We start from the raw sequence: 72089 nt of genomic DNA, 5'->3' as shown, positions 1-72089 counted from the left end.
GACTTAAATTGAAGAAACTGGAGCTCTTTCTGGAAACAAGTCATTTTGCCATGCTTCTTTAACATCATAGCCTTTAGTCATGCTGCTTCTGACACCATGTCACTCGTCCATCTCTAACATAGATGACAAGCAGGCAGGGTATTTCGTTTAGATGCTTTAATACATAGAAACACATCACAATGGATAACAGCATCATTAAATATCAACAAACTGATTAACAGACATACCTTACATACATACATGCCTACATCTTAACAGCTTACTACAAAATGGCAGTCAGGCTCGCACGTGCTCAGTATTTATACACTTGTGCAAGGCCTTAGATAGATTCTTAAAGGTACATACACACACACATTGATCTACAAGTTCCATGATGTCTCTCTTCATATAGTCCAGGGAGGTACGTCTCAATTCATTTATACCCATATGTAATATGACTGAGTCATAGTGATACTTGTGGTCCTGAGGGCATGCATAATGTGGTGCATCCTGGCCCCTGATAAGCAACAGATTGTGACTTTTTACTTACTAAGCCTGGTGAAAGAGACACCAGTGTGTCTCACAATGGAATCTCCAATGACCAGAATATTGGATAGTGTGGTGGTTTGCCTTATGGGCTTAGAAGCAGATGCTCTATGATATTTGGTCATATGTGGGTGTTATTTTGAAGGAGTGCATTTGAGGCTGCTGAGGCTATTTGTTATGTGTACTTCATCTAGGAGGGCTTTTGGGTTTAGGAGGGTTACATTTAAGTGTTTTAGCACCCTCAGTGGTGGTGCTGCGGTAGCGTTGTCGCCTCACAGTACGATAGAATTTTTTTTTTTTTGGCTATTTGGTTTTTCTTTTATATTGGACCTGCTTTTATATCTTTCTATTCCAGTGTATACATTTAATTGCCTGGATTTTTTTGGTAAGTTTTTAGTAATCAGTTGCTTGAGGTTTGCTGACATTAATGCTAGTTGTTTTATTATTACGGCTAGTTTACTGTACCTTAATTCTAAGAATTTCAGTAGTGATCTTATATAAAAATGAAGACCAGATATTCTTCTGCTTTCATTCTTGGCTTTGGGCTTTATAGTCTCCTCCTCTGTCACCTGTCTTTAGTGCATGATTTCCAGTCTTGTTAGTCTGACATGCTGAGCTAAAATTATAACTCACTTTCATAAGTTACCTCACAAATATGGTACAACCGGTTCTCCTGTGTTTAATCTTATTTCAGTTAATCTCTTGGGAGAGACTGTTGGAGTTTATGGTCTTTTACAAGCAACCAAGCCCCAGGCACTCAAAGACCATTAAATCAAATATAGTGACTCTGATATTATGTAGTTCATATGGGCTGTTGCTTGCACTAAAATCTGACTACATGTTTGGGTGAAGTATGGCAGTCATACAGAGGAAGTGGAGCTGCATGACTAATTAGTATAGGCTGCTCCCAAAGAATACCACATTAGCATTTAACATGGCTATGGAGACAGCTCACCATGGTGATTCCATCAACTATGTATGGTCACTGGGGTGGGCCTTTCTATGAATTGGAAAAGGATACTGCCAGTGGTTTTCCACCATTGTTAGGGCTTAACAGTGCTGGTCGCCCTTCCTGAAATCCCAGCCCAACTTCATATGAACTACTGTTAATTAAATAATTAAAAACACAATGGATAAAATCCCAAATACTTTTTTTGCTACCCTGTCACATTGGCAAAAAGTTTTCCAAAATGGTAAGTAGAAAAGGAAAAAACACATGAATCACAGACTTATACAGGCATAAGCATTTAGACTTATGCATCAGTTAGTTAAAAGGATTCATGATTATTCACTGAAGGCTTATTCTTTGATGGACCGATCCAAAAACATTAATCACCAAAAATCACCTTCAGTGACAAATTTTCAAGCTTTTTTCAGGAGGCCCCTGCACTTTCATGAGGGGAAAGTCCCTCCACACCCCTCTAACATATATATATATATATATATATATATATATATATATATATATATATATATATATATATATATCAACTGTACTGTTACACAACAGTGAAAAACCCCATTCACTGAAAGTGGAACTCAGTGATGAAGCTGTATTGCTGCCTTCCATAGAAAGCATAATCCTTAGATGAATACTAACATTACCATTAAAAGTAACTATAAAAGGTATCTTGTGATATATACATTTATAGTCTGTCTGCAAGAATGTAAGCTGTACAACTTCAAAATCAATAGCAATTCCTTATATATATATATATATATATATATATATATATATATATATATATATATGGATCTACCTTACTAGATCGACATGTTAAAACAGCGAAAACGACTTCACCGACGCCAGAAGATCGACAAAACAGCGAAAACGACTTCACCGATGCCAGAAGATCGACAAGGCAGAAGACCGATGGAGGAAGACAGCGACGCTGAGAACAGTGCGATGGGGAAAGGATGTGTAAGTATGCGGTAGTGACGGACGTTAGGGTGCGAGTAAGGTAAGTGTGCGATGTTGACAGTGTGCAGGTGTAGGGGTGGGATAAGTGAGTTAGGGTTAGGGCGCGGGTTAGGTAAGGTTGCGAGTAAGGTAAGTGTGCGATGTTGGCGGTCTGTAGGGGTAGGGGTGGGATAAGTGAGTTAGGGTTAGGGCGCGGGTTAGGTGAGTGTGCGATAGTGACGGACCTTAGGGTAAGGGTTTGGGTTAGGGTTGTAGATAGTTGTGTATGTATGGGTTAGTGTTGGTTTGTAAGGATTTTGGTGTGCTTGTGTTGTGTGTGTGGGTTTTGGATAGGGGATTTGTTTTGTTTGTTGGTATGATGTGTCGGGTGTATGCGGTGTTGTGTTTGTGAACTGTCGGTCTTCTGGCATCGGTGACGTCGTTTTCGATCTTCTGGCGTCGGTGAAGTCGTTTTCGTTGTTTTCACATGTTGATCTAGTAAGGTAGATCCATAGATATATATATATATATATATATATATATATATATATATATATATATATATATATAATATATTATTAAGAATGTAAGCTGTACAACTTCAAAATCAATAGCAATTCCTTATATATATATATATATATATATATATATATATATATATATATATTATAATATTATATTATTATTATTTACAAAATGAACTTTCTGGATTTTATGAGTCAGCATCACTTTTATATGAAAAAAGAATTTGGTTAGAAGACAGTTTATTCACTTGTCTAGATTAATCAGTCATGATAAATAGTTTTTTGCTCAGTTTACCTTACTGAAAAACATGTTCTATCTTAGAAATTACCCTCCTCCCTTAGTTGACAATATTTTTGACGAAGTAGCCTCAGCCAGATACATTAAATTCCTACCTATTCTACAGTTTGGATTTCAACCTCAAGTCAGAAACATTTCTAATGATGAAAGATCTCTTAGTTTTCCCATTCCTATTTCTAGAGACATGACTAACATTAGGGAAATTATTTCTAATAACTGGGATATTATTTCTGATTCTCCTCAAATAGGTTCATCTTTAGGGACCTCTCCATCTTTTACTTTCAAAAAAATCTAGAACTGTCTGTATGCATTTAGAAAACAGAGATTCCCAGTTTTTTTGCCAAGCACCTAGTTCCAACACCCCCTAACCGGGAAAAGCCGAAAGAAGAAGAAGAACCTAGTTCCAACACCACTTTTAAAGGCATGCACTGCTGTGGTAAATGTGTGATATGCCCTTATATTTATAAAGGTGATAAATATACTTTTTGCATTGCAACTACACTATTATTTTTCCCAAACATTATAACTGTCATTCGTCCATGGTAGTTTATGCAGGTATTTGTGTTTCATGTAGCAGTTTCTACATTGGGAAAACTTCTCGTAGACTGTCTGATCGTCTTGAGGAGCATTTAGGGTCCATTATTGCTTTGAGTTTTAACAATGCACTTGCCAGACATAGTGCCACATGTTCACATTTTGTTAAATTTGAATTTATTGTTTTGGAACAGATAGATTCCTTCTTTGGAAACTACGACTTATATCTTGAGTTAAGAGAAGTGAAATGGCAGCTACAACTCACTGCAGGGGCACCCCCAGGGCTTAATGAACACATGAATATAAAGTGTGCTCTTCATTGGTATGACTAACACAGCCCCACCCACTTCTCCCACTTTGATGTAATATTTACACTATTTTCTGCATTGTCATTTAATATATGTTTTATATAGTTACATGATTCAGCTTTACTTTTAGTTCATATGCAATTACTCTATATTCTGTCAGTTCACTGCATTTTTTAAAACTTCTAGTTATTGATGATTGTTTAAAATAATTCACTCTGGAATATTTTAGTTGTTTACTGCCTTCTATAATAGAATGTGTTTCATATTTTAAGCAGTTTCCATTACATTCACTGTATTCCGAAGAAGTTCTTTTACCTAATAAGAACGATAGCTCAATAACAGCTCAGCATCCGTATATTTTTTCCTTTTAGCTTTAGAAGTGTTTTTAATAAAAGTAGCATTCCTGTATTTTTTATGGTTTTGTCATGTTTTACATATATATATATATATATATATATATATATATATATATATACAGCTGGGGTGCATTCTGTGTGGAGTCTGCATGTTCTCCCTGCATTCATGTGGGTTTGCTCCAGTTTTCTCCCACGTTACAAAGACATGCATCAGGAGCCTTTCTCCCCAGGCCTCCGATGAAAATTGGCTTTGTCCCAAGTTGGACGTTCCCCTTTAACAAATGTTAAATATATATATTTGTATACTTTTTCCCTCTGGTTGTATTTAAGCATCGTGTATAAACGCATCCAGTGCCAGAACCAAGCGGTCTGAATTGCAGTTGCTGTTCTCCCTTCCACTTTAGTTGAGATAAACTCAGGTTTCAAAGTAAGTAGCGCATGGAATTCACTTCCAGCTCCTAGATACTTGTGTTACCATTGTGTATACGAACTAATACATTTGACTCCCTTATTATTAGTCACCTTCAGATAATGTGAGGTACACTTAATCTAGTGCAACTTTTATAATATTTTTATGTCCTCTTGGCCTCACCATATCATACTAGATATCTTGTCACACTTTGTTCCCAGCAACAAATCCCAACAACAAATGTTACTTTGTTCAGATTACCATAAACACTAAAAGACACACAGCATCTCTAGTATGGTATTGCTTTTAGGTGCTGTACTAATGCATAGGTAGACAAACAGCTGCTCTTGTATGTGAAACTGCTGTTCCCATATGTTGCTCCTTTTAGTGATAGCTTTAAATGAGGAAAGCATGGGAAAGCTCCAGTATATTCTGATTTCTTTTCCTGGACAGTACCTCCCTTTCTGTCATTTCCTATTCTTGCACACCTGAAGTCATTTCTTTTATTTCTCTTTAAATCACATCATACATACCTTAAACTTCCTTAATGTCCCACTCCTTCTCCCTCTCCTCCTCAGAAATCTTCAGTATACTTACACAGCTGTGCTCTCAAATTCACTACTCTGACATCTAAGGCCCAGCCCAAACCTTTGGAACTTAACTGCCTGTTTTATTGGGTAACATTTGAAAGGTACACATCTTAGATGCTGAATACCAAAAAAGTTCCATACATACACTAGGAACTTTATGTGTTACAGTTCTTCATCCCTTACACTGGACACCATACTGTTAATAACACTTTCAAATACTATGGTTCTTCATATCCTACCTGTAATGTCATTGCTACATCATAACTGCCTTTTAAAAATCTCTCACCCCAAGGACATATCCACGTTGGCAATTTTGACAGTGAAAAAAATTCATTGTTACAATTATATTATTTTCTGTACCTTAAGTCACTCTAATGATAATTTTCACATCATGCTGTAGAGTTAAATCTGACAAAGTTCAACACAACTAATTAAATTCCTTTTCTGAATCCACCATAGCTAGAGTGATAGCTTTGACACCCATGAAAGCAGCCTGGGAATTAGTAATACTCTCTGTTCCTTTGCTTAACACGACACAATCACAGTGATACATACCACATCCAAAGTGCAAGCTTGAGTAGGCCAAGGAAGCTCTACCACTAACTAAATTCCTTTCTATAAAGCAGCTTTGCTGTTATACTTTAAATATCCATGGTGCAAACATAAAAAATGGAATTATTTACTACTACTACTTATTTAGCATTTGGTTACCAGGATAGTTCGACTGGGCAGCAAAGCTCCTTTTCAGCAGAGGCCTGGGAAAAGCTCCAAATACAAAAATATATAATAACTACATAGAAATATTTTAGCAAAATTACTGTAATAATGACAAGCCCATGGTTGGGTGGCATTCGAAAGACATGCATAAATGGGCGTGCCTTTGTTGAAGGTTGAACATCGAGCTGGCACCTCGGCGTTCGTGAAAATCAACTGCCAATCATTAGCGGACCGGAGTTCCACTGTGGCGACCCCTAACTGGGATATGGATATATATACACACACAGACAGACACACACACACACACACACACACACACACACACACACACACACACACACACACACACATATATATATATATATATATATATATATATATATATATATATATATATATATATATAAAGCAATACCTCAGTCTTCTGTTCAGATTTCTATATTCAGCTACAAATTGTGTGGTTGCTTGAAATTTTGGAATTTTACTATTCCATATTGCAAATGAAAAAAAAAATGATTTTCTTTTCTGTGTGATATAAAGGATTTTATTCTGATGCAATGACAACCTGCTTAAGAAGTTTTTTTAGACAACTATTCTACTCCATATGCTAACCAGATAATCAACACAACAGCCAAAAGGAGAATAATGAATAATTTAAAATTCAGGTTGTGACAGTGAAGGCATAGAAGGCTACTGTTGGGTACCTAATGCTTAAAGTTGGGATTTCTCCTATTTGGCATTTATTTCTCACACCTTTTGGCCAATACTTCTTACCTACAGTTATCTAAGTTTGCAGAGGACTGTATATTGGGTATAGTTATTCATTCTTCCATTAACCTGCAATTGCTCTAGCATACGTTAGACCATGTTGCAAAATGTTGTAAGCACAATAGTCTGACATTAAATGTGAAAAATGTAACATTATTCATTTTATTTCTTTATTTAACATTTAGTCCAACTGGCACAGACCCCATGTTCAGCCCAGGCCCAGGGCGAAATGCTCCAGGCACATGTCTTTGAAAATGTTGGAGGAAACCAGAGCAACAGGAGGGAACACACAGAAACACAAAAAGACACCCCAGCCAAGAATCAAACCAAAGAAACTCTTGCTGTGAGGCAACAATACTAAACTCTGAACCACTGTGCCATCCATTTTCAAAAACAAAGCATTTTACTTACCATATATGTGACACACACCTCCAATCATGTTGTAAGAGATCTAGTCATGCTAGTTGACAATTCTTTAACATTTGATCATCATGTCTCTTCAGTAGTTTGGAAAGCCTTCTATCTGGCTCATCTAAACTTCCAATGGGATTCCCTACTAAGACCTAAGAAGTCTTAATTCCCTTTTATTATTGAATATAATGTAGCTTTGGCATACATTTATATAGCATAGAACTCAGTTTGAGAGACCTCAGAGACTCATAACTAAAAAATCAGTGGCCTCAAAAATCTTAGATATCAAGAAAGAATGGCAGCTCTGTGTGTGTATGCGTGTTTGTGTGGGTGGGTAGGTGTGTCTCTCTTTCTGTACTCAATCTCCTATAGACTCATCCATTTGTATTTGAGTTAAGCTTTTCAAGTCATGTATGATCCAACTTACTTTGATCATCTATTCCTGAAAAAAACAAATAGTACCTTTAATTATCTGATTAAAGGAACTAAACTTCATTAACAGATAAGTAATACACATTGGTATAATAGATTCATATCCCAACATATCCCACAGCACTGGAACAAACTTCCCTTAAAGGTAAAGCAGAGAAGCACCCTTGCCATCTTCAAGGTAAATTAGATAACTGGATGGAAAGCCTGAAATTCTCAGCTGGTTTATCTTACCTTGCTCTCTTTGATGCTGAAGGGGCCTTTGAACTTTTGAATAGATGTTTCGATTAGGCTTCTAATGGCTTGTAACTGATTGCATAGTGCTTACATACAAATCTGTATGGACATCAGTATCTAGAACCTATGTATAAAAGAACATATCTCTGTCACCCTTTGTGATTTCATTTTGAAGGTTTCAGGAAGTAAAGTATGGAACTGTAACTAGTTCATTCTGCAAACTAAATATATATCAACTCAAAAGTCAAAACATGGATTGTGTCTTCACAATGTTTCTAGATTTTTAACAAACAAAAGATGCATCTTTCTTTGTACATATAATGCACAGGTAGAATGTGTCCCTCCTGAGAGCACATGGTGCTCGGTATGTCATACCAATATAATGGTGATGCTATTCAATGAAGGTTTGACCATGATCATGTAACTGCTCATTGCTTTAATGCATGACCTTTCTCACAAAACACCCAACCACATACTGTGCACTACCAATGTCTCATTGAAAAGAAAACTGAAAATGTAAAATCCACAGAAATGTGTTTCAACTTGATGATGTCTGACACATACAATTTCTGCAAACAAGCCATGCCAGTGACTATTAGACTGTGCTCTTGTAATTCTGTTGCACTTTAAAATACAGTGTGTGTCTTCACCTCTCCATCACCAGAAGCTAGCTACTGTATGTATATATATATATATATATATATATATATATATATATATATATATATATATATATATATATATATACTGAAGTCTGATCATGAGGAAAGTTAATTAATTAATGATCACAGTAATGTATTTCAACTTGTTGCTTTTGGACAGATGCAAACTGCCCCCAAGAAGCCATATCCATGATTTGTTTCACATGGATCATGCCACTACCCTTCACCATTCTTGCATAACATACCCCAAAACAAGATAGCTACATTCTGTGCAAATTTTGAATGTGTGCTTTTTATGAATGTGAAGGACAAAATGGCTTAAGCGAATAATTTCAACTAGCTGCTCTTAGACACACAATCTGAACCTATACTTCCCTTATCAATGATGATTCAACACTGAACATATAACTGCCTGTGTATTCACACTCAGCCTGCATCCTATCCCACCCCCCCCCAAAAAAAAAAAAAAAAAAATATATATATGTATATATATATATATATATATATATATATATATATATATATATATATATATATATATATATATATATATATATATATATATATATATATATATATATATATTCAGGTCTATATCAGCACAGCAAAGAGGAATTTAATGGAATGCCCCTTCTTCGACACATAAACAGTGAACACACTAAAGCGCGAATGCTCAGAACACTGATTTCTTTCCCGGGGAAAGAAATTGGTAGCACAAACACACAAACACACACACTTTCAAACATAACAATGTGGGGGGCTTCACCCCCACACACCCCATCTTGGGGGGCTGTTCCCCCCACACCTCCCATAACTAAATATACCAACTCCAAGATAACACTACAGTGGGGAAAGTGGTAAACACATGGGGAAGGACAAGCAATTTCTTTCCCAGAGAAAGAAATCTCTGTTTTGAGCATTTGCGCTTTAGTGCATTCGCTGTTTGTGTCGACAAAGAGGCGTTCAATTAAATGCCTCTTCACTGTTCTGATATAGACCCCTATATTCTGTGTACCCCTCGGCAGCAATGAAAGGGAAAGAATGGTCCCAGTAATACATTTTAACTTATTGCACTCAAACATATATACACTAGTTCTACCCTACCCCAAAACAAACCATAATCATGATCATTTGATTGTCAACACCTCTATGACCTTTACTTTTATTTACAGACTGATCCCACTGAAACAGACAGGCACATTTAACAATCTGTAATGAGTGATCAATAAAAGGAAAATATCATGACAGTAAGGTGTTTCACCTTGCTGCTATTGCCACACCACAGCTAACACCATCAAAATTGAAAAGCTGAATAAATCTTGTAGGGTTTCATTTGAATTCCCATTCATTTTAAATGGAAAACTGTGAGATAATGATTTTGTAACTACAATTAATATACTAAAAACAATTAATGCACATGTATTGTGGATGGGACCTTTTTTACAGGGTTCATACTGATCTGAAATTAAAGCAAAGGCATGTTAAAATCAATAATACCTAACAAACACAATAGCAAGGCATCACTGGTGTGATAAGTATTCTGTGAATATGTAATTAAAGGGTTGTTTGGTAAACAAGGTAAGTATATGAAATTCGCAAAGGCTGCCTAGGAGACAGAAGGTTGTATTATTATATAAAAATGAAAATAATGGGATGGACAGGAACATAACAGAAGATCTGAGGGGCCTGCGGTAATGTTTAACAGGAATTAGAGCAGAGCTTTACAGTAGTCCATGTAAAGCAGCTTGAAAAAAGTGTGCCCTCAGTAGTCTTCAAAGTCATGCTCCCCCTAAACCCAAACTTGAGACATCGGGGACCAAAAAGGTCTTTGGAAGTTAAGAACCAAAATAAATAAATAAATGAAAATGAGCATCATTGCTACTGTTAGTAAACAAGCAAAGCTAATAAACACATTAATTTAATCATCCAAAACATCATCAATGGCTTCTTAAATTAATTCCAGTGTTGCTTTTGCATTCAGTTAATAATATTTCAGCAATGCTAGTCATACCCACCAACAGTTTGCATCCATGTCAATCACCTTTTTCAATCCACCCTTTTTATGGAATTGTCAGCAACACAAAAAGTTCCCTATATTTTTGCAGTTGTGGTTCACAGAAACTACAATGTACATTGCATACTGTGAAGGAGGAATGCACCATAAAACTTAATCAATACTGTGCATCATACCTAATAAACGTATGCATTGCATAATTCATCTGTGCCTTTTCCTCCATTTGGGCATATATATTTCTCCTGTATTTTGATTCAGACAGCTATTGCTTCTTTTCTTAATCGATTTATGTCATAGCTTGAATAACATATGAATACTGCTGTGTATCTGTCACATTGTATAAAGTCACACAGTTGTTTTGAAGATCAACAGAGCTATGCAGCCTGAGCAATATGGAAGTCTGATAACTTTGTGAAATGCATCAATGTGTTGAGCCAGAAGCCAGTGTAAAGGAAACATTATGTGGAATAATGTCAGAATTCAGACTGAAGACTGACAGATGACCAAAATTATACATTTGTGTTGTTTTTCTTGAAACTGTGGTGAACTTTAAGGAAAGTGTGGCTAGACTTAAGAAGCTTCCGACAGATTGAAGCTGCACATTTTTGAAAGGCTTTTTTCTCTTTCCAAGCTGAAAACAATGTGAAGAAGACTATAGAACTGAAAGCTGTTTTACATACATTATATTTGACTGAACAAAATATATATTGTTTGGTTAATTATCAGTTGATATGAATTAAAAATCAAGAATATACCAAGCAAGCTTAAACATGAGTGGCTTAGGGAAAGCATTGGAAATATTTACCCTGAAGCAGAACAGCTGAAAGTTAAACTAAGTGGTGTATAGCATTGTGTAGTGGCTACAGAAGATAAAACTGGATTGGTGGGAGAAGGGACCATATAAATATGAAAAGCTATTACTTTACTGTAAAACAAAGGTGATTATGTGGAAATCACTCTAAGATAGAATACTACAGTGCTATTGATATCCGAGAGGGCCGTGGGAGCAGCAATCCACCAGATTACTCGGAAAATGAACAAAAACCTCTAGGAGCTGTCCATGAACAAGTAGTCTTTTACATTTATCTGGGCAGGTCTATTAGAAATCCCTCATGCTCTAGACATGCTGTTATGAAGTCCCAAAGCTATAGAATGAAAGCTTGTTGAGAATAATTACTGCTGATCAATAGGTTACTACATATGATGACTTCTCAGCAGAAATGCATAGGAGAAAAGATACTCTCTCCCTTGCCATTTGGAATGTGAGTTGGGAAGAAGCACCAGTAAAGCTGATATATCTAATCACACTTCAAATTACATGGAATGGAAGAATATTCTACAGTAACTCTTTAGAAGAAAGCATTTCCCTGTCTACGATTTATATAAATGTGTGGAAGGACAAGCCAAAATGGTGGTTTGTGAAAATGAGGGATGTTATGAGCAGGGATGTAGCCTCTGAGCCTGGTTAACCTTCTGAGATTCTTGTGTCTGTCTAGAACTAGCCAAAAAAAGGGTACTGCACAGATACAGATGTGTTTTGGTCATATTTCTAGGTGCATTGCTGCATTTAATGTGTGAAGTGAAGTGTGACTATGCATTTTTATTCTTCTTCCTGATTTATTTCCACCTTTTTTTTTAATAAAAGGCTTTAAAAGCCTTTTATTAAACCACAAGCTAAATTAATTTAATATATCCCATAGTGACATAATTACAGAGTGCCATGAACTTTATCCATGGAGCTTAATGGATGCATTTCTACCCATGTGTGGTAATGCATTCATTAAAGTCTATAGATACACTTTATGCTTTCCCTATAGCAATGTCACAGAGGTTACTTGTCCTCAGAGACATTCATGTCGGTTTAGTAGTATTTTCAATTTATTTTTCCCCACAATCTGCCGCAAATGTTCACCAGTGGGGAAGAAATGCAATCTGCCACTTTCTGTACTATCTACCATGATGGAAAAGGTAAGAAAATAACATGACCAATATAATTTCATGTCATTCCTTTGCTAACATACAATTTGCTGACAGTGTACCTTCCCCTATGAGATATCTGACTTTTAAATATTTTACAACAGGATTTAATAGCATATACTAATTTCAGGATTATGATTGGGTCTGTCATCATAATAATTTTATTATGTGTTATAAAAATGGATGCCAACAAAGTCAACCTGAGAGACAACTGATCACTTCTGTTGGATAAAGGGATGTCAAGAAAGTCACTTTGATAAAGAGAGGATCATAATGCTTTGAAATGCATATTATTACAACTGCTGTTCCTGTGGCATCACAATGTACGTTACAGCTACTAATAATGTTAGTTAGTGCAGTTGTCAGGTGACTGCTGCTCATTTCTGAACATTTGTTGCAACATTTCATGCATTTGTATTTTTGTAGCTGCTTACCACTGCCTGACATCCATTTATATGGCAGCATGCAGACTGATACAGCTTTTAAAGCTGTTAATAGAGTCCTGATGCAGTTCTGAAAAGACTGTTTTAGCTATTAAACCTGAATTATGACTGTTGATGCCTCTCTGTGACATACTGTGATGGGACTGCTATAACTTTTAAAGGTGTCAGCTGAGTTGTAATGTAGTTCCATATGTCAGCATGGTGAGGCGGATGTACTTCTTGAAGTTCATAGCTGAGTCTTGATGCGGCTCCCTTTATGCTGTTGATAAAAACTAATTTTTTCATTCAATTGATGACATTTAAGACACTTGAACCATTTGACTTCTCAAATCATTTGGCTGATCTGCCTGGAGACAAAGTTTTACACAATTTAAAATGAAGAAAATATTTGATAAAGATGCATAAGGATTTCATACCTTGTTATATTTCACAAGAAAAGAAGTGGGGGCAATGCACAGTTCTTTTTTTTTTCTCTCTTGAGGCTAGGATGTTGTATATCAGTCAATGATTAGTAAACTCAATAAGTGTTTTCTGCTAAGAAGAAATATATTAAATAATAAGGTATGTATCTACAGATTTGTATTACCTAAAGTTGAAGATGTTGAAGCTTTTGTAAGATGCTGGTATAAAATGGCTGAAAACTGTGATTTTAAAGATGAGCAAATTAGACAGAATTGTAATTTGGTTGGCTGATGAAGTGGCTCAAACATTCCAACTTAAAGCAAATTTATCTTTATGAAAGGGCATGCAAATTACCAAAGAGGATGAATTAGTAAAATTAAATACCAATTCAAATATGGAAAATGTGTGTAAGGTAAAACACAAGCAAAGTGGCAAGTTTAACCAAAGCATGATTCTTTTCAAACCAAGTGCACGTCTGAGAAGCAAAGTGAGTAAAAGACTGTCAAATGCATGATGTATAACCATTAACATGCTGACTCAGAGAAGTGTCCTACATGTGCCAGAATGGCTTAGGAGATAAAAGAAACTGTGCGGACCATTTTGCTTTCATCTGTAAGACGAAGTTAATTAAAGGTATTGCTTATGAGGATAAGGCTGAAAATAACGTTCATAAAGCATTTTTTCTGTGTTAAGTCACTGCTACTTCTAATCATCATTCTCTTTCGGCTTTTCCCGTTAGGGGTCGCCACAGCGGATCATCTCTTTCCATTTCTTCCTATCCTCTGCATCTTGCTCTGTCACACCAACCGCCTGCATGTCCTCTCTCACCACGTCCATAAACCTTATCTTAGGCCTTCCTCTATTCCTCTTACCTGGCAGCTCCATCCTTAGCATCTTTTTCCCAATATACCCACCATCCCTCCTCAGCACATGTCCAAACCAACAATCTCGTCTCTCTTGCTTTGTCTCCAAACTGTCCAACATGAGCTGACCCTCTAATATACCGATTCCTAATCCTATCCATCCTAGTCACACCGATTGCAAATCTTAACATCTTTAACTCTGCCACATCCAGCTCTGACTCCTGCCTTTTGTCAATGCCACTGTCTCCAACCCATATAACATAGCTGGTCTCACTACACTCTTGTAGACCTTCCCTTTCACTCTTCAAATCACTCCTGACACTCTTCTCCACCCATTCCACCCTGCCTGTACTCTCTTCTTCACCTCTCTTCCACATTCACCATTACTCTGAACTGTTGATCCCAAGTACTTAAACTCGTCCACCTTTACCAACTCTACTCCCTGCATCTTCACCATTCCTCTACCCTCCCTCTCATTTACACACATATATTCTGTCTTAGCCCTGCTGACCCTCATTCCTCTGCTCTCTAGAGCATATCTCCACCTCTCCAGAGTCTCCTCAACCTGATTCCTACTCTCACTACAGATCACAATGTCATCTGCAAACATCATAGTCCACGGGCCTCCTGTCTGATCTCATCTGTCAACCTGTCCATCACCACTGCAAATAAGAAAGGACTCAGAGCTGATCCTTGATGTAATCCCACCTCCACCTTAAACGGATCTGTCACTCCCACTGCAGTCCTCACCACTGTCACACTACCCTCGTACATATCCTGTACCACTCTTACGTGCTTCTCTGCCACTCCGACTTCCTCATACAATACCACAACTCTTCTCTAGGCACCCTGTCATATGCTTTCTCCAAGTCTACAATGTCGCAATGCAACTCCTTCTGACCTTCTCTGTATTTCTCCATCAACACTCTCAGAGCAAACATTGCATCTGTAGTGCTCTTTCCTGGCATGAAACCATACTGCTGATCACTAATCATCACCTCCTCCTCTGTAGTTACTGCAGCTCTGCACATCACCCTTATTCTTAAAGATAGGTACCAAAACCACTCCTCAGGCATCCTCTGACTTTCCAAAATTTCATTAAACAATCTAGTTAGAAATTCCACTGCTATTTCTCCTAAGCACCTCCATGCTTCCATTGGTATGTCATCTGGGCCAACAGCCTTTCCATTCTTCATCCTCTTCATAGCTGCCCTTACTTCCTCCTTGCTAATCTGTTTCACTTCCTGATTCACTATCCCCACATCATCCAACCTTCTCTCTCTCTTCATTCATCAGCCTCTCAAAATACTCTTTCCATCTACTCAACACTCTCCTCTCCTGTAGTACCTTTCCCTCACTATCCACCCTTACATGCTGCACATCCCAGCTCTGTCCCTCTGTCTAGCTAATCGGTACAGGTCCTTTTCTCCCTCTTTAGTGTCCAATCTCCTCCATATGCCCTATCCTTAGCTTTTGCCACCTCTCTTTGCCATCGCCTCATCTCCTTATACTCATGTCTACTTTCTTCATCTCTTTGACAATCCCACTTCTTCGCCAGCCTCTTCCTCTGTATACTCTCCTGTACTTCCTCATTCCACCACCAGGTCTCCTTGTCCTCCTTCCTCTGTCCAGATGTCACACCAAGCACCTTTCTAGCAGTCACCCTTACTAGTTCTGCTGTAGTTACCCAGCTATTCGGTAACTCTCCACTGCCTCCCAGTGCCTGTCTTAACTCTTCCTTAAACTCCACTTCACAATCACCCTTTTTTAACTTCCACCATTTAATCCTTGGCACAGCTTTCACATTCCTCCTCCTCTTCTTGATCACCAACGTCATTCTACATACCACTAATCTATGCTGCTTAACTTCACCTGCCACCACAATCTCCTTAAGACTGGCCTCCTACATAGTATATAATCAACTTGTGAGCATCTTCCTCACCCTCTTCTTAAAAATACGTATTCACCACAGCCATGTCCATCCTTTAAAATCCACAATCATCTGACCTTCTGCATTCCTCTCCTTAACACCATACCTACCCATCACTTCCTCATCCCCTCTGTTCACTTCACCAACATGCCCATTAAAGTCCGCTCCAATCACTAGTCTCTCACCCTTGGGTACACTCACCACAACTTCATCCAACTCACTCCAAAATTTCTCTTTCTCTAACTTCATCATAAACATCACTCGGTCAGACATCTAAAACACTCTTGGCATATTGTTCCTTTAGTATAACCCCTACCCATTTCTCCTGCCATCCACACCATGATAAAACAATTTGAACCCGTTTCCTAAACACCTGGCCTTACTTCCCTTCCATCTGGTCTCTTGCACACACAATATATCAACCTTCCTTCTCTCCATCATATCAGCTAGCTCTCTTCCTATACCAGTCATACTGCCAACATTCAAAGTTCCTACCCTCACTGCTACACTCCTAACCTTCCTCCTATCTTCCTGCCTTTGGGCACGCCTTCGCCCTCCTCTTCTCCTTCTGGAAGGGCATCCGGCGTAAGGAAGGGCCGTCAGGAAGGGCATCCGGCATAAAACTTCTGCCAAAAATTACTGATGCGGAGAACTTTTCATAATTGCAAGTCACTGCTACTTCTAATACTGAAGCAAAATGGTAAATGAAGCTTCTTATTACTAGAACTCAAGTGAGTTTTAAGACTGATTCAGGGATCAATATCACTGTGATATCTTATGCTGCTTATAGAAGCTTCTTGAAGTATCTACAGCTGCATTATAAAGCACAGACTGAAATTCATAGCCATGCTATCAAATTAAAGTGCAATGCCACAGTGGTGCAGTGGTTAGCATTATTGCCTCACAGCAAGTGGTTCTCTGATTTGATTCTCGGATGGGGTGCCATGTGTGTGGAGTCTGCATGTCCTCCCTGCAGTCATGTGGGTTTCCTCTGGGTGCTCTGGGTTCCTCCTACATTCCAAAGACATGCAGTAGGTGGATTGGACACTCTAAACTAGCCATAGGTGAGAGTGTGTGCACAAGTGAGTGGTGCAAATGAACTACTGCAGCAGGGCTAGCCACCCAGTGGTGAAAATCTTGGCTCAAGATGATTTGCTCCGGTTTCCTCCCACATTCCAAAGACATGCAGTAGGTGGATTGGACACACTAAATTAGCTGTAGGTAAAATGTGTGCACAAGTGAGTGGTGCGAATGAACTACTGCTCCAGGGCTAGCCACCCAGTGGTGTAAACCATGGCTCAAGATGATTGTCACTGCAAAAGTGACACCCTGACCCATTGTACAAAATGGGAAAAGGAGTTGAGGATGAATGGGTGGATGGATGGATAGGCATCTTGCCATGACTAAGGGGAAGAAAAGTCTGACTTTCAGATTAATATACTTGATGACTTGTACAAAGATAATCTGATTATGGCACACAAGGTGAAATTAATTGCATTCTGTATTTGCACTTAATGGTCCAGTGCTCTATATTATCACCCACTTTATTTCCACCATTTAACTCATGCTGCTATCATCAAAATTTCTATCTGTTCCCATAATCACCTTTTTCATTTGATCTATTTACTACATAAACAATAAGATTTACACTTCCCCATACCTCCCATAAACTATCTTTCAAATCTTACAGGCCTTTTGCCACACGTTTTGAATTTATCTACTTTCCTGCTGCACTTGAATGTGACCTGCCTTCATCTGTCCATATTTCCAGTACTTACCATTAGTCAACCATCCATCTTTTTCACTCTGACTGCTATTCTACATCATTTTACACAAAAATTGCAGTGTAAATCCAGTGTCAGCCCATGGACAGAACTGTTCCATTTAATTTCCATACCTTTTCCCAAAAAGCATAATCATCATATTTTTCATGTTCTTTAATCAATCTCCTGTTTAATTGCTTATTTGTGTCATTTGTTTTCCCCAGTGATTTAAATCTATTTCCTATTCTGCCTTTCTGCCCATTCCCAGTGATATCAACACCTTATTTTTCCGCTTATGTTTTTTGCTTTTCACCATTACTTCCTTCTGCTATTCAAACATATTTATTTTTTTTATTAAGCTCCTAAATAAAGCCACCTTTTCTATTCCCAAGCTTAATTTTATCAAATAATTTAAACCCAAAGAGCTGAGATAACTCTATTTTTCTGAAACCATATCCCAAGTTTACCAGATTAAAATTACTCCAACTCCAAGGTTTTCTCTGTCAAGTCCTGTTTCCTCCTTCTGATCATGCACTGTAAAGTGACAGATCCTACAACTAAACCCCTAACCCTTTGCCCTTCGTCATAATTTCCTTCTGTTGTTAAAACATGTTTATGTTTCTTTATTAAGCCTCTTTAATAAAGCCAAGCATCCTTCTTATTCCCAAACTCAGACACAATTTCAAGTGATGTAGCACTAAAGGCTGAACTAACTCTGTTTTTTTTCTCAAAAAATTTCCCAACATCACTATAGTAAAATGACCCCAATTTCAAAGTTTTGTCTGCTGAGTCCTTGTTTCCCCCTTTTTATCCTAGGCTGTAAAGTGGCAGATCCTTCAACTAAACCTCCTAACCCTATTTTTCCAAATAATTTACAAACTACCACAGCAATCACTTTTTATTTCATTACAAAACTCTCTCAATCCCCTATTTTTACTACTCTACACTTATCCTAAGATCTTTATTTATTTATTTATTTACATTTATTTATCAGGGTAGTGCATTGATCTCAGTGAACCATTTGCACACACAGCTTGGGTGAATAGGATCACATAAGACATGAACAAAACATATTTACAAATACAAGGATCTTTATACTTATATTCCTGGAATATTCTGATGGCTGTAAAAATTTATTTTAAAGTATGGTCATATGTATCCTTGTTGTTTCCTCGATGGAAACATTCTGACTCTAACATTTTTCCTCTCTTACATTTCCAAACAAACCTATTACATTTCTTTTGATCTCCTGTAGTACCTCATTTTTAGAATCTATGCTCACATGATCCAAATATATATCACACATAGCAAAACCAAAGTTCTAACCACCTCTACCATCCTCTTTAACATGATAACTTTACCGAACCATCTATCCAACAACCTACACACTTAATCCTTCACTTCTTCTAAAACTTTTGGCTGGTGTTCTTCTACAGTACTATACCATTTTGCCCCTAGGAATTTATCTTCCTACCATATTATCATGGTAGGTCTAGTATTTCTTAGGTAACTTCTCTAAATATAAAGACAATTGACTTCTTTAGGTAAAACTGTAATCCTGATATTTATCTGCAAAACAATGCATATTCCACTTACTCCAAAAATGGTCCTGTCCACCAAAATCATCCTTTTCCTTTTTACAAGATACACAATTTCTATTAGAAATAATCTTTTGGCAAACAGGCACCCTTGCTGGGTTCTACTCTGAAGCAATATATTGACCAACATTCTCTCATTAATCAAAATTTTAATATAAGTTCTTGAATATAGTATATGTACACCTTGCAACAATCATCTTCCTACACATTGCCTTAACACAGCAAATGAGAATTTTTACTATCAAAAGCTTTCTGTATGTCCATTCATCCATTATTCCCCACTCCCCATGTATGTTCACCCATTTAATAAAATTAGCCATAATCCTTCACTGACTGCACAATGTCCTTTCTTTCACAACACCTTTTTGCTTAACTCCAGTAATAATAGATATGGACAATAACGGGTCTATATTATATGAACAAAAGTTCATATAATCAAATGCTGTAAACAGCAAAAATGCCAGACTTCAAGCCTTTTATTAGCCCCCCACACCCCCTGCTAATTATATATACCAACTCCAAGATCACACTACAGTGAGGAAAGGGCACATTTCCCCGATCTTCACTGTACACGATCTCACAAAAAACACATAGATGAATGGCATTTCCGTGTATACAGCCTTTTGATATTTTGGACTTTTGCTCTTTTAATATGAACTCACTCTAGCAGCTAATTTTTCAAGAGCCTAGCAAAATGTTTCAAATCTGAATTGTACAATGAAATTTTCCAGTAATTGCCCGGAGCTTCTTTCTTCCCCTTCCCTTCATATAATATCACTTTAACTTTATATATTGATTCTGGTGATTCTCTTTCTATCTTAATTTAATTAAATATTCCAGTCATGCAGTCATTTAATTACTATCATACCATCTTGTAATAATGCATCAGAAAAACATTAGGGTCCCTTGTTTTACCACTCTTTAAATAAATTATAGTCCCCAATACCTCAGCCATACCAATAGCCCTATATAGCACATCTCACTGACCCTTGTTGGTCTTTCAGTCCTTCTTGTGCCATAGCATTTGCCTTTCAGTCCAGTCTTCTGTTGTACAGCTTTTCATAACATTCACAGACTCCTCTATGACTCCTTTGGCCTTATAAAGTAATAACCCATTACCTTATAAACTAATAACCCATTACCTTATAAACTAATAACCCATTACCTTATAAACTAATAACCCATTACCTTATAAACTAATAACCCATTACCTTATAAACTAATAACCCATTACCTTATAAACTAATAACCCATTACCTTATAAACTAATAACCCATTACCTTATAAACTAATAACCCATTACCTTATAAACTAATAACCCATTACCTTATAAACTAATAACCCATTACCTTATAAACTAATAACCCATTACCTTATAAACTAATAACCCATTACCTTATAAACTAATAACCCATTACCTTCTAATTTCCTTAACCCATTACCTTATAAAGTAATAACCCATTACCTTATAAACTAATAACCCATTACCTTATAAAGTAATAACCCATTACCTTATAAACTAATAACCCATTACCTTATAAACTAATAACCCATTACCTTATAAACTAATAACCCATTACCTTATAAACTAATAACCCATTACCTTATAAACTAATAACCCATTACCTTCTAATTTCCTTAACCCATTACCTTATAAACTAATAACCCATTACCTTATAAACTAATAACCCATTACCTTCTAATTTCCTTAACCCATTACCTTATAAACTAATAACCCATTACCTTATAAACTAATAACCCATTACCTTATAAACTAATAACCCATTACCTTATAAACTAATAACCCATTACCTTCTAATTTCCTTAACCCATACTTTTGTCTCTTCTTCTGTTCTTTCTACTTGCAGCATGTGAATTTACCTTCAACCTCACATCTTTTTCACAACTTCACTCCACTTCTGAATAAATCCACCCTTTGTGTCATAAGCTATTTAATATCTCCCTCTCATCTGTCCTCCATGCTTTCTTTTTTGTTACACTTTAATCACCTCTTCAAATATGCTGACTGTAACTTCTTCCTTGCTTGTTATTATGTATCTGTGTCATACCCCAAGTGGACTTAATCCCATACTATTCTTTAATCTCTGTAGTGCCTCTTACTTATTCATTATCCTCATCACTTGCTGTATAATTTCCCACAACCACTCCATCTGCAATAAATTCAACCAGTGGCCTACATTCCTCATCCACTCTAATTCTTTTTCTGTATCTTCTTCACATTTTATTACCAGACTATGGCTAGAGAGCTCTCTCTTACTTATCTGTATACCCCCTTTGCCATTTTCTCCACTAATATTCTATCTAGTCTATGTCTATGCCTCCTTTTATGTTTAAAAACATATATCCCCTTCCTTTCAAAGTAACTTCTGAACTTCCAACAATTCTGATTTAGTCACTCTCAATCTAAGATACGCTTGAAATCCTAAATTAAATTCAACTTTTCCATATAACCCATCATTAATCTCTAAAACAAAATCCACGTCAGCAGAACCAGCAGCAAAGAGTCCACTATTAAGTGTTTTATTAACATCCACTTTTCGTTCAAGAAAACTGAACTTCTTCAGACAAACATCAAAAGGTAACAAATGTAAAAAAACTCTTTAAATACACAATTAACAACACATGATACATTTCAATGGACCAAACAACTGGTTAAAACTCGCTGAAATCAATGTGTGGGAAAAAGCTGATCTCAATGCTTCTTAAAGTGCTACTGCATACAAAAGTCAGATCTTTACAAATTGTGTTTTGAAATCAAACAACTGACCAAAATAAAATGAAAAGTTGTCAATGAAAATGTGTCTGAACATAAAATGTTTAAAACCAAGAAAAACAAAACATGATGAATGGAACCGATTTGGTGACAAAAAGTAAGAAGTAAAACATAAAAAATAATAAGTCATAAATGAAGAATAAAAATAAAAAATAATAATATTACCTCTGCATACTTCTGAGTTTCAAAATGCAAGCTAAACTTACTCTGTCATTAAGACCTGGAGGTCTATATGAACAGAGTTTCAGCTGCCAAATCACTTCTAGGCGCTCTAATAATAGTTGAAAAGGACCCCCCTGATGTCAAAGGGAACCTGTCCTAACATCCTAAAAGTAAAACTGTGCTGAGGGTGGTCATTAACATGTTTCGCCAAAGCGTTTTCACACTTGTTTTTCCTAATACAATATAAATGTTCATAGATTCTTTCATTAAAACCTCTGTCAGTCTTGCCCACATAAAACGCTGGGCAAGACTGGCAGCAAGCTAAATAAACAACCGATCGAGATTTAAAGTTGAATCTACCAACAGTGGAGAAAGAAGACCCAGCAATTTTGAATCTCGAACCAGTGTCAATATGCCTGCACATGTTACAACTCTCACATTTGAAAGTGCCCTCTACTCTAACACGAGTGTCCTTTTTTGTTTCTAGTATCCGTTTGAGGTTATCACCCCTCCTGTATATAAAACTAGGCAAAGTACCAAACCTGGCTTGTAAGGCATCGTCACACCAGAAAATAATCCAGTTCCTGACAAACACCTCCTTGATTAAATGAATCTAAGCACTATAATTAGTGATGAAGGGAGGTCATAGTCTCCCTATACTCATCACTCATCAGACCAATGATTGAGTACAATGCCCCATTCGGAATGTATCTGACCCGACACTTGCAGCAGCTGGAGAGGCCACAAAAGTTCCTCACCAAAAGGATAAAGGGTCTCAAACATCTGTCCTATGCTGCCCGACTGAAAGAACTCCAGCTCTATTCAGTCGCTTACCGCTTGCTCAGAGGTGACCTTTGCCTAACATACAAGGCCATGTCAAACCCAGATTTGATGAATATGCTTCACCTCAAAAATCTAGATCCGTCAGAGCCACAAAGGCGGGAGACTTAAACCTCGACACGGCTATTAATAGGACGTGCTGGAGGGATAGATTCATCACCCAAAGACTCCCTATGCTGTGGAATAAAATCCCGGTATATGTGAGGCAGAGCACCTCGCTGGCCTTGTTCAAGAGAAATCTTGACCAATGGATGGGAGATCGCAGATATACCCCAGGGATTACCTCAGTGTCACTGCTCAACAGAGGCACAGCAAAATAATGGGTATAGTTCCCCATACTAAAGGGGTGGCGTAAGCCACAAAACTATGGGCTAGGCTTGTAAATGCCCTCGGGCAGATAGCCTAGTATGAACCTATGAACCTATGAACCTATAAGAAGTGTCTACTTTCTTGTTGTCTACAAAGACTTCAGGCATAACTGGAGTTGAATGTTCTAGTGGACAACTTGTGAACAAACTGCTTTGTAAAATAGGTTTATAAACACCCCCATACCTTTTAGTCTGGACCTCAGTAACTAGTTCGTGAATAAACTTGTCTGGGTAACTTCTGTGTAGAAACAATCCCTTAATAAACTCACATTTTTCTAAAAAGGGTTCATCGTCAGTTACCATTCGAGCAGCGTGGACAAATTGCCCCTTGACTACCCCTCTTTTTTGGTTCCCAGGGTGGGCACTAGTAAAGTGTAACATGGTGTTAGAATAGGAACTCTTATGGTATATTTTGGCCTTAAAGCTACCAGCAGAAATATCTTTGTATAAGTCTACATCAAGATAAGAAATTCTGGAATCAGACTCTACAAATGTAAAATTCAAAAAAGACATGCTGGAATTGAGATGGTCCATGAAGGTCCCCACATCATTAGTTGAACCTTCTGTCAATATAAAGATGTTGTCCAAAAATCTGGTGTAAAAATCGATTTTGAACTGACCGTTGCGATTACCAAACACATATCTGTGTTTCCATTCAGCCATTACGATGTTAGCAAAACTGGCCCCTACTGGTGAGCACATGGCTACACCAGTCTTCTGCAAATATATCTCTCCCCCAAATGTTACAAAGTTGTACTTCAAGATGGCGTCTAACATTTCCTGCACCAATCTGATTTCTACACTGCTAGTGTTATGATGCAATAAATGGTCAGTAACCCAGTCAATCCCTGTAGCATGAGGGATAGACATATAAAGGTCTTTTACATCTATTGTCAAAAATCTATGACCTTTCTTGAATTCTAAAGCACCCATGGCTTTGAAAAAAGCCCAAGAGTCTTTACAAATGTGTGTTTCCTTTTCAACATATTTTTTCAGTATATTGTCCACGTATTTGGCTATCGGGTAAGTGATTGAACCCCTAGCATTAACCAATAGCCTCTTGGGAGGGTTGTACACATCTTTATGGATCTTGGGTAGTCTGAAAACTGTTGGAATCTTGGGGAAAGAAACAGTCAAATATTTCAACACATCTTGTTCTATAACATTTTCTAAAAACAAATCATTCAAGAAAACATGGATGCACCTATACGCTGCATTCAATTCGTTAATGCTAGACAGTGTATAAGCATCCTGCAATAACATGTGGGTAAGACAGTTTTCATAATGACAAGTGTCCATTAGTACTAAACCACCCCCTTGTCAGGTTTGAGAATCCTGACAGGTAAACTTTTTAAAGTGTCCAACAAGTCAACTTCGTCATCAGTCAAGTTTTTGTTCGGAAGTGTCCTACAACAGTTGACTAAGCTTCTAATTTCGGTTTCACACAAATGTTCAAATAAAAAAAGTAAAGGATCAATAGGGGGATTAAATGTACTTGGAACTCTCAAAGTTTTTTTGTCTAAAACAGTGTTACCAAAAATGAACAATAAATTCAACTTACATATAAACAACTTTAAATCAAGCAATGTGTGTGCAAGATTAAAATGTCTCCATGGAACAAAAGTGAGACCTTTTGAAAATAAATCAGACATCTCTACAGTGATTGTAAAACTCAAATAGTTGTAAACAAAAAAATCTCCAAAACTGTTACTGATAATGTCAGGTTTTGTCCTTCTCATTACTTCTGAAAAGGCTTCTTGCTGTTGTTCCTGTGATAGCTCCTCGTGTTGTAAAACCTCTGATGGTTCTGTCCCCGGTTCAAGGAAAAAGACAGTGTAGAACGAGAAACCTCCTCATCCTTGCCACCATCAGTTACAAAATTTTCTGTAGGAACAACATCCTCCACATCCTCTCCAGTGGCTGGCCTACTGGGTCTAGCTGTCTGGAGCACCTAGACTGTCGCCAACACTCTGAGAATGGGGGAGGGGGTATGCAGTTTGTTTATTGTATGCATCTATGTCTCTTTTCAGTTTTTTTTCATTTTCATCTCCATATTACGAGATATCTGTTGGTCTATGGTCGAAAAAATTAGTTTATACTCATAATTATACCTGTTAAAGTCTATATGTGACTTGATGTTAGTATCCAAAATTTCAATTTCAGCACTCAGTCAAGGGAAACGCTGACAATTTGGCGGAAGACATTCTTGGAGTTGGTTTGGCCTCTGAGGCGACAGCTGACACCTGTGATGGGTCGAATGACCGTGAGGACAGTGAAAGTTCCACCTCAACTGTTTCTAGGGTTCCTGTACATCCTAGACCTACCGATGAACGTCCCAGGACCAGTTCATCTCTGAGCCGAACTGGAGACTCACTGAATGTTACATCTTGGTTGAATGAGCAACTCCCACTTTTCGAGAACAGGAACGGGTTCGTGTCTATTGACACAGGGACATCAGACGCTCCTTTAGTGGACGTTTTGAAGACCTTGGACCACAAATCTTTAAAGGTAAAGAAGCTTCCGTCAGAGATTTCCTATTTTAATGAATGTAAAAAAGTAGGGGTTGTGCCAAAGGGCTTGCGCTCTTGGCAGTACCCCACGGAACTGATAGCTAGTTTAGAGTTCCATAGTGAGCTGATTAGTTTGTTTGATAGACATGGACATGAGTTAATGGACTTAATGGCCAAATTTTATCAGAAATTTATAGACAATTTGAGTGCTGAAATTGAAATTTTGGATACTAACATCAAGTCACATGTAGACTTTAACAGGTATAATTATGAGTATAAACAAATTTTTTCGACCATAGACCAACAGATATCTCGTAATATGGAGATGAAAATGAAAAAACTGAAAAGAGACATAGATGCATACAATAAACAAACTGCATACCCCCCCCCATTCTCAGAGTGTTGGCGACAGTCTAGGTGCTCCTGTCAACCTGACTCATGGGGTTATGAGGCAGACAGCTAGACCTAGTAGGCCAGCCACTGGAGAGGATGTGGAGGATGTTGTTCCTACAGAAAATTTTGTAACTGATGGTGGCAGGAATGAGGAGGTTTCTCGTTCTACACCGTCTTTTTCCTCGAACCGGGGACAGAACCATCAGAGGTTTTACAACACGAGGAGCTATCACAGGAACAACAGCAAGAAGCCTTTTCAGAAGTAATGAGAAGGACAAAACCTGACATTATCAGTAACAGTTTTGGAGGGTTTTTTGTTTACAACTATTCGAGTTTTACAATCACTGTAGAGATGTCTGATTTATTTTCAAAAGGTCTCACTTTTGTTCCATGGAGACATTTTAATCTAGCACACACATTGCTTGATTTAAAGTTGTTTATACGTAAGTTGAATTCATTGTTAATTTTTGGTAACACTGTTTTAGACAAAAAAACTTTGAGAGTTCCAAGTACATTTAATCCCCCTATTCACCCTTTACTTTTTTTATTTGAACATTTGTGTGAAACTGAAATTAGAAACTTAGTCAACTGTTGTAGGACACTTCCGAACAAAAACTTGACTGATGACAAATTTGTCTTGGACACTTTAAAAAGTTTACCTGTCAGGATTCTCAAACCTGACAAGGGGGGTAGTTTAGCACTAATGGGCACTTGTCATTATGAAAACTGTCTTACCCACATGTTAATGCAGGATGCTTATACACTGTCTAGCATTAACGAATTGAATGCAGCGTATAGGTGCCTCCATGTTTTCTTGAATGATTTGTTTTTAGAAAATGTTATAGAACAAGATGTGTTGAAATATTTGACTGTTTCGTTCCCCAAGATTCCAACAGTTTTCAAACTACCCAAGATCCCTAAAGATGTGTACAACCCTCCCATGAGGCTATTGGTTAATGCTAGAGGTTCAATCACTTACCCGATAGCCAAATACGTGGACAATATACTGAAAAAATACATTGAAAAGGAAACACACATTTGTAAAGACTCTTGGGCTTTTTTAAAAGCCATGGGTGCTTTAGAATTCAAGAGAGGTCATAGATTTTTGACAATAGACGTAAAATACCTTTATACATCTATCCCTCATGCTACACGGATTGACTGGGTCACTGACCGTTTATTGCATCATAACGCTAGCAGTGTAGAAATCAGATTGGTGCAGGAACTGTTAGATGTCATCTTGAAGTACAACTTTGTAACATTTGGGGGAGAGATATATTTGCAGAAGACTGGTGTAGCCATGGGCTCACCAGTAATGGCTGAATGGGAACACAGATATGTGTTTGGTAATCGCAACGATCAGTTCAAAATCGATTTTTACACCAGATTTTTGGATGACATCTTTATATTGACAGAAGGTTCAACTAATGATGTGGGGACCTTCATGGACCATCTCAATTCCAGCACGTCTTTTTTGAATTTTACATTTGTAGAGTCTGATTCAAGAATTTCTTATCTTGATGTAGACTTATACAAAGATATTTCTGCTGGTAGCTTTAAGGCCAAAATATACCGTAAGAGTTCCTATTCTAACACCATGTTACACTTTACTAGTGCACACCCTGGGCACCAAAAAAGAGGGGTAGTCAAGGGGCAACTTGTGCGCGCTGCTCAAATGGTAACTGACGATGAACCCTTTTTTGAAGAATGTGAGTTTATTAAGGGATTGTTTCTACACAGAGGTTACCCAGACAAGTTTATTCACGACCTGGTTACTGAGGACCAGACTAAAAGGTATGGGGGTGTTTATAAACCTATTTTACAAAGCAGTTTGTTCACAAGTTGTCCACTAGAACATTCAACTCCAGTTATGCCTGAAGTCTTTGTAGACAACAAGAAAGTAGACACTTCTGTTTCTTTCATCACTAATTATAGTGCTGAGATTCACTTAATTAAGGAGGTGTTTGTCAGGAACTGGAGTATTTTCTGGTGTGACGATGCCTTACAAGCCAGGTTTGGTACTTTGCCTAGTTTTATATACAGGAGGTGTGATAACCTCAAACGGATACTAGAAACAAAAAAGGACACTCGTGTTAGAGTAGGGCACTTTCAAATGTGAGAGTTGTAACGTGCAGACATATTGCCACTGGTTCGAGATTCAAAATTGCTGGGTCTTCTTTCTCCACTGTTGGTAGATTCAACTGTAAATCTCGATCGGTTGTTTATTTAGCTTGCTGCCAATCTTGCCCAGCATTTTATGTGGGCAAGACTGACAGAGGTTTTAACGAAAGAATCTATGAGCATTTATAATGTATTAGGAAAAACAAGTGTGAAAACGCTTTGGCAAAACATGTTAATGACCACCCTCAGCACAGTTTTACTTTTAGGGTATTAGGGCAGGTTCCCTTTGACATCAGGGGGGGTTCTTTTCAACTATTATTAGAGTGCCTAGAAGTGATTTGGCAGCTGAAACTCTGTTCATATAGACCTCCAGGTCTTAATGACAAAGTAAGTTTAGCTTGCATTTTGAAACTCAGAAGTATGCAGAGGTAATTTTATTATTTTTTATTTTTATTCTTCATTTATGATTTATTATTTTTTATGTTTTACTGTTTATTTTTTGTCACCAAATCGGTTCCATTCATCATGTTTTGTTTTTCTTGGTTTTAAACATTTTATGTTCAGACACATTTTCATTGACAATTTTTCATTTTATTTTAGTCAGTTGTTTGATTTCAAAATACAATTTGTAAAGATCTGACTTTTGTATGCAGTAGCACTTTAAAAAGCTTTGAGATCAGCTTTTTCCCACACATTGATGTCAACGAGTTTTAACCAGTTGGTTGGTCCATTCAAATGTATCATGTGTTGTTAATTGTGTATTTAAAGAGTTTTTTTACATTTGTTACCTTATGATGTTTGTTTGAAGAAGTTCAGTTTTCTTGAACGAAAAGTGGATGTTAATAAAACACTTAATATTGGACTCTTTGCTGCTGGTTCTGCTGATGTGGATTTTGTTTTATTTATTTTAGTTTGTTTCAACTTCTGTTACTTCCATCATTAATCTCTCTAAAACTGCATTCCTCTCTGAAATTGTTGAAATAATATGTACAGTATTTAAACACCTCTTTCTTATCCTCTGTAAGACTACACAATACTGTTGCAGATATACTTTTTCCTTCCCTTGTCCTCATGCCTACTACTAATCTACCTATCTCCATCAGGTCTTAACTTCTTCTCCCATCTACCAAGTATTGTATACTTTTATGTCCTCTCTTTAATCTTGCTTTCTTTCTATCACATGTCAGATATCATAACCCATTACAACATCACTGAGGATTGTTTCCTTGATGCATCTTATTCTGTTGCCTCCCATATCCTTAAACTACATCCCTCTTTGGGAGACCCGCTACCTCATTACCCTCTGTCTAACAGTCCCTGTACTATTTCTTCTTCCTCACTCAGATGGGATAGAATATCTTTTACTACCTCACACAGTCTACCAGCTTAACTGTGCATATATTTACAAAGAATTGTGTAATTTAGTTATAGTACTAGCCTTCGTGTGGCCACTTAGCTGTTTTGGTCTCATGCTTTCTAATGCAAGCATTTCTAATGGCACACCTAATAGTGCTATGAATTCTATTTTTCAATGGTTTTAAATTGTAAGGACTATATTACATTCCTCCAACTGTTATCTTTGTGAAATTGTGCAGCTAGCTCTTGTAAAACAGCAAAATGTTTGTCTCACATGTGTTTATGGTATTACATCTGCCTAGTAATAAGTACAAACTGCAATGCACTCTTGACAGAGCTGGTACACATGCTGAAGTCTATGTGTCAGATCTGGCGTGACTGTGTAAAAATATAACTGCCTTTTCTAGATAGTGTATTTGGCAAAATATTTAAATCAATATAATACTCCATAATACTTGTGAGAGATTTGGTAAGATTTAAGGATTCATACTCATTCACAGATCACTGCAGTCAGCAGTAGGATTAAATACAAAAATTCAGCCCATAAATCTAACTTTACAATGACAATGAAAAAATCACTCAAAACAGCCATAAGTGCAGCTCACACACTTTTCATGTATCCAATAGTACTATACATATTCATGAAAGCCAGAAAATACATTCACCCTGCCTAGCAAACTGTCACAGTGATTATTTTACCTACGAAGAACACAGTGTAGCTAAAATCTTACCTGTTTTTCACAGTGGAGTAGTTGTGAAGGAATATGCTAAGAATGCTGCTTTAGAAATTATAGAAATACTGTCGGTAATATTTCAGTGTAGGTTTAGTAGCAGAATTTTCAAAGTACTTATTGCATTCCTTAAGTTACAAATGGAATCCTTAAGAGTTATTCCAGCTTATCTAAACTTAGCTGGGCTGCCAACCAGGAGAGTAATTTACAAATAATTCACCTGAGACAATGCCAGCTTTACATGCACAAAGAAGAGTCATGTTTGTAACTAAATGTTGAACTGAGTAGGCGCTGGAGTGAATGGATGTTCTGGAAGTCACTATCAAGCAAGCAGAACTGACAGAATGAGTAGTATGGCAGCAGTTGTGATGTTAAACAAGATTAGAATATGACATAAATATATGAATTAAAATGGATCATTACCCTCTCCAAAAAAACTATAGACTTGTTTATTATAGTAAAACAGATAAAATCAGCTCAAAGATTTGCACAGTCAATTTCTTTGTGAGAAGTTACATGTTTCAAAGACATGCTTTTCAATACCTATCAGTCTCAGAAGTCTTCCAAAGAGGAGTAACTGAAATGACTGAAGGGATAGAAGACATGGCCAATATAAATGATGATTTTTCCAGTTTGAGGCTATAAAAGAGCAGCATAATTTACAACTTATTAAGTTACTAAACAGATTATAGTAAAAAGGCAAAACAAGTCAAGATTAAATATCAATCCAGTGTATCATATCTCAAGTAGAAGACCCATATTCTTACTTCTGAATGGCAGAACCTAGATGCATGTAAGGTCAAAGCAATAGTAAATTTCTAGAAAGAAGATAAGATGTCATCTCTTATATGATTCTTCAACACGGTGTAGTATCTTTTCATGATTTTTCCAAACATATCAGATAGCGTCACTTATTAAGCCAATACAGGATTGTGTTGCTTGGCTTAGGTCAGTGGAGAAAAATACATGCTTCAAGATGCTGAAAAATCACTGACTGAGACATTCAAACTATTGCATTTCAACTAAATGCTAAAAGAAAATATCTGAGCATTTGTACTGCAAGAAGGTATTAAAAAGCATATGAACTCTTCCTTAACCTTAACTGCATATCAAATAAGTCATGCTAAAAAAGAAAATATGTTGTCCATTGTTTTGTTTTATTTTAAAAGTTGTATAACTATATCTATGATAAACAAACACCAATAGAACTCGAGCACAAGCAGTCTCAGAATGTTTTAAGAAATTTCTTCACAAGCCCATTTCAAAGAATGCTACTGACTTCATAAAGGTATGCTTTCATGTTCAGTATAAACCTGTTAGGCTAATGGATATAGCTGATACCCTGAATGCAGAATTTTTGAAAAAATATAAAAAGGTAAAAGGGTTTACAGGAAAAAGATGTGAAAGTTTTGTGGGTTATCTCACAAGTGTCTATATCAACCAAAAGGTCCTTAAAGTATAAAATGGCAATGCAAGTTGCAAATGTTGCAATATGTAATTATGAATGGGTGGCAAAATAATTTTAAATCATTGCAGACATCCTTATATTTTTCATACTGTGTTGAGCATTTAATTGTGCAAGGATCATTGTTTACAACTGGCAAAGTCATTATTCCCATTCAGTTATGTGCAATCATGTTAAACAAAGTTCATGAGTTACATATAGTGATTTCCAGTTGTGAAGAAAGAACAAGCAGCATTCTTTATAGCTCTATGTTGGTCTAAAATGCCTGAGCAGAGTGAATAAAATTTGCAGAGATGTAAAATGCACATTATACTAAGGAAGTAAAACCAAACATATGAAATACTGTATGAAATAGGTGGAAGAGAGAGTATGAAATGCAGTTGATACAAGACACAGTTGTGAATGGGTAAACAGATAATACTAAATCAGTGCATTCAGTTATTTCTGTACACTTTTCATACCATGCTGAGCTTCTGTGTGTACCATGATTAATTTTTTTAGGTGACAGAATAATTACTCTCACTCACGTGAATGAAGCTATACTGAGTGAAGTAGATGAGTCACGTCTGTGGATTACCAAATGCAAGGAAAGAAAATGAAATGCTCTTTACTGCTGTTCAGTGGCTTACAATACATGTACAGATGAAAAAAATGCTACAGAGATATGATCATTAAATATCTGACCTTTCTTAAGTGAAAATAGGAGAACATTTATTTCAGTACAAGAATTCATAATGTGTTTTGTAAGTTAATTATTATTCCAAACATACAGAAGCTGTGCAGCTGAATGAAACTGATGTTCTATTGTCACCGCACTGATAAATTCTATTTTTGTTATGCACAGCATTCTTGAGAAAATAATTTCACACAACAATCAAAGTTTCTGAGGTAAGAATTACATACTTTTGTGAGACAAAGGAAATGTAAGTAAATATGTCAAGTCCTAGATATCAACAAATGAATGGCCCATTGGAATTGAATGGTTTACAATGTCATACATTTCATGATGAAATGTGACTGACAATTCTATGAATTCTAGATTGTTATCTTTCATTCTAGACAACAAAAACACACCACTGCTTGAATAAACTGTCCTTTATACAGTTGTTGATGAGATGCCTAAAATTATGTAATACCATTGCTAGTAACTGTCAACTAGAAAAGGGCATTAAACTTTTAAAAGAAAGGCAGAACAGGGTGAAATCATTATGATCAGTTCTCCAGGAATCATTCTATGCTGGAAAAAGTGAAAAGCTGGAAAGTAAATGTGAACATTGGATTTTTAATTGAAAGCAATGTATCTGTCATTGTGTTGACTGTAATTATACAATCAAAGTCATGTCCTATTCAAGGTCTAGAAATGCAAGTGTTTAAAAACACAGAAAGCTTTTAATCAAATTCAAATCTATAAGTACAGATGCCTAAGTATCTTGATTTTAAGAGTATTGCAGTCAGAGTCTGTGCTGGAGAAGTGACTACCACCTTCTGTAAGTAAAAAAAAAAAAGTGTCTTTCAGTGGTAACTCGCCTCATCATCTTCATTCAGAGAATCAGAAATTGGTTAAGTCCAATCCTGACACATATGCTACAGATTGCTCATGATAGTGAATGATCAAGGAAGTAGTATGTAACAGTGACTTTACAGAATATACATAGGTTCATAGGTTGGTACTAGGCTATCAGCCCTAGGGCCTATTCAAGCCTAGCCATAACAATTCCCTGGCTATTTCTTCCCACATTATTTACTTTCCTGGACCCCTGTCTAGCAGGGCGACTGACGTGATCCCTGGGGTGAATTTCCTTTCTCCCATCCAATCGTCAAGGTTCCTCTTGAAGAGGTCCAAAGAGGCACTCTGCTTGACATGTATGGGCAATCTATTCCAGAGTCTGGGGAGTCTCTGGGTCAGGAACCTATCCCTCCAACATGTTTTGTTTATTGTGATGACAAGGTTTAGATCCCTGGAGCGTGTAGCTCTGAGGGATTGGGATTTTGTAGCATGTCCAACAGCTCTGGGTTTGACATGGCCTTGTATGTTAAGCAGAGAACAGAGTATAGCTGGAGTTTTGGGCATTTGCTTTAGGCCTCTGATTCTTTTAGTGAGGTATTTCTGAGGCCTTTCCAGTTGTTGCAGATGTCTTGAGAGGTACATACCAAATGGGCGTTGTATTCTATAATGGGTCTAATGAGAGATGAGTACAGTGGGACAATGACCTCCTTTTTCTGGATGAAAGATGTGGTGTGCCACATAGAAGGATTTCCTGACTGTTGTGGCGATGTGGTTATCGAAGGTGAGACCACTGTCCACCTGTGTCCCTAAGTCTCTTATCACACTTTCTGTGTTTAGTGTACTGCCACCTATATGGTAATTCATGGATACATGTTTTTTCCCAAAGGGGATAACAATACATTTCTTGGCATTGAGCTTGAGCCCATGGCTCTGGCACCAAGCATCTCTTTCTGTAAGGCCCTTTTTTAGAGTATCCACATCATTTGGGGATTCAATAATGGCTCCCAGTTTGCAGTCATCTGCGAACTTTGTAGAGTCCCTTAGTGTTGACCTGTACTTCAGAGAAGTAGATGCCAAACAACCCCAGGACTGAACCCTGAGGTACTCCACTTATCACTTGTCTGGAGATGGATTTGTACTTTTACAGTGTGGGTTCTATCAATAAGCCATTTAGCAACCCATTGGGTGACATAGGGATTAATGCCCAACTTAGTAAGTTTATCTATGATTCCAGAGTGGGGATGGTGTCAAAGGCCTTGGCAAGGTCTAGATAGGCTGTGTGGACCACCTTACCCTTGTCCATGGCTCTGGAGACTGATTCAAAGAAGTCAATCAGGTTCAGGAGACAAGATCGGCCCTTCACAAACCCAAACTGGGTGGGGTCCAGTGTTTGAAGGTTGCCAATGTCTTTGTTTATAAGTTCCATGATAATACGCTCCATGGCATTGCAGATAAGGCTTGTCAGACTGATGGAAGGTGGATCCCCTTGTGGATTGGGATAACTGTAGCTCTGCCACTCAGTGGGCACGAAACCTGAGGTGAGGCTATGATTAAACATGACACTTAGGTGAGGTGCCAGTTCATATTGTAGTTCATGTAGTACACAGCCCGGGATGTCATCTGGTCCCATGGATGCTGTATTCTTGGCTTTAGAGAGTGCGTTTGTACCTTGTGTGGCCGTTATTACTGGAATTTGGCAATCTTCCGGTATTGAGATGGGCCATTTAGGGGTGAGAGGGGTGAAGTTGGCACTGAATCGATCTGCCAGGATATTGGCAATATCCTTGGATCAGTATATTTAATGCCATTCTGTTTTAGCTCAGAGCAGATCTGAGCATTGCCATTTAGATTCTTGACATAATTATAGAATGCTTTGTGGTTGTCTTTGGAATCTTTGGCAATTTTATTTTCGTAACTAGCTTTGGAGGATTTTATGAGGCATCTCAGTTTCTTACTGAGGCTAGTAAGGGAGTTTTTTACATCCTGGGATTTTCCTCTTTTCTGCAAAAGTTTCTTCCTTTTGTTGTAAAGTTTGTTTATGGCAGGGGACCACCAGATTGGCTTCCTTTTTTTGGATGAGAGCATTTTGGTTCTATTTGGGATGGCACGATTCATGCATGAGTGGATGTGCTTGTACAGTGCCATAGTGTAGGATTCAGCAGTTGAACTTTCAGTTCCCGTCTGCATGGGTGTCATGAAGTTTGTCACTTCTGACTTGAGTAGCATGAAGTTGGCTTTGGAGAAGTTTTTATGGTGGTTTCTTTACTGGGGGTGGGATGTGGATGTTAAGGGTGATTAGCTTATGGTCAGACCTGACTAACGAGGGGGTGACCATAGGTATGGAGCATTGATTTCCCATGTTGGTAATGACCAGGTCTAGAATATTGGAGCCCCTGGTGGGACTATGGATTAGTTGATCCAGGGCGTTAGAATTTTTGAATTCCAAGAACCGAAAGGTGTTGGGACATGAGTAGTTTTCCCAGTTAATGGCAGGGTAGTTAAAATCACCCAGTATTAGGGTGTTTGGTTCTATCTTAATATTTTCCAGTATGTTTAGAAAGGTGTAGTGAGAATCTTGGAGTATGGTGGGGGATGTGTAGCAAGCTACAATTTGGATTGCAGTCTTACCTAGTGTTAGTTGCACTTGGAGAATTTCAGACACATTGTGTTGGCCAACTAGCCTGGTGGTATGAATATCCTTGGTGAATATTGACACTCCTCCACCTTTAGTGTTTCGGTCCTGGTTTGGTGGCCGAAAAGTGTGGTAAGAGTTGTAGCCTGGTATTGCAGGGGTGCTCTCTGGAGCCTTGAACCAGGTCTCAGTTACTGCACAGATATCGATGTTCTCCATTTTAGGAGTGCCTCGAGAGAGTGCATTTTGAGGTTTAGACTTCTAGCATTGAGTAGCATTACCTTCAGATTTTGCATGCTTGTACCTGTTATGGTGGTGGTTTTGTCCTTTGAAGTTTGCCTAAAAGGCACTATAGGAAGAGCCTTAGCCAGTAACCTGAATCCCAGGGCGACAGGTGCAGACCATCTCTGGCAAAGCATCGTGGTCTGTCAGTCATGTCATCCCAGGCAGACAGATACTGGATCCCCTTTGAATGACACCATAAGCTTAGCCAATTGTTGAAGTCAATCATTTTATCCTTATATTGTGGTATCATTCGGGTGAAGGCAGGATGCTACTCAGGGCTAGGGTCATACCTGCCTGGGCCACATGATCCGAGAGCTCTTCCATGTCTCTTTTCATGTAGTCCAGGGTCATTCACTCCAACATGGACAATGACAGAGTCATATTTGTACTTGTTGTGGAGTGACTTGAGTGCATGCATTATGTGGCAGATCCTGGCACCCGACAGGCAGCTGACTGTAATTTTCTCCTTATTCAACCTGGTGAGAGGGACATCAGTGTGCCGGACTATAGAGTCACCTATGACTAAAGTGTTAGGTACATTGTCTTGCCTTAGGGGCTGTTGCTGGGTGGCACACTGGTGTTGTGAAGTATGTGACACATTGGTTGTGATTGGTGTTTGTTTGCTTTCAGCTTCAGAGGTCTTTGTTGCTTGGGCAGGTTACAGTTAAGGGCCTCTGCATATGTGGATTTAGAGTTGCTATATGTGGGTGTTGATGGTGCAGGTTTAGAAGGGCTATGTGTTGCTTGAGGTGTAGTGTCTGTGTTAACCTTCTCCTCTTGACTGTTTAGCACAATCTTGGGTGGAGAGAGCTTTGCTTCCATTTTGGCTATGTAAGTGCATCTCTCACAGGTTGTAGTGTTGGGTGGTAGGAGGAGAGGGTTGTCTGTGTACATGAGGCAATTGCTGCATTGCCCCAGTATGCCCAGATTCACCAGGTGGACAGGAGAAATCACCGGAAGCTGACCCTTGGACATGCCTGGTTTGGGGCTTTTTTTTCTTTGTAAAGTATAGGAGCTGTTTCCTTAGCAAGGTACTTTGCAATTATAGGCTATTTGGTGCCTACTATTAATTTCTCCTTGTTAACAAGGAGAGTTCAGTGTTTGTATGAGTTTAAGGCTTCCTAGTGCTTTCCAGCAGGTATTAGAGAAAGTGCTAGTCACAGGGATGCTTAAAGGTAAGATTGAAAAGAATGCACTCTGCAGTGTGCACTAGAGAAGTTAGATGTGAAAGTAGGTAACTTGAGTTTTACCTGTTTAAAAAGTTAAGGTTTAGTGGAGAGTTACTATTTTTAAAACAGCAAGATGGACTGAAAGGGGTGGTCACTTTTGTATTTTGGTACTATGAAATACAGTAGGATGGCCAATAAATTTAAATAATTGAAGGGTGGGATTTCAAAGTGATGATTTTGTGATTACTCACATAAGCCAGTGAAAGTAGAGAGAAATGAGATATATGGTCAGATTAACATAAGAGGCGGGCAACTAGAAAGACAGTGGTATTTAACAAGACAACTTAAATTCTGCCTGACTCAGAACAGAGAGAGCTGTGGTCTCTTTTGAAGTTTTAATATGCTGTTAAAACAGAATGCAAGCAAAACACAAGGTAAAGAAAACAAACTACAGTATTCAAAATATAGAAAGGCAATACAGTAATACAAAAAATAACAGCAAACTAACCTTTCCTTCACAGCAAAGTGTAGCAGAGTCTGGATGAGCCTTTCTGGTTCTGTTAATTTGGTTTATATTACATGAAAACCATAGAATAGCTGAAGTATTGTGTAACTATATTAAACTATTTTAATGATTTGCTATTATTATAACAACTTCATCTTTCTTTTTGAAGTGAGAGGGGTGTATCATTTAAGAAAAAAATGCCTATAACTCATGTCAGGTAATCATGTGAGGCTGAAGGGCATTTGTATTTTTTAAAAATGAAAGTAGTCAAGCAAGAGGTACAATTGCCACAATATAAATAAACTTGAGAAAATGCTTCTTCCACTGCAGTGATTGTCTGGTTTCTTGTCAAAACCCTAGAGTTTAGTTTATTGCAATGCAGACTGCTTCTATCTTCTAGCATCCTCAATCACAGTTCAGTGGCAAACTACTTATAAGAAACACCTTTTCAATAATTTTATTTAATTAGATAACTGAGAAAATAGGGAGTTGTGCCTTACCCTGCATTTTCTAAAAAACAAAATGCATGTTATGTCTGATATTATTTAATTAATGAGATCTTTACTTTTGGTGACCAAATACAACTGCTTTCAGAGATGGAAGATATGTATGACAATTAGAGATGATCCTAACAAGTGAGGACAAATGAGAAATAAGAATTCAATGCCTTTTTTATGGTAATGGGCATCCCACTGCCAATTTGTGCAGAAAGAAAATGCCAGCTTGTTACATTCCTTTAAGGTATTTTTCATTAGAATAACTAAGCAATTCTGCTCTTCCTTCATACTTGAACAAATGCATATGATAGTAGTTTTTTACATAACCACCCCCCCCCCACACACACACACACCTAAAAAGAGTCTTTGGTTTCTGGAGTACACTGGCAGATGTTCCTTGCTGTAGTGTTTTGCGTGTATTCCTTAACTATCGCTCATTATGTAGTCTATTCAAGCCTTTTTTGTCTTCTAAAAGCCCAGCAATGTAGAAGGTTGCAATTTTCCACACTGTCTAAAGATATTTAAAGCACAACTTCATAACAAATTGTGATGCATTGTAGTCCACAAAAATTATAAACATTACTGAACTTAATTATACTACATTTCCATGGCCAATATAAAGTGTGATTATTAGATTATTATTATTATAGATTTTAACCTGGTTCCAACACACCAAATCACACATTTTGATACAAATGGTTTGAGACATGTGTCAGTACTATGGAACAGCAAGAACTTGTCATAATCCTTCATATGTATTTATACAGACAAAAAGGACATTATATTCTACTCATTTTGAACAATGCAACATTTTCTGGAATTTGTTTTTGTCAGTCAACATATTTAAGGAGCTAGGCTCTGTTCGTACATATGTAAAACTAAGCTTCATGGCTACCCCTGTATCCTATTACATATAGTTTTGGACATCTAGCCTAATGTGTATGCACATGTAAAGTTTGCACCTGTCCAGATTTTTGCTGGTTACAAATGAAAAACTGTAATGCTATAAATTATCTTACAACAGCACAGTAAAGAAAAAATTGCTGTAACTGCCTACAGTCACCCAGACATGACAGAAAGCAAATGTTCACAGTAACAATAGTCATGTCTTTATTTCAGTAGCTTGTCATGTAAAGGTTTTTCCAAGTTTATTTTTTTATTCATAAGAAACTTTATAATCTCTAAATCTGTTCAGTTTCAGAGTCATTGGTTTTCTAGGTACATGTTCCCCCGGATTTACTAATCTTCCGTGAAGGACTAGCTTAGTCCTGCATGGAAGTGACCGTTTAGGAGCAGGATGGCAGCGCGCCATGCATAATAATGAGGCTTGCTGCCTGAGCTCCTAATCTTACATGGAGCATGTAAGAGTGCAGGGGGCATGTCTGAGAGCAGAGCCCTCAGAATATACACGCCCCTGCAATGCAGAACAGCAGAAAAGGGTACGAAATGAGTGAGACCGTTCATAGGTGTCTGCATTTCCCCACCAACAGTCCCCCATGTGTACACCAGCAACAGTACATATAAATAAAATTAAGAAATCCTTTTATTTTGTTTTTAAAAATCCGATTAAAGCTAATCGTAGGTGTGCAGGTGTGCCCATCACTTAGCTACAGTTAATGTAGCTTAAATGGCTGAAGAGGATAACAAGGAAGATATATGCAAATGAAATAACATAGCAATAGTGCACTGGGCAGAGCATTCACCTTATGAGCAGGCATTCCTGGTTTGAATCTCACTGCAACAGATTCCATTTTCTATGGCAAAGCATGTTATGAGTAATAGTTATGTTGCATAACCCACTAAATAACATATTTTTATGAACTGGAGTACTGCAGTAAATACACATGTGAGGTGTCAGTGTCATAATGAATAAGACAATAGTAAGCAGGTTTAAGCACAAATAAGCAGTAGTAAGCATATTTAAGCACTAGTTAGCGGGCGTAAGCCCGTTTGCATGGCGGTAAGCAATGCCTACACAGGCTAAGCAATTCTAAAGCTAACTCTCTGTAAACAGATGTAACGGCAGGTTAGCAGTGCTTACCCTCACACAAACCCACTTACAACTGCTCAAAGTGCCTTAATCACTCTGTATCCAACAGCCCATGTTCTGGCAATCACCAAAATAAGCAACCATGCAGGTCTTGAACCCAGGACCCCATACACCATAGTCACAGTAGGTGACCACAAAGCCATCACATAAGTACAGAAGAGTGAGGCATCAGCAAACAAGTCCTCACCATAGTAAAAACAATTTGTACTGGTGAAAGGAATCAGTATACAGTTATATGTCCCATAACCCACTACATAACATAAATATGTGAAATGGAGTACAGCAGTAAGCCCAGAAGTGAGGTGTAATTGTAATAGAGTGTTGAAGTCCCCAATAAAACACAAGGACCCCATAGAGTTTACATACACATTAATTATGGATACCTGGCAGATATATATGATGCAATGAATACAAAATCAATGCCCAAAAGGAAATATAATGCAAAGTCTAATGTAAGCACTGGTAAGCATTGCTTAGGAGGTGTAAGAAATGTGTAGACCAGCTAACTCAATATGCCCAGGGGTATGCCCCTTTAAACAACGCCAACCCCAGGTAAGCAGGTATGCCCATAGCTTAGCCTTTTCAAAACCAGCCAATCATGGAAAAGTGTTGGAAATCAGCCCTACTTAAACCCAAGAGGTGGAAATACATCTCATAACTGGTCATAGCTTCCCCTTGCAGGTACCATGGCAGTAAGGGGAGAAGGTGTGTGCTTCCAGGTGCAGCGCTGGTGCATCCAGGAGTCCAAGGTCATGGCAGGACTCCTAGTTAAAGACCATGCTCAGAGACTGCTGCAGGGCTAGTACCAGGGCTCCCAATATAAGGCAGAGGCCTGGGACCATCTTGCCCATGACCTCACCAGTGCCACTGGCATACCCCAAACTGGTGAGCAGGTCAGGCACCACTATGCCGACCTGAAGTGCCATAAGGGGGACTTCTTGGAGGAGTGACTCCAAGAGGCTAGAGCATCAGGGGATGTTCCAGAGGTGTAAGTATCACCCCAGTATGTGTGTAATAATTGCCAGCTTGGGTATATCATGGATAGATATGGCTAAATATTCTTCTTATGTCACCCACAGCTGCAATCGAGTGGGCCGCAATCCAGGAGGCCCACATCAGTCACCTGGTGAGGTTGCGATGTGAGGCAGGTCAAGTAATACTCATGCATTTACTGTCATAGGAAATAACAATAAAAGTAGTAGTAAATCAATTGCTAATATAAAACCTGTATTGTTCAAGGCAAGTACTGCATACACTACAGAATATGGTAGTAAGTGTCTCATATTGTTTGTAAGTCAATAAAAGTGTAATAGCCTGACAAAAGAGGTCTAACTGCTGGACTGCATGTGTATATCCTGGTATCATATGGTAATGTAGATATGCAATCATGTAATAGTACTGTAGCATTAAGCACTGTTACCCACACTGTGCACCATAAATTGAATGTGTAGGAATGCCTGTATATGACAGATGTAATCCCCAGAGGCCATTTAGTACAACTGAGAGACACATAGACAGTAAACAGGAAGAATGTAAACAACAATAACTGAATAGTACATGCAATTGGGTTATGAACTGTTGTTTTTTTTAGCACACACAGCCATTGTTTGAATCCGGCCAGTGGTAGTAGTCTGCATACAGAATCATTCCCCACAATTGTACAGATATGTCCAGAATGTCTATTAAAGTGGCCCATATATGTTGCCTATCAACCTGTCCCCCTGGGAAATCAGTGGAATGATCCCAGACATATAGACAGCAAACAGGAAATACAACTGATTGACACACAGCTATGAGAACAAAGTTGGCACACTAGCAACTCCCAATACCTTATGTGACTAAGAAGCCACATATTTCCCATTTATACCCCAACTTGTCAAGCTGTAATCAGAGTGTGTACAGTAACAGAGTGAGATGTATGTACATAATAGTAATGTGGAATATGGTACTGTGTGTGGGAACATTCATGTAGTGCTAATAAACATTCCTCCCACAGGTCTGTCAGATACCAACACTGTGCCCAGAAATACAAGAATGATATGCAGTTCCTCGGAATAATGAGGTATTACACATCACTGTCACCCACACTGTCCGACAACATAAAACTGTCTAGGAAATCTGTATAAGAGTGTTGCAATATAAGGTCAGAATGCAGAAGCACAGGGGATTAATAACACAGAAAGCAGATAGGAGATATACATCAATATCGATATAGCAGACACAACTGTGATGGACGGTGTTTAAACTGTAGCAGACATGGCCATGGTCTGAATCCTGGGAGTGGAATTAGGCTGCATACAGATTAATACACCACAGCTGTACAGATGAGGCCAGAATGTCCAGTATATGTGCCCATATCTGCTGCCTGTTCCCCTGTCCGCCTGGTAAGTCTGTGGGATGATCCCAGATGTTTAGCCAGAAAGCAGGGAATACAAGTGATTGGCAAACATCTATGATAACACACCTGTCACTGTAACAACCCCCAAAACAGTTAGGAAATACTTGACATATTACTCTCCTATCTACACTCCCATGTTGTCAAGCTGTGACCAGAGTGCGTACAGTAACAGAGTGAGATGTTTGTGCATGATACTAATGTGTAATCTGGAACTTTGTGTGGAAACAGTCAGGTAGTGCTAACAAACATTGCTCCCACAGGTATGTTGGATAGGAACACGGTGCTGTGAAATACAGACCATTATAACCTGTACTGGTATTGTTCATTCTGGTATTGTAGGGAATTGTGAGTGATGCGGTTTATCTAAATAATAAAGTATCACTGGTCACTTCACCCGCACTGTGCTACATAATATAACTGTGCAGGAAAGCATTTATATGTGTGTGTCAGGTCACTAAAGGTGGAAAAGAGCAATATTCGAGATATGTCCAGGCACACCAGCATGTGGTCAACACATGGCCAGAGTCTGTGCAGAAAGAGTTGGATAGCATAGTGCAAATCATCAACCTGGAATCTGGAAGTACGTGTACAGTTAGTTAGTGTTAACAAACATTCCCTCCACAGGTATACCAGGTAAAAGGTGTATACTGCAGGTAATACCGGTTCATGTGTAATGATGACAACAGCCATACCACTGTCCAAACTAAGGCTATAGGGTAGGGTAGTAAGACATGTAAGGTACAGATAGCACTGACTAGGAAAGTAATGTGAACTACAGGAATATACTAGTTGCTAATTGACATCTTTCTCTCCCCCCACCATATCTCCAACAATAATCAACATACCCACCCCAACCGGTATGTAATGACACCTATGTTCTGATAATGTCCAATTGTTTGATAAAATGTTAATGGTTCCCATGTATGTGCTATATTGAATTATTCCAACATTAGTAGCATGGTGCCATCAATATGCCTGCATGCTGTTCTTATTACCACTGTGGTCCCATATATGCATGTGTTCTATTTACTATGCAACTGTTCTGTATCTGGTGTCTGGGTTAATGGGTATATCGATGCATGCTGTTACACCTAACCCTGAAATATGTTGACTATTACTAACCCACAAATGATGATGAAATGTAAACACTATAGCACGCTTGGGAAGGCTGGTCCCAGCGAACCCACCTGTCCCACCTCAGCTGGCTGTAGCACTGGGCACCAGAATGTCTGGGGCCCAACCCGGGACCTCCCTGTCTGTTGGTCCTGCACCAACTTTGGGTGGAACCACCTGAGGAGATGGGGCTTGCCCCCCTGGGAGTGGGCACGGACAGGGACCTATCGCCCATCACCAGGTCAGGGTTATGGTATGTAGAGAGATCAGTGAGCAGTTTGGTGATCTTCTATGCCAGCACAAGGGTCATGTGTTGTGATTAAAGAGTCAGCCTGGTGCTGCTACTCAGCCCCCAGCGCAGCCACCTTCAGGGCTGTGAAGATGCAGTGGTGACTACCCATTGGTGGGGACATCAGTCCTACTGTTACTACTAGAGGGCTTGTGGGATTCTGATATCCCAACACCCCTCCCCATCAAGGTGTTTACCCCCACATGTGTCATATACTGCCACTGTGTGCATCTTGTTTGTCTTGCCTGTTAACCTACCCACCCTTCCTCCCCAAATATACCTACTACCCCTCCCCAACATCCCACTCTCACCTGAAAGAAAAAGGCAATCTGTTCCCACAAAAAGATCTCACCCCCATACATAGCTGTCCATTTTGCACACGTGTCCACTGGACACATGTAATCCAATCTAATTGGCATCACAACTTATTATTGTTTTCCTCACCCCTCTCCCAGGGGTTTGAGTGTTCAAACCTACCTCCAAATTCAGTGTATATGCACAGCTGTTGCTGTAGAAGAATCGGGCAGCTATGGACCTTCCCTACACCCTTCCTGCACATCCCTAGCTATTTTCCCTACTGTCTTTCCCTCTTTGTGCCCCTTTTTCACCACTTTCCTGTCAACCCTTTTTTCTTTTCTTTTAAAGAAATTAGCGCGGGGTAAGCGGGAGTAAGCATTTTTAAGCAGCAGTAAGAAGGTTTAAGCCTGTTTGCGATTGGGGTAAGAAATGCCTTCACAAGTTAAGCAATACAGAAGCTAATTGAGTATATAAGAAACTGTAACCAGACGCTAGCAGTGCTTACCTCCGTGCAAACCTGCGCAAACCCGCTCAAACCCACTTAAAACTGGTTTAAAGTGCCTTAATCACTCTGTATCCAATGGCCCGTGTTGTGCCCAGCAACAAAATAAACAGCCTCTGCAAGGCTCAAACTCAGGACCCTGCACATCATAGACAAATCAATTTACCACTAAGCCATGCCAGACATACATAACTCTGATGTTTTCACAAACATATCATCCAGCCCAGACATTAAACAGTACAGAGAATGTATTCCACCATTTAGATGTATGTGTGTGTGTAAATATATTAATATCTAAACAGATACAACATATAAATATACATATATATATATATATATATATATATATATATATATATATATATATATATATATATATATATATATATATATATATAGATATGTGGTATACTGAACATATATACATGCAAATGGCTACATCAACACATATATATGTCTACACCTATATGTCAACATATACACAGCAAGCTACATATATGTAAGCAGATATATATCTATGTCGGTATATACGGACATAACTATATATAAATAAGCAGACATATATATATATATATATATATATATATATAGGTATATATTGACATACATGTGTAGATATCAATGGGAGATTAACTAAAACATATATGTCCACATGCACCATTAATGGGGTTGAGAGGCCCCAAACAATATACGTCTTGCACGAATAGGTATACCCACCCCACCATAACCAAACACGTCTGCCCTGCAATACACTACCAAGTGTTGCAAATCCCATAACCAGGACCTGACACGACATGGGTGCAAAATGTTAACAGTACTACATCCCACCTGTATGATGTCAGGTTGGTATTGGTAATATATCATGCAGTACAGTCTGGCTCCCATAGGAAATGTAAATAGTGGAAGCTGTCAACATCCAATGGATAGATATACATAGATAGATATATGCAGACACAGATATACATATATATATATATAAATATATATATATATATTTTTTTTATATATACACACATATAAGATATACATGTGACTACACATACACATGCAGAGATATGTACAGTAAGGTACTTATGTAGTAGGTGCACACAATATGGAACAGCCACTATGCCTACAGTTAACACCTTAACGACTGAACACTGGATGAGCCACCCATACAAATGACAGTCGTTGCCTGCAACATGTACCCACAGAAAGCTCATAGGATAAAACACTACACACAGGTCTGCATAAATGGAAAACCATTATTTGTGTACTATTACATATTTATTTGCCATGTCATATAGCTGTTCAGACACTGACATCCATATAAACAGAGTAATGCAACTGTGAAACAGTTATACTAATACAGTAGTCTGGAAAGGTTCACAACTGTTGCTGTCCAGGCCAAGCCCTTCAAATAGTACAATAGTAAAGACAGACTGAGCCACAGGATACCAAACAATCAACAGTAAGTAAAGCAGGTGTATAGTTCAGCAGCCTCTATCCACACTCTGTACACAATCCTTAGGTGGTAAAGACTTCAGTTGACTAAATGGGATGTAACTGTTACATAACAAAGCATAACTGACACCATCACAAGCACACTGACAAACAAAACAGTCCGTATGGCAGGAGGCAGTAGGCCTGCATTAACCCAATTTATGTAAGTAATGTCAATATAGGTGAATTGTATGGTACTGTACATCCAGATTTCTTAAGGCAGCTCACACATGATACCACTACATATTGTAACAGCCTAGGTTATTTATGGTGCATCCCCCCCTAGACTCAATAATACAAGCCCATATACCGCTGTTACATACACTGGCCTCTGGAGTGCATATGGGCACACATGTATGGTGTAGGTGAAGCCCACACATATATGGTCCCAGCCCCACCATATGTGTGGGGGAAACAACAGCAGTGGACTGCTGGCAGAAATGGCAGTGTGATATAGGTATATGTGCATATGTATCACTATCTGTATATGAGTAGCCATATATCGCTCTGTATATGTATATATCTGGATGTGCATATGTATATCTATGTACATATACATACCCATCTATATATGTTGATATGTATATGTGTATATATCTATATAGATATCTGGATAATGATATATACATAGATTTCCACCATATGCCCTGAACATGGAGTGTAGGCCCACCTCAGCTCCTATAGTCCCAATTATGTAGTGAAAGGGGATGTCAGGTATGTCTAGCAGGAATATCAGTAGACTACTGCTACTGTAATAGTAATTGTCTTCACAGACATGGTGTGTATGGGAGGTCACTCTACTTTTCACATGTGCCCCATTGGCTACTGACAGACATCCTAAGGACATCATAGTACAGTACCGCTGCTAGCATGTAATGCTACTGTAGTCCACAGTAGCATGTAATGCTACTGTGGGCTACAGCAGAGATATTGGCCAATATATGTAGACATTCTGACACACTCTGGACAGTCCAAAGGTATACACAGAACCCCTTAGTGCAAAACATGTGGACCAAGCCTTACAATGTGAATGTTAACAGCCATATAGATGGGTATAACACGTAATGACTGGTATACATATGCCCCCATAGGTTATGCATTCACAAACCCCTGTCTGTCCTGACACATACTAACCACTGGTACAGAGGTGCCATGGCCACATACTACCCACTAGATATTGACATACATCTGTACAGCATCCCACTACTCTGTCTGGCATACATGACTGTTAAGGGAGGCCTGGCAGCAATACATCTGGCAAGTATCTGGGCATGACATCTCACTGGGTAAGTACACTAAGCTGCTAGGCATGTAACAAAGCACTGTCCAGGCTACAGGCAGACTGGCTCAACACTGGCCTGCATTTCCTATTGGGGAATGCACATGTACCTGCATATATAGCAGGCTCTACAGGCATGTCACAGCACAGGGAAGATACACCTGTGTGACAGTGTATAGCTACATCCAATGTGAACACAGCCACAGCCACATATGGTAAGCTAGCATATTATTACAGTATATGGACTATCTGTTCAACACTATCCTCATATGTGCCACTCATACACAAACTCTACATATACTGGGCTGCTACACAGTGTGGTCCGATGCCTGTCTGTGGTATGGGACATGTGTGTGTATGGCCCTACAAACATGTAAGCTGATATGGTAACATACAGTGGAGCAGCATGTAACATCAGATAGGATGGTACCAAGAACAATGACATCTACCACAGTCTGTACACAGGCCAAAGTACATATTAACATTACACACACTGTCTACATTCACCATAAGTACACAGACCTCAGTACTGTACACACAACCACAGAATGTCCAGGTTATGTCATCAAATATAACCCTACTGTATATAACATGTGTAGAAGTTTGATATCTCACTGGCTTATCAGATATGATGTCACTAATTATGGTGTACAGCACATATGCACCTCTTAATGCTTGACATATGTACAAAGGTTGACAGAGGTGTGGCTGGAAGCACATACACAGGGCCAATATTGACATGTTGCTGTGATAACCTCATACATTTACTGTTGTAACAGGGTTTGTTGCAACATATGTCCTGTGAGGGATATGAAGTCAGTAACTGTTATGGCTTTCTCCAATTACAGACTGCAATCCTTACACTACCTTCTGCAGTACACAGATCCATGTTCTGTGGGTAACACATGACACCAAAGGCACCACACACTGCCCAGTCTGCAGATGACCCTACAGATGGAGAGTCCTCATAAACATACAACTGACATGGCAGGTATTAATACATGTAGGACAGCCATATCCGCACACACCCTGTTAAACCAGCATTACTCTGGATGCAGTATAGCAGCACTGACAGTCTGTAGTCAGGTCAGGCACATCCCTGTCCTGTGTGTTGGCCTGTTTCCACAGTGTATGTTGTCAGAGGTAAATTCCCACTCCATCTGAGATGCTGTTTGCCAAACAAGAGAACGAGTTCCTGCTCACAGTGAATGAAAACGACCAACACAAACATGATGTTCCTAGATATTGGAGTGTGTTTCCATGCAATTGGCTATGGGAATGTTACCACAGCTGTTCCACATGCAATCATCAAGGGGAGAGCTGCAATTTGTGCAGAGGTCATCAGCTGATCATGAACATTACCTAAAATACACATTCTGCTGTCTAAGAAAAGCAGGTATAGGACTCCACATCCACCAGTGAGGGTGTGAGAGAGGCAGACAGAAGCATTGACAGGTCAGGGAGGGGTGGGAGAGTAAAACCTAAGCATATTTGTGTCACACACCTACCAGCACCTGTCCAAACCCCTGTCAAACCATATCAAACCCCTGATGATTATGTAGTGCTATTACAGTCCTATGCAGTTGCTGGATGCACCACATAGGTTACCTGTTGTGGAGTCCACAGAACATAAATGTGATGGTGAGTGACATCTGCAGCAGGGATATGGTAGCTATACAGTAGGTGATGTACTCATGCCTGTCTGCATGAACAGGTGCCAGTGTCAACACAGCCACACTCTCACAGGGATGCACACACATTGACACACTTGACACAGCCAGGAATACAACTCATCACTAGTGAGATTGCCACAACGCAATACTGTGCAGGTATCACATGCACCACAGTGGTCATATGGAGGTTATATGGGAAAAGGGTATGTGGAGGTGTCTGACATCAGACAGCATGCTTCAGTATGCCAATGGGGTTGTAGTGAGTGTGAATGTGATCATACGCATCATACAACACACACACACACACACACACACACACACACACACACACACACATGCACAAGGTGCCAGTACTGACATGCATGGGTCCAATTCTTCACAGGAGTGTGGTGGTTGACTATGCCAGATGGCTATACAAGGCTAGGTGATGGGTATAACTTGGCATCAGGCCACATGACAATGATCTGTGTTGTGGATAAGGGGTGTAGTTTCTGGATTTGCCCACACAGGTGAGTATTGTATCCACCATCCAGTCACCTGGGTGACTACTGCTTGTGGCCAATGCTGTGCATTGCTTGCCATGTATGTGTTCCTTAGTCCATTACCTGGATGGTACTGGGATGTGCACACCTCCCACATGCATGTACACTGACATGTGGAACTGTACCTGGGGTATCTGGCCCATATTGTATACATAGATTATCATCAGATGTGCCAGTCTTGGCCTCTTGTGGTGGTAACAGGTAATGGACAGCAGGTTTACCCTGCACCTACATTGATAGCATGCTAACGGCATTCCTTGGTGTCAGTGGCATATGTCCATACAAGGTATGTTTTCAGGCATGGTATGTCCTTTGTGGGTCACATTTGATGGCACCACAGGTGTTGCAGGTGTCCCGTGGGGAACATGGGGAAGGTGCACTGTCTGCATGTACATGCCTACTTGACAGATAGACAGGGTGCCATGCCTTCTGTAGCCCACTGCAATCACTCCAGTGTTGCTATCAGTGGGCAATATGCAGTGTACTACCAACATATTGGTTGCTGCCTAGGCAAGTGTGTGTGTGTGTGTGTGTGTGTGTGTGTGTGTGTGTGTGTGTGTGTGTGTGTGTGTGTATGAGACATGGGTTGAGAGTGTTCTCTGGGTAACGCTGGTGTTGCTGACTGTGTTTGCCTGGCCTTGATGTCACATGTATGGGTATGGATCTGCACCCCGGCCTCTTGGCTATTTCACATCTGTTATCCCTGTACGATGGACATTCTGATATACACTAATGCCACCATATAAGAAATTTGCAAAACTCAAGCCACATTGGGCCCAGTTACACACTTGCAGCCACCTCCACACAGGATATGAGATACAAACACAGACACACAGCCACACACACACACACACACACACACACACACACACACACACACACACACACACACACACACACCTGTCATGCTGGGAGTAGAACTCCTACCTAACTAGTTTATTACTCTACAAGACTACGCACTTATAGTATGCACCACGGAGATTACCGGAGTCCACCTTCCTCAAAGGTGTATTTCACATTGGATGACATCAGCAGTATTTCCAAAGTAGGGCAGTTTAATTGTAGGGAGTGTGGCTAGGCTAAAATGCATTGTCCCCTACACAGAAATTGAAATGCACACAAAACATGCACAACTGCAATGTGTGAGTATAGAACCCCTAACAGAGATCTATATCACACTACAGCATGGAGTTGTTGTAGGACACACCATGGGGATTACTGGTGACCTCTTTCCCCAAAGGTGTATTTTACAATGAATGATATCAGCAGGATTGCCAAAGTAGGGCATTTGAATTGTAGGGAGTGTGGCTAGGCTAAATGCATTGCTCCCTACACAGACATTGAAACACACACAATACATCCACAACCAACATGTGTGAGTATAGAACCCCTAACAGAGGTCTATATCACACTACAGCATGAAGCTGTTATAGGACACACCACTGGGATTACTAGAGAGCACATTCCTACAGGTGTACTTCACAATGAATAACATCAGCAGAATTGCCAAAGTAGGGCATTTGAATTGAAGGGAGTGTGGCTAGGCTGAAATGCATTGCTCCTTACACAGACACACAAACACTTGCCAAGTCTGGGATTAGAACTCCTACCTAGCATATGTATCACACTATAACAGTATGCAGTTATAGGATGCGCTACAAAGATTACTGGGCTACAACCTTCCAGGAGGTGTATTTCTAGGTGGATGACATCAGCAGCCTTGTCAAAGTTGAGTATTTGAAGTGTAGGGAGTGTGACTACCCTAAAAATATTGCTCTTTACACAGACACACACACACACACACACACACACACACACACACACACACACACACACACACACACACACACACACACACACACACACACACACACACACACAAAATTGCCAAGTCTGGGATTCAAAGTTGAGCATTTGAAGTGTAGGAGTGTGACTACCCTAAAAAGCATTGCTCTTTACAGAGACAGACACACTCACACACACACACACACACACACACACACACACACACACACACACACACACACACTTGCCAAGTCTGGGATTAGACCTCCTGACTAACTAATTTATCACACTATAGCAGTACACAGTTATAGGACGTGCTACGGAGATTAGTGGGCTACAACCTTCCCAGAGGTGTATTTGTAGGTGGATGACATCAGCAGCCTTGCTAAAGTTGAGCATTTGAAGTGTAGGGAGTGTGACTACCCTAAAAAGCGTTGCTCTTTACACAGACAGAAACACACACACACACACACACACACACACACACACACACACACACACACACACACACACACACACACACACACTTGCCAAGTCTGGGATTAGAACTCCTACCTAACTAATTTATCACACTAAAGCAGTACACAGTTATAGGACACGCTATGGAGATTACTGGGCTACAATTTTCCCAGAGGTGTATTTCTAGGTGGATGACATCAGCAGCCTTACCCTAGTAGAGCATTTCAATTGTAGGGAGTGTGACTACCCTAAAAAGCATTGCTCTCTACACAGACAGAGACACACACAAACACACACACTGTTGCCATGCCTGGGATTGGAACTCCTACATACGTAGTTTATCACAATACAGCAGTACGCAGTTATGGTATGCGCCACAGAGATTACTGGCTACAGCTCTCCCAAAGGTGTATTTCACAGTGGATTACCTCACCAGCCTTGTTATAGTAGGGCTATGGGGAGGGCAGTGTGTGTGTATGGGCCATAACCCATTCATCTAAAGGTTGACACACTACATGCAGCCACACACAGGGTCATATTTCACAAGTACGTGTATACAGATGCTAGATGACTACTTCCTTGTACAGTCATGTTGCACAACTAGCACGTGCACCACATAGTCTGTACTGCTGACAGATACCGATGGCTAGTATCTACAGTGAGTGACATCTGGACCTCATGTGGTTGCGGCCCTTTGGCTGTGTGCTGGGTGGGACAGGCCTGGATGGCTCCTTGTCACAGTCACCGTCTTCCACACATCTATGTACTTCTACCTTTGGCTTATTATAGTGTGTTGTCCTTAGATACATGTCTGTATTCCTGTCCACTGTGTGTGCAAAGCATGTGTGGTGCATACTGAGGAGTGTCTGCACTAACATCTGCGACTACCAGATATGTCTGGTCCACTGGTGTTTGCAGACATGGCCTTCATGTGTTTATGTGTGTGAGCATGCCCAATATGACCTTTCAGTGTGTTGTTGACTGATATTGCCTTCATTTCTCTAAGTGTGTGAGCATGCCCAGTATGCCCCTCTGTATTGAATGTGTGGATCAAGTCCAGGTAGTCTGTAATGCAGTGCTGACCTATGTGTTGTATGCCTACAAGTAGCATACTGTTTCTGCAGGGTATCTGTTGATCACTTGGCATTGACTGTTAATACATTTCTGCATAGGATGGGGGGTACACCTGACTATTTCTACATTTCTACACAGGATTGGGGTTCAAACATGAGTGTTACTACATTTCTACGTAGGATGGGGGCACACCTGACTATTTTTACATTTCTACACAGGTTTAGGGGGGCACACCTGACTGTTACTACATTTCAATGTAGGATGGGGGGCACACCTGACTATTTCTACATGTCTACACAGGATTCGGGGGCCACACTTGACTGTTACTACATGTCTACGTAGGATGGGGTGCACACCAGACACTTGCACACATTTGCTATGACTGTACTGGTATGTCATGTACTCCATTTCATTCTGTAGTCTTACCTATCATGCTGCCTAGAGGCATAGCAGTGTACTACAGATCTTAGCTTGTATTTACCTACATATTAGTTTCAGACTTCCTACCCTTCAGAACTGACATCCCACTGCCTGACCTGCTGTAGTCCGTCTGTGTAGGCCTGGAGGAGGAGGTTACCCATAGGCGTCATTCAGAGGCCATAGCACAGCCTTTGTTTGTCTTTGTCTTTACCTCTCTTGCTGACTGTGACTGTTGTTGGGTATGTGAACCCCCCCTGACTGGCATGTGTAAGTCACTTACCTTGTGGGTGTCCCAGTACTGAGGGTGGTGCTGCAGGGCTGCCTATGTCTGATGCACATAGTGCACTCCCTACACATGGTTGAGCACAGGCAGTGTAATGTTTGGCATCCCTTTTACTCTATGTGAGAGGTGTTATTCCCTGGGTCCCTGCTGTGTCAGTGTATGTGCTATGTGTTGCCTCTTTGCCAAGGCCAGGGCATACTGGGCATGCCCCCTTCTGCCTACTGGGGCAGGCTCAGGTTGTTCCTTTTCCAAGTCTATCTGTGCCTGTGCAGGCCTTGGCAATTGTGTGGGGCTGTGTGGCCCTGCCCCGTGCTGCAGCTGTTACCGCAGGATCATATTGTGTAGTATGGCACATACGAGGACAATTTGGGTACATGTAGCTGGTGAGTACTGCAAGACTCCACCGGATGTGTCCAGGCACCAGAACCATGACTTGAGCAAACCAAACACATGCTCTACTATAATTCTGGTCTGTGCGTGTTCCTCATTATGGAGTTCTTGTTCAGGTGTGTGTGCATTTCTGATGGGTGTCATCAGCCACAGCTCCAGTGCGTATCCAGCATCCCTCACTAAGTGACCATCAGAGATGTCCCCACTGGCAAATCTCTGGTACAACTGCATCAGATGCCAGATGTGGGAATCGTGATGGCTTCCAGGGCAGCCAGCACACACATTCATTATTATGCCCTGGGCATAGGTTCATAGGTTCATAGGTTCATAGGTTCATACTAGGCTATCTGCCCTAGGGCATTTATAAGCCTAGCCAGAATGTGTTTGGCTTTCGCCACCCATTTTAAATTTATTTTGCTATGCCCTTTTTCGAGGTTAGTATACTGTGCCTATGTCTAACAGTGACACAGAAGTGATACCCGGGGTAAACCTATGATCTCCCATCCACTCATCAAGATTCCTCTTGAAGAGATTCAATGAGGGACTCTGCCTAACCTGGACTGGGATTTTATTCCAGAGTGAAGGGAGCCTCTGGGTTATGAATCTGTCCCTCCAGCATGTCCTATTTATTTCAGTGCTGAGGTTCAAGTCTCTCGGCTGTAGCTCAATGGGATTTGGATTTTCTGAGGTGCAGCATGTCCATTAATTTTGGGTTGGACATGGCTTTATATGTCAGGCACAGATCGCCTCTGAACAGGTGGTATGCCACTGAGTAGAGCTGGAGTTTCTTTAACCGGACAGCATATGGCATCTGTTTGAGCCCTTTGATCCTCTTGGTGAGGTACTTTTGGGGTCTTTCCAGTTGCTGCAGGTGTCTGGTAAGGTACATCCCAAAAGGGGCATTGTACTCAATTATGGGCCTGATGAGGGATGAGTAAAGAGGCACGATGACCTCCCCTGATCTAGATGTGAATCCCTTCATGATTAGGTGGGCTATATAAAATATTTTTCTAACCACTTTGTCCACATGGTTGTCAAATGAGAGATTGCTATCAACTTGGGTCCCCAGGTCCATAATTACTTCTTCTGTACTTAATGGATTACCACCTATGTGGTAATTTGTGGGCACTTTGTTTTTGCCAACGGGGATGACTATACACTTTTTGGCATTTAGCTTGAGGCCATGGCTCTGGCACCAGTTGTCTGTTTCTATGAGGCCCTTTTGGAGGATGCTTGTGTCGGCTGGAGAGTCGATTATGGCCCAGTTTGCAGTCATCTGCGAACTTGGTCAGCCACAGTCCTTCCGTGTTGGCCTGTACCTCCGAGAAATATATACCGAACAAGAGAGGTCCCAGGACTGAGCCTTGTGGGACACCACTTGTAACTGGTTTGGAGTCTGACATGGCTCCAGCAATTCTAACCATGTGGGTTCTGTCCTTGAGCCAGTTTGCAATCCATCTAGTGACATAGGGGTTTATATTTAAGCTGGTGAGCTTATCTATAATGCCCGAGTGGGGTATTGTATTGAAGGCTTTGCGAGGTCCAGGTAGGCTGTGTGGACCACCTTCCCCTCGTCAATGGCCTTGGTGACTGTTTCAAATAAATCAACCAGGTTTAAGAGGCAGGATCTGCCCTTAACAAAGCCGAACTGGGTAGTATCCAGTGTCTGTAGGTCCCCAATATCTTTATTTATGAGGTCCATGATGATCATTTCCATAGCTTTGCAGACCAAGCTAGTCAGGCTTATAGGGCAATAGTTTCCAGGATCCGTTGAGGCACCACCTTTATGGAGAGGGACCACTGTTGCTGTACGTTACTCTTTGGGCACATATCCTGTAGTAAGGCTGAGATTGAACAGTAGTTTTATGTTTGGGTTTAGCTCTTCTTGGAGTTCATGTAGGATTTGGCCGGGACACCATCTGGTCCCATTGATGCTGTGTTTTTGCTTTGGAGAGCGGCTCTTACCTGAGCATCTGAGATGTCAGGGGCAGCACTCTGCTGGGATAGATATTTTCCCTTTGGTGGGGGGGAGAAGTTTGCTGAACCTGTCAGCTAGGATGTTGGCAATGTCTGTGGGTTCAGTGTATTTTTTGTCATTTTGGACTAATACTGAGCATATCTGGGAATTCCCACCCAGGTTCCTAACATAACTAAAGAAAGCCTTGTGATTATCCTTAGTGTCCTGTGCAATTTTTCTCTCGAAGCTGGCCTTAGACAATTTTATGAGTGCCCATAGTTTTTTGCTAATACTGATCAGTGATGCCTTCCCTTTTTGGGATTTTGCTCTATCATTTAGTAGCTTCCTCCTTCTATTGTATAGTGTTCATAGAATGCGCTTATAAAGGATTCTGCGGTCTGGGCCATATTTTCCACAGGCCCGGGGGCTTTGAAGGATTCCACCTCGGTTTTGAGGAGTGTGAAATTTGCTTTAGAGAAGTTTTTCACTGTGGTTTTCTGGGCAGGGGTTGGGGTCGGGATGTGAATATCCAGTGAGATTAGTTTATGGTCTGATCTTACCAGTGAGGGATACACTTCTGGTCTGGAGCATAGAGTCACCATGTTAGTGATGATCAGGTCCAGTATGTTTTCCCCTCTTGTGAGAGTGGTAACAAGTTGTTCCATAGCATTTGAGTTTATAAATTCTAGGAACCTTTGGGCTAGGGTGTTGGAGCTAGAGTAATGCTCCCAGTCTATGTTTGGGTAGTTGAAGTCGCCCAATATAATGGTGTTTGGAGAGACCTTCATATTTTCCAGTGTTCTCAGAAAGGCCAAGTGGGGTTCCTGGGTTTGGGAGGGTGGTCTGTAGCAGGCTATAAACTGGAAGGCAGTTTTACCCACTGTTAGTTGCACATGGATAGTCTCTGATGCTTCGTGCTTTGCCACCAACCTGGAGGTGTGGGTATCTTTGATGAATATAGATACTCCCCCTCCTTTTGTGGTTCGGTCCAAGTTATGGGGCTGAAAAGAATGGTATGAGGTATAACCTGGTAGTGCTGGGGTGCTCTCGGGAGCCCTGAACCAGGTTTCTGTTACTACACAGATATCGGTGTTCTGCATGCTAAGGAGAGTTTTGAGTGCGTGCATCTTGAGGTTTAGACTTCTGGCGTTGAGTAGCATTACTCTTAATTTCTTATCCCTTGTGATACCTATGGAGGTGGGTTTGTCTTTTGAGCCTTGCCTAAAAAGGCACTATGGGGGTAGCAAGAGCCTTTGCCAATATCCGAAAGCCCAGGGGTGACAGGTGCAAGCCGTCCCTAGCAAAGCATCGTGGCTTGTCGAGCATATCATCTCAAGCTGACAGGCATTGGATCCCCTTTGAATGACACCAGTACTTAAGCCAATTGTTGAAATTGATCATCTTGTCTTCATATTGTGGCATCATTCTTGGTGAGGGTAAGATGCTACTCAAGGTCAGGGTCATACCGGCCTGGGCTACATGCTCAAATAACTCATTTATGTCTCTTTTCATGTAGTCCCTGGAGGTACGTCTCAGGTCATTCACACCAGCATGGACAATGACTGAGTCATATTTGTACTTGCCTTGGAGTGACCTGAGTGCTTGTGTTATGTGGCGGATCCTAGCGCCCGACAGGCTGCTCACCGTGACCCTCTCCTTGTTTAGCCTGGTGAGTGGGACGTCAGTGTGCCTGATGATAGAGTCACCTATTACAAGTGTATCAGGTGTGTTGTTTAGTCTTAAGGGCTGTGACTGTTCGGCACACTGGCTTTGTGAGATATGTGTTGCATGTGTTTTGTTTTGGGGTAGCGGTTGCTTGGGTGTCTGCTTTGGAGGTCTCTGCTGCATAGGCAGATCTTTATTTAGAGCCCCGAGTATGTTTTGTGTGATTATGTGTTTGGTTTGCTGTCGTGGTAGGTCTATGTGAGACTGGAATTGTAGTGAGTGTGGTTTCCTTCTCCTCCTGACTGGTTATGCCAGTACTGAGTTGAGAGAGCTTAGCCTCCAGTTTGGCTATATGGTTGCATCTCTCACATGTGTTGGAATTTGTTGGGAGGAGGAGAGGGTTGTCTGTGTACATGAGGCAGTTGTAACATTGCCTCAAGATTCCCAGATTCTCCAGCTGGACCGGAGAGGAGATTGACAACTGACCTTTGGACATGCTAGAATAATATTGGGAATTCCTTAATAATTGAAAACAAGGGCCAGTGGGGAGTAAGGGTGTAGTGCTTTTAATTTTTAGTGCTGACTTATATAATTGCTTTAGCACGCAAGTGCCAGGTAACTTAAGTGCAATGTGTTAAATGTAACTTAAATGCAAAAACGACAAACAGTAACTTTCTTTCAAGTGAAACAAGGAAATAAGTACAGTAAGCAATGCAGATATCACTAGTGATCCACAGAAGCGCTGAGAAGCCGCATAATAGGTGGAATTAGCATTCCAGGGAAATAACAAGCAAACAAACAACAAGCATATAAACAAAGCTAGATTCAGCAGGCCTGTTTCTAGTCTATGCTACTGCAAACAAGGTGTACCAATTTCAGTAAGATACAGTTCAAATATTCAGGCACTATAAACCTTTAACCAGAAATTCCCAGCTCAGAAGGGCAGAGTCCAGCCTCTTCTCCCACAAGAGTGCAGACCACGAACCTTCTTAATGTAAAATAACTGGCCTGAAGCCCAAGTGCCTAAACCAGAACTAATACACTTTAAGAATAACAGACACTGGGCTCTCAATCAGCAGTTCCCAACTTAGAAGGATGAAAGCTACCTGTCCTGCCACCACAGTGCGTGCCACAAACCTTCCTAATGTAAAACAACTGGTCTGAAGCCCAAGTGCTTAATCCAAAAGACTTAGAATGATAGCTACACTTTAATCAAGTTACTACCAAGCAGTAATAAATACAATTGAATACTTTAGAGAATGCCTGGATTAGTGCTCAAGTTACACAAACAAAGCTAGATCCAGCAGGCCCGAATCCAGTCTATGCCACAGCAAACAAGGCACCAACTTCAGTAAGAAGCAGTTCAGATATGCATGCACTATAAGCCTTTAACCAGAAATTCCCAGCTCAGAAGGGCAGAGTCCAGCCTCTCCTCCCACAAGAGTGCAGACCACGAACCCTCTTAATGTAAAATAACTGGCCTGAAAGCCCAAGTGCTTAAACCAGAATTAATACACTTTTACTATAACAGACACTGAGCCCTCAATCAGCAGTTCCCAACCTAGAAGGATGTAAGTTACCTGTTCTGCCACTACAGTGCAGACCACAAACCCTCTCAGTGCAAAACTGGTCCGAAGCCCAAGTGTTTAAACCAAAAGGCTTAGAATGAGTTACATCAAACAGTAATAAATACAATTGAGTACTTTTAAGATGATGCAAAAGTAAAATAAAGTAGGTAGAAACACAAGTACAGTAAAAGCAGATGAACATTTTTTTTTTTCTGAACAAGTGCTGAGATCAAAGAAACAGATTTGAGTGCTGAAACTAGAAAACTGGCTAGTTATAAGAAAAAAAACTAAGCTAGAAGGCTTCCCTCCAACACAGAAGGGCTTGGGGGCTCAGAAGCCTACAAATAGTCTATACCACTTAACAGGAAAGGCAGGAAACAAGCTTAATTTTTTTTTCTGTTTCCCAGATGCTCTCTTTGTACACAGTAGGAGTGCCTGAAATCAGAATATGATCTCACTGCACTCAGTTGAGTGAGCAAATGAGATGGGCCCAGAAGGAGTATCCAAACACAAATTTACAAGAGGGGCGGGCAGTTTCAAGGCCACTAAGATTAACACCAAAACAAAAACAAGGAGGGTGGGTGGGACTAACTGAAGAGCAGAGTCAAAACTTCCAGTTCAGTTAATATTCCTGCAACACACAGTTAGAATCAATTTAAATACTGTATTTTTTTTGAAAAAAAGTGCAGATAAAGGTACTTAAATTCTCTTATACATCCAGTTGAATACAGCAAGTTCTTAGCTGGCCAAAGCTGAGGTTTTTAAGCAGAAAATATTTCACACTGTACCACTTAAATAGGCAAGGACAGGAAATCAAAGAATATGGCTACCCCCACACCTGTAATTACTAGCAAATAACAAAATTATACATGACCTGGCAGTTGATGGAGGGGAAGTCCTTGCAGTTGATGTAGACCCTACCCCGCTCACTGGGTGGTGCTTTGATGCATATGTGCATGCAGTCTATAGCACCCACTACCTCAGGTTATTCTGCTATTTGGTGGAACAGTTGCATATTTCTGGCCAACTCCTCACGGGTGTTGGGGAAATATACGTGCTCACTGACATGTGCTGACATGGCATCCAGGAACTGGTGGAGTATCCTGGATGCTGATGCCTGTGAGATCACAATCATATCCCCAGTTGGCCTTTGGAAGGTACCTGTAGCTAGTATTCTTAGGCCTACACATACCTTGGTATCCACTGGGATGGGTTCCCCTCTGTTAGTTCTGTGTGTCAGACATGGCTGGCACAGCTCAACAATTTGCTGTAGGAGGTCACTGTCTACCTTATAGCGCTCCACTATCTCCAGCTCATGTAGCCCCTGGTAGGTTACCCTGGGTCTGTACACTCTTCTCCATCTCCTCACTGTGGGTTGGTAGACAGCATTCACATCTTCACCATCCTCAGCCTCTTCCACAAGTTGTTGTATGATAACTATTGCAGCCCCTATCATTTTGCTGTTGTGAGTGTTAAAAGCTCCCTGCTTGTTTACACCAGTGGTGTAGAGTGTGGGAAAAACCAGAGAGGAAGGTGTTTGCATAGTTTATAGTAGTGTTCTGGGCTGGGTGGTCTGTTGCCTGTGTAACTGGCTGATTCTGATACATTTCACCTGCCAGCTATGCTAGTTCTCCTTGATTACATTCCTACTGCTGTTTTCCCTTCCCATTTCCTTCCTGTTTAAGTCCGGGGGTGCGCCACACAAACAGAATGCTCAAATGTGCACAGTGCTGCTATTTTCTGTTTTAACTTTCTTTTTCTTCCTTTAAAACCCAGTGCATGGTGCGCACACCCGCTTAGGCAATACAGAGAGTGCTAGGCAGATTCAGACACACCCCCTAGCTTAGCTGTGCTAAGCTAGGAGCAAACCCAAGCCACAAGGCTCCAATCCACTTACAACATGCCTGACATACACCCCCATGGTGTCACCTAACTCCTAGGCTTGCACCAAGCTATTCCTACTCTTACACTGTTGGGACCTGACTCACATGCTGGGGAAAACTGGGATTCACTATTATTCCCCTCATTTGCATAGGATTGCCTGCTAATGCATAGTTACATGTCTCACACTGAGCCTCCCCCCTTAGCAATCACTACTCACTGGCCATGTTGTCTTCTGCCTGCCATTGCCTTGCATGGCAGAATACTGACTTTAGTTAGAATGCTTAATTTAGGTTTATGTTGTTATTTTCCCGCCGATCCCATTTGTGCTCCACTGCCCTATGCTTAAACAGTCGAGATCGGCTAAAAAAAAAATTAAAAGTTGATTTTTTTATTTTTTTCACTGATTGCAATGCCAATGGCCTTATACTTGGCTACATGATATGCAGTCTTTATTTGGAGCTGTCACAGCTCTGTTTTGGAGTTTGCAGAAATGTACTTGGTTACTAACCGAGTACATTTCTGCAGATTGCACTAGTCCTGCATGGCCGGTTGCAAGCTTCCTGGGTCACAAATTCACCTCATTTGCATGGATTTCTCCTGCAAATGGGGTGATTTGCATACAGGGGCTTAGTCCATGCAGGTCTAGTGCAGGAGCGCTTGTGTATGCCCCTGCAGGCTGTTCCTGGATCACACTGCAGACATATTGCCTGCTAGAGCTCCTACACCGATCTTACATGCTGTGCAATGCACAGAGAATCTGGGGGGTTGTGTTTTATTTCCCAGAGATTTCAGTAACTTGGAATAAGATTAGTAAAACTGAGGTATACAATCAATATGAAAGACGTGACATGTTACAAATACTTCAAGTTCTATTTTATAAGCACAGCTTAAGTTATACCAGTTTGCCAAGCAGCTTTGAAATATTAGACATAATATGCTAGTACCTCTCAAAGTCTCTGTATGGGATAACCATCCTATGGCTGTCTTCTGATGGAATCACTTCTGTTCATCTTGGGCTTCTGTTAAGAAGTGCTATTGTCATACATATAAACAAAACATTTATTATGTATCATATATAAAAAAATACTTGATGTGAGTATGTATACTGTGCACACTCACAGTGAACAAGCCATATTTCTGCTGCATGAATCTTTTCATTCTGTCAAAGTTGTCTTATGGTAAAAGTGAAATCCTTGAATGTACAACATGATCTAAGGCTTGTAGCCAACCATGACCATTGTCACCACCTCCATGAATGCCTGCCTTTAAACCCTATAATTTAGATCTCTATAAAACTAATACAAAACTAACTTTGATGTGTTCATTGGTCTCGGATACCTTCATTTTCTTAAGAATCATATTCAAGCATTTTAGACGTTTCTAAAAGCCACTAGTTGTATGTCATACTTCCTTCAAAATTGATAAGTACAAAAATGCCACAGATTTGAAATTCTATTGCCCCTAAACTTATAAACAAAAACTCCCCTTTTCATGCTTTGAATTTCCTGATTAAATTAAGTCTTAAGTGTGTGATATAACAGAGTAAATATCCAGACTTTTTGTATTTCCTCATATGGCAGACTTTTAAAGTTAACAGTTTTTCTTTGCAAACTATTGCTACAGTTGTTCCAGTTTTAAACTGTAGTCTTTAGTGATAATATGCAAAAACAGATCACCATTCTATATCATTGATTTGGTTATACTTGCAGAAAGGGAAACAAAAAATGTATTTTTTCTTGATTTAATAAATTTTACAAAATATCCTATCTCTGAGCCACAGTTCCTAATGTCAAATATTTGATTGTTGAAACATTTGTCTAATCTTATACCTAGATCAGATGATCATAGGAGGTTACTAGGCTAATGGCCCTGGGGCCCTTGCAAGCTTAGCCAAGAGTTTATCCCCAAAAATAAACCTCAGTTAGTACCTCTCACCCCTGTCAATGAGGGACACAGGTGGAACCCCTGAGATGAATTTCTGGTTTCCCATAGGTTCATAGGTTCATAGGTAAGTACTAAGCTATCTGCCCAGGGGCATTTATAAGCCTAGCCACTGAGTGATGGCTTTCGCCTCCCCATTAGATTAGTAACCTGGGCCTCTGAATAACAGGGCTCCTGAAGTGATCCCAGGGTAGAACTTATGATTAACCATCCACTCATCAAGATTTCTCTTGAAGAGGGTCAGAGAGGAACTCTGTTGAATATGGATTGGGGTTCTATTCCAGAGTGAGGGGAGTCACTGGGACAGGAATCTATCCCTCCAGTATGTCCTGTTTATTGTTGTGCATAGGTTCAAGTCACTAGAATGAGTGGTTCTGAGGGATCTCGTTTTTTTGAGGTGAAGCATGTCCATTAGTTCAGGGTTTGACATGGCTCTATAGGTCAGGCATAGGTCACCTCTGAGCAGACAGTAAGCAACTGAGAATAGCTGGAGCTTTTTTTAGTCGTGCTTCATAGGGTAATTGTTTAAGGCCCTTAATCCTCTTAGTGAGGTACTTCTGTGGTCTTTCTAGTTGTTTCAGGTGTCTAGTGAGGTACATCCCAAATGGGGCATTGTACTCTATTATGGGCCTAATGAGTGAGGAGTAAAGGGGCACAATCACCTCCTTGGATCTCGATGAGAAACCCTTTGTGATCAGGTGTGCCACATAGAAGGATTTCCTGACCGTTGTGGCTATGTGGTTCTCAAAGGAGAGCATGCTATCTACTTGGGTACCCAGGTCCCTAATTACTTCTTCTGTACTTAGTGGATTCCCATCTCTGTGGTAGTTTGTAGGTACTTTGATTTTCCCAAATGGGATTACTATGCATTTTTTGGCATTTAGCTTGAGGCCATGACTTTGACAGCAGGTGTTTGTCTCTGAGAGACCCTTTTACAGGATGTCTGTGTCAGCCGGAGAGTCAATTATTGCACCCAATTTACAGTCATCAGTGAACTTGGTTAGCCACAGTCCCACCGCATTTGCCTGTACTTCAGAGAAATATATACCGAACAGGAGGGGTCCCAGGACTGAACCCTGTGGGACTCCGCTTGTGACTGGTTTAGAGTCAGACATAGCGCCTGCCACTCTTACCATGTGGGTTCTGTCTGAGAGCCAATTGGCAACCCATCTCATGACATGGGGGTTGATATTTAAGCTGGTGAGTTTGTCTATGATTCCTGAGTGTGGGATGGTGTTGAATGCCTTAGCGTGATCCAGATATGCTGTGCGGACCACCTTCCCTTTATCTATGGCCTTGGTGACTGTTTCGAAGAAGTCGACCAAGTTCAGGAGGCAAGAACTGCCTTTAACAAAGCTGAACTGGGTTGGGTCCAGTGTCTGGAGGTTCCCAATGTCCCTGTTAATGAGCTCCATGACAATGCATTCCATGGCTTTGCAGACCAAGCTAGTCAAGCTTATAGGGCGATACTTCCCATGGTCAATTGTGGCACCACCTTAGTGGAGTGGTACGACTGTTGCTGTACACCATTCTTTGGGTACATAGCCTGTAGAGACGCTGAGTTTGAATAGTGTTTTGAGATAGGGGGTTAGTTCATTTTGAAGCTCGTGTAAGACACAACCTGGGATACCATCTGGTCCCATTGATGCTGTGTTTTTGGCCTTTGCAAGGGCTGTCTTTACTTGTGTGTCTGAGATATCTGGAGCGCCACATTCTTCTGGGATGGGTGCTAGCCCCTTTGGTGGAGGAGGGGTGAAGTTTGCACTGAACTTGTCAGCCAGGATGTTGGCAATGTCAGTTGGTTCAGTGTATTTATGGCCATTATGCACTAGCTTGGAGCATATCTGAGAGTTTGCCCCTAGACTCTTGACATAGTTAAAGAAGGCCTTGTGGTTATCCTTAGAGTCATTGGCTATTTTTCTTTCGAAGTTGGCCTTGGATGATTTAATGAGGGAGTGCAGTTTTTTACTGATGTTAATCAGAGATGCCTTCTTATTTTGGGATTTTGTTCTATCTTGCAGGAGTTTCCTCCTTCTGTTGTAAAGTTTATTTATGGCCGGGGTCCACCAGACCGGCTTCCTCTTTTTTGAGGAGTTGGTCTTGGTTTTCCTTGGGATGTCTCGGCCCATGCATTTTTGAAGGTGTTCATAGAATGCGCTTGTAAAGGATTCTGCTGATGGGTCATCATTTTCCATTTGATTGGGAGCTTTGAAACTTCCCACCTCGGTCTTGAGGAGTGTGAAGTTGGCTTGAGAGAAGTTTTTTATCTTGATTTCCTTGACTGGGGGGGGGGGTCGGGATGTGGATGTCCAGTGTGATTAGTTTGTGATCTGATCTTACCAATGATGAGTTTACCTCAGGTGTGGAACATAGGCTCCCCATGTTGGTGATGACCAGGTCCAGTATGTTGTCACCTCTTGTGGGAGTGGTGACCAGCTGTTCCAGGGTGTTTGAGTTTATAAACCCAAGGAAGCGTTGGGCTAGGGTGTTTGAGCTTGAGTAGTTTTTCCAGTCAATGTTTGGATAGTTGAAGTCACCCAGTAGCATGGTGTTGGGTAGAATCTTCATACTTTCTAATGTTCTCAGGAATGCTGTGTGAGGGTCCTGAGACAAGGTGGGAGATCTGTAGCAAGCTATAAATTGAACAGTCAATTTACCCGCTGTCAATTGCACTTGGATTGTCTCAGATTCCGCATGCTGTGCTACTAGCCTGGAGGTGTGGGTGTTCTTGATGAATATGGACACACACCCTCCTTTTGTGTTCCGGTCCTGGTTTTGGGACCTAAAGGTATGGTAGGAGTTATAGCCTGGTAGTGCTGGGGTGCTCTCTGGAGCCTTGAACCAGATTTCTGTCACTGCACATACGTCAATTTCTTCCATACTCCACTCATCAAGGTTGCGCTTGAAGAGGGTCAGCAATGTGCTCTGTTTAACATGCATGGGAGGTCTATTCCAGAGGTGAGGCAGCCTCTGGGAGATAAACCTGTCTCTCCAGCAGGTTTTGTACTAACTTTCCCTCATCCAGGGCCTTGGTGACAGTCTCAAAGAAGTCAACCAGGTTCAACAGGCAAGATCTGCCCTTGATGAATCCGAACTGGGTGGGGTCATGTGCTTGGTGATTGCCTATGTCCTTGTTTATGAAATTCATAATAATATGCTCCATGGCTTTACAGATTAGACTTGTTAAGCTAATGGGTCGATAGTTTCCAGGGTCAGTAGTGGCACCACCTTTGTGCAAGGGGATGACAATGGCATTTCTCCACTCTGCTGGAATGAAACCAGTATTTAGGCTGTGGTTGAAAAGGGTGTTCAATAGCAAAGCCAGTTCTTGCTGGAGATGGTGCAGAATGCATCCTGCGATAATATCAGGTCTCATGGTAGCTGTGTTATTTGCCTTGGATAGAGCCTATAACACTTGATCTACAGCGATGTGAGGTGTCGGACAAGTATCTGGGATGTTGAAAGGGACCTTGGGGGAGCAGGGGGGTGAAGTTTGCACTGAACCTATCTGCTAGCAGGTTGGCTAGTTCAACAGGATCAGTGTAAGTGATATTGTTAAGTACTAATTTGGACCAAACCTGGGCTTAGCCACAGAGGTTCCGGATGTAACTGAAGAAGACTTTATGGTTTCCCTTTGTTATGGAGGCTAGTTTCAATTCAAAATTGGCCTTGGAGGTTTTCACTAGTGATCTAATTTGCTTGTTGAGGCTAAAGAGGGAGTTTTTCCAACTTGGAATTTGTTCTCTTTTACCCTTGGACAACAGTTTCTTTCTTTTATTGTAAAGCCTGTTGATAGAAGATGTCCACCAAACAGGTTTGTGTTTCCTTGAGGAGCAGGTTTTAGTTCTATTGAGTATGGCTGAGTCCATGCAGTTGTACAGGTGCTTGTAAACTACATTGGCGTACTGTTCAGCATAGTTGTCTGCATCCTGTGGAAGAAGCAGTGGTGTGAAGCTACAGATCCCCTCCCTTTGGAGGTTGTAGTCAGCTTTTGAGAAGTTTTTTAGCTTGATTTTGGCTGGGGGGGTTGGGTGGGATAAAAACTTTGAATGAGACAGTCCGATGATCTGCTCTAACCAGGGAAGGACATACTATGGGAGTAGTGCAATGGTCACCCATGTTGGTGAGAACCAAGTCCAGAATATCTCCCCTTGTGGGGGATGAGATTAGCTGGTCTAATGTATTAGAACTGATGAATTTGAGGAATCATTGAGACAGTACGTTAGTACAAGAATAGTTCACCCAGTCTAAAGAGGGGTACTTGAAATCACCAGGGATCAGGGTGTTAGGGGGTACCTTGATGGGGTCTAGTATATCCAGGTAAGAAGAGGGGGTGTCCTAAGTCATGGAGTGGGGTCTATAGCTAGCTATAACTTGGATGGGTGTCTTACCAACTGTCAGTTGTACCTGGAGTAGTTCTAATGCATTAAGCTGGCAAACCAGTCTGGATGTGTGCCTGTCCTTGATGAAGATAGAGACTCCACCACTCTCAGTCTTCCCAACCTCATTTTGGGGTTGGAATGTGTGGATTGAGGTATAGCCTGGTAAGGCAGGGGTGCTCTCTGCAGCCATGAACCAAGTTTCCATGACTGCACAGACCTCAGCATCTTCCAATGCAAGGAGGGCTTCCAATGCATCCATTTTCAGGTTTAGGCTCCTTGTTTTAAGCAGCATAACCTTCAATTTGCTTTTTGACAGCTCTTTTATGTTCAAAGGTTTGTCTTTGGGACACTGCCTAAAAAAGGCACAATGGGGGAGGCAAGAGCCTTGACCAGGGTCCAGAAACCCAGTGGTGACTGGTGAAGGCCATCTCTGGGGTAAAGCATTGAGGCCTGTTGACCATGTCATCCCAGGCAGACAGATACTGGATCCCCTTGGAATGACACCAGGAACTAAGCCAACTGTTGAAGTCAATTATTTTTTGTTGGTATTGTGGTATTATTCTTGGTTAAGGTAGTAGTTCAATCATGTCTCTCTTCATATAGTCCAGGCAGCTATATCTTAAGTCATTCACACCAACATGTACAATGACAGAGTCATACTTGTAATTGTGCAGAGACTTAAGTGCATGTAAGATGTGGTGGATTCTGGCACCAGACAGACAAATAACCGTGACTTTCTCCTTGTTGAGCCTGGTGAGGGGGACATCGATGTGTCTCACAGTTGAGTCACCAGTGACTAGTGTGTTTGGTTTATTATGTCTTGTGGGCTGTGATGGTTTATTGTTTTGCCTTATGGGCTGTATTTGTGAGACACTGGTGTGTTGTCTGCTGTGTGTGATGTGTTTGGTGTTGTGTGTGGAATAGCTGAGAGTTTAGGTAAGTTTTTACTGAGAACCTTTGCATAGGTGTCTGTGTGTTGTACTTGGCTATGGGTTGTGAGTGGTCTGGTGTTTGTGCTGGCAATCTCCTCTTTGTCAAGATTACTGACTGTGGCGCTAGACATCTTGGACTCCTGGTTACTGATGTAGATGCATTTCTTGCAGGAGGAAGAATTATGTGCTAGGAGAAGAGGGTTGTCAGTAAAATGAGGCAGCTCGTTAAAGACTATAACTCTTTCTATATTTCCTTCCTTTAAAGTATAATTACTATCCATGGCATTTTTACTGAAACTCATGCATTTTGTTTTGCTTGCATTTATTAACAAACTCACATGAGTTTAAGTTATCAAGGGCCCTTTATAGAGCTCTTGTTTCCTCTTCTTGTTTGATGATTCTACCACATTTGATATCATCTGTCTATATACTGTAGGAATCAGAACTGTCACTGTTTAAATAATAGTTGTAGATATGGAATTAAGTCCCAGATTTAAATCCTAAGGGATCTTTTGAGTTGCACAGTACAATTCACAACACATACCTTCAATTATAATGCACAATGACATGTTTATGAAGCAGTTTTGAATACAGGATATAAACCTTTAAGTTATGTAGCTGACTTATCTAAAATCATATGGTGATGCAGAGAATAAAAGTCTTGGAGAAGTCAATGAACCTTATTTGACATGAATATTTCAATGCAGGATAGTCAGTGCATTCATGTAATATTTAAATTACAGGTAACTCTAATCTACTCACAGTATAGACAAAATGATCAATGTTAACCATATAGTGTCCAGAAAGTCCAAATTGTAATGTTTTATAGATTAAATTTTCCCTGACTTTACTAGTAGTACTTTACTACTGACTCAACTACAGACTGATAAGCCAATAATTTAGAAATAAGCATGTGGCACATTTTATTTTGACAAACAGAGTACTGGAACTAATTATACAACAAAAACAAGTGCACCAAAACCTCGAACCAGTCCACAGTTTATTTTGTAAAGTGCTTTTCGTCACTGTGACTTCTTCAGACAAACTTAAAAAACATTGAGTTCAGTTTAAATAACATTTTTAAAAAGTTCCCTCGTTACAGATCTTCCAATCAACACAAACTACTAATTATTTACAGACACCATCTATTAATTAAATACTATAACTACCAGAATATTAAAGCTGTAGATACTATAAAATGTTATTCACGATTTTATACATGTTTTAAAATATATAAAACTATAAAAATCAATGTGTATTTACATACTTTAATCACATACTGACAAAAAATTAACTTTATCTGCTCATACTTTTGAATTTAAGCAGACAGACAATATTACAACATTCATTTAGCCCTGGATTAAAGAATGCATTAAGACTCATCTGCCAAATTAATTATTGTTCTTCTAAAATGAGGGCCGTGGGACCCCCTCTAGAGGTGATTAGTATTTGGTCAATTATTTTGAACTTAAATTTGTGCCCTCCATTTAACATTACATGTTTTGCTAAAGCATTTGTTGTTTGTTGTTTTTCCATGTCGTGGATGTCTTCATAAACTCTCACGGAACCGTCAGTCCATCTTCCCAATATAAAATGCAGTGCACAATGTGCATGATGCTAAATAAACTACTGATTTAGAATAACAATCAAGTCTAGAGTGAAGACTGAACTTCCGTTCCCGGATTGTGAATGTTTTCCCTACATCTATATATTTACAGTACCTGCATGCTCCACAAATATTCATACCTATGTTTCTACCAAATTTAAATACTTTTTTGCTTTCTAGTTAATTCTTAAGGTTGCTACCTCTCCTTAATATCAAGTTGGGATGGGTTCCTAGTTTCTCAACCAAAAAACATTATTACTGATGAATTCCCACTTTTTGTACAAGATAGTTCTTATTTTAGGACTATCTTTACTGTACATTGTTATAAAACTACAATTATAGTTAATATTTGAATTGTCATTGGTTGTGACTACAATTTGTCCAACTTCTTGTGTGACTTGACTGGAGGGAGTATTTGATTATTACATAGTGTACTATCACCATTAAGTATAGGATTAAATACACCATTAATTCTTTTTATTCTGACTTCATCAACCAGTGAATCAATTAATTCAACTGGATACCCTCGTTGTTGGAACATTGTCACAAGCAACTGACATTCATTAATAAAATCTTTATAAAGTGAAACCATCCTAGTTGCTCTTATTAACTGTCCTTTCACAATAGATAGTTTTTGTGCAAACGGGTGGTTACTTGTAAAATGCAAAAATGAATTGCAGTAAGTTTTCTTTCTAAATATTTTAGAAACTAGTCCTCCATTGGTTGTATCTTTAATCAACTTGATGTCAAGATAATCAATACTTTCATTGTTAAAGTTGAATGTGAATTTAAAAAAATTGTGGTTTGGTTCAAGTAGTCAACAAACTCACTAGCCTGTTGTGCATTACTTTTAAAGATGATAAAAATATCATCTAAAAAGCGGGTGTAATATGTTAGTTGGTACAACTGTTGGGCATCGTTAAAGACAAATTCTTTTTCCCAATAGACCATTACTAAGTTTGCAAAACTAGCACCAACAGGTGAACCCATAGCAGCCCCTGTTTTTTGGAGCTAAAATTCACCATCAAATGAAAAGAAATTGTTAGTAAGAATAATATCAAGAACTATTTCTACTAGGTTAATTTCTTGTGTTGTTGCTCCCTTCCTTCTAAGGATAGAACTCAC

The sequence above is a fragment of the Protopterus annectens genome, chromosome 7.part0 (genome assembly GCF_019279795.1).
Source record: "Protopterus annectens isolate FY-2018-M chromosome 7.part0, PAN1.0, whole genome shotgun sequence".
Lineage (NCBI taxonomy): Eukaryota > Metazoa > Chordata > Ceratodontiformes > Protopteridae > Protopterus > Protopterus annectens.
This window is presented reverse-complemented; position numbering follows the sequence as displayed.